The following is a 72089-nucleotide window of genomic DNA, read 5'->3' as shown; positions in this document are numbered from 1 at the left end:
TATCCTAGTCAAATATCTGTCTTGCCTATAGTTTTGGAATATACTGTGAACTGACTAAAATTTTGCACTGCTGCTGTGGTCTTTGGAAGAGGATGTTGTATGTCAAGCATTAATAATAGATGAAAGATCACATTTCTGATGTGAAACTTGATTTGCAGCTAAGTTCAGTAAGTCTCTGCTTCAAATCTTTACAATGAGACTGAAAGGTCTAAGTAATTTGAGTTTGCTACAAGTGTACTCTACATCTCTGAAGTTTACCTTCACTTAAACACTTCAAAATTATTACTAAAGATCATCTTCTCATGGTTTCTGTTAAATCGGCAGTCACCAGCAGATGCAAATCTGCTTGCACCAAGGGCCTTACTCAGTAATCAAGTCAGGGCCTTGGTTCTTGTTTATTTTGGGTGCATGCTACTGTGTGTGCAAATGTAAATAGTTATAAGACTAGATAAGCACATAAACATGCTGGCTGGGGTGAGGTGGGTGTCCTTGAGAGACTGGATTTGTATGTGCAGTAGTATGCATATAAAGCTAGTGTGCAGTTGCATGTGAACATATGTTACAGAGCTGGCTAATAAAAATCACACCTCAGATAACCGGTGCAATCCCTTCCACTGGCTTGTACTTGTTTTATGACTGTTCTCCTGTACTAAATCATATGTGCCAATCTTTATGAATTCAGTAGTGGTCTCCTGCTGATTTAAACACTGTGCTTTCTTCTGCATGTACTCTGATGTTTATCCCTGATTCTCGAAGGTATTGATCCAGCAAAAGTCAGTGGGACTATTTATGTACTTATAGTTAAGCATGTGCTTGCATACTTTTCTGGATCAGGGCGTGAGAGCTATTGAATTATAATGTAACCATGCAAAATCCTTTTTATTTTTCCCCAGGATGACCTAATAAATCTTAGGTGAACGAAAGACGTTATGGCATTTTTATGCTTCCAGAGTCTTTAAATGGAGTGCTGTTATAGACTGCTAAATTTAATAACTAGAATGTGCTCTGAAATTCTCTAATTAAGAGGTTTTAAATATGTGCAAAGCAATATTTGGATTCCTTATAAGTCTACTGATGTTTCATAAAATTGCATCTAGTATAAAAAGAAGATAACTTCTTCACCCTTGCAATGTAAATTTAATAACTTTGGACTGACTCGTTTATGGGTGCAAAAACAATTCTTATCAGAATTTATTTCAACTTTTTTTTCCCCATGGTTCCCTGCTGACCTCTGATCAGTAAAAGTATGAAGCAGCTTTATTCAGTATAACTTAAACTGTTACCTTATAATGATCCTTTTAAAATGGGTCAATTCTTCACAATTTTCCACAAAGAGTGGTGAGTTTCCCATGGGTATTGGCTAAGAAAATGAAATATACACTTTCTGCCATGCTAACAAATATTGTTTTTCAGTGTCCCATGAAATACCAAACTCCTGTTCTCCCCCCGACTCCCCCGCCCCGGCTGCTGTGTTTTAAGGAAACTGCAATTTGGACTTATAGACTCATAGACTTTAAGGTCAGAAGGAACCATTATGATCATCTAGTCTGACCTCCTGCACAATGCAGGCCACAGAATCTCACCCACCCAGTCTTGTAACAAACCCTTAACCTATGTCTGAGTTACTGAAGTCCTCAAATTGTGGTTTGAAGACCTCAAGCTGCAGAGAATCCTCCAGCAAGTGACCCGTGCCCCATGCTGCAGAGGAAGGCGAAAAACCTCCAGGGCCTCTGCCAATCTGCCCTGGAGGAAAATTCCTTCCCGACCCCAAATATGGTGATCAGTTAAACCCTGAGCATGTGGGCAAGACTCACCAGCCAGCACCCAGGAGATAATTCTTTGTAGTAACTCAGATCCCACCCCATCTAACATCCCATCACAAACCACTGGGCATACTTACCTGCTGATAATCAAAGATCAGCTGCCAAATTAATTGCCAAAATTAGGCTATCCCATCATACCATCCCCTCCATAAACGTATCAAGCTTAGTCTTAAAACCAAATATGTCTTTTGCCCCCACTATTCCTCTTGGAAGGCTGTTCCAGAACTTCACTCCTCTAATGGTTAGAAACCTTCGTCAAATTCCAAGTCTAAACTATTACTATTAGTCCAGTTTACAAGGTCATCCCAGTCCTTCTCTGTGTTAGCAATACCTCCCAGCTTTGTGTCATCCACAGACTTTATTAGAACATTCCCACTTTTTGTGCCAAGGTCAGTAATAAAAAGATTAAATAAGATTGGTCCCAAAACTGATCCTGTCATAAACAGATGGTTAAGGGTTAATGTCTCTTTTACCTGTAAAGGGTTAAGAAGCTCAGTGAACCTGGCTGACACCTGACCAGAGGACCAATGGGGGGACAAGATACTTTCAAATTTCGGTGGAGGGAAGTCTTTGTTTGTGCTGTTTTTTTTGTTCGTTGTTCGCTCTTGGGGCTAAGAGGGACCAGACGTACACCCAGGTTTTCTCCAATCTTTCTGAATCAGTCTCTCATGTTTCAAAATAGTAAGTACTAGCCAGGAAAGGTGAATTAGTCTTATGTTTGTTTTCTTAACTTGTAAATGTGTATTTTGCTGGAAGGATTTTTACCGCTGTTTGCTGTAACTTTGAATCTCAGGCTAGGGGCGGGGGAAGTCCCTCTAGTCTATATGAAACTGAATACCCTGTAGGCATTTACCATCCTGATTTTACAGAGATAATTTTTACTTTTTCTTTCTTTAATTAAAAGCTTTCTTTTTAAGAACCTGATTGATTTTTCCTTGTTTTGGAATCCAAGGGATTGAGTCTAAACTCACCAGGGATTGGTGGGGGGAAAAGGAAGGGAATGGTTAATTCCTCTTTGTTTTAAGATCCAAGGAGTTTGGATCTGTATAGCTTCCCAAGGCAACCCAGGGAGGGGAAAGTCTTGGGGGGAAAGGAGGGGGAATGGTTTATTTCTCCTTGTTTTAAGACCCAAGGGGTTTGGGTCTTGGGTTCCCCAGGGAAGGTTTTGGGGGAACAGGAAGTGTGCCAAACACTATATTTTGGCTGGTGGCAGCCTACGAAATTTAAGCTAGTAATTAAGCTTAAAAGTGATCATGCAGGTCCCCACTTTTTGGAGGCTAAAGTTCAAAGTGGGGAAAAGACCTTGACAGATCCCTTTTTGAAAGATAGTACCAAGAAAGAGAAATTATTTTTGCACTCTTTCCTTTAGAAAGAGCCTCAAGTAAGGTAGTGAAGTACCCTTATATTGGAGCACAGTGGGGTACTGGCCTATGACTAGGTTGCCTAGACACTATATGGTAATATAAATAATTAACAATAGTTCAAACAATGCAAAGCAGGATGCAGAACTACCTTGCCATACAGCACTCCTACAAGCCAGTTAAGATGGGTAACACTGACTTATACCTGACCCAATTTTCCTGGATTTTTCTTCATTGTTTTATTATTTGTATTCTGGTCATGGACACTATGTTATTGGCACTGTCCAAACATACATAGATGAAGTCTCTGCCCATGGATACTTTGTCCATTTCACACATCTGCTCTTTCGAGAGTTTAATACCTCCATTTAAGGAGTTGAACATGCCTGTTCCAAAAATTATAACTCATGGAAAAATTAACTGAATCTACTAATACTCAGTTATTGGTAGGTCCCGACATTGTTAAATATTTATTAGTCAAGGTTTAATCTCTTAATTTGTTTGTTTTTTTTAAAGGGTTCAATTATAACCTTCTCTTCTGAAAGCACTTTAGTAACTGTCATAGTAACTTTCCTTCCCTCCACATCTTGATCTCAGGGCATAGCTACAGGTACACTTACACAGCAAAAACAAACCGTGGCAGCAAGTCACAGAGCCTGGGTCAATTGACTTGGGCTTGTTCTGCAGGGCTAAAATACAAGCATAGACCTTCCGGTCTGGGTTCTGTCTGGAGCCTGGGCCAAGACCCTCCTTCCTCACTGGGTTTCAGAGTCTAAGGTCCAGCCTGAGTCTATGCTGCTCTTTTCAGCCCTGTAGTGAGAGCCCCACAAACCCAAGTCAGGTGATCCTGGGGATTAGTCTATGGTGGTTTGTTTGTTTGTTTATTTTCTGTGTAGACGTACCCTGCACAGCCCTGCAGTTCAGACTACAGGATTGTGAATACCAGTGCGCACCAAAGGGTTGTGCTATAATGCCTCTGTGGAGACACTGCAAGCGTGAACTAACAGGTTCCTAGTTCAAATTAAAGTGGTTCTGTTCACAGAGGGTTAGGTTAATATGAACTTGGAACCTTTCACTTCATGCCTGCAGTGTGCATTCAGGGGTGTTACACCACAACTCTGTAGTCTGAAGTTCAGGGCAGTGTAGATTAAACAGAGGGTATATCTAAACTGTCAGCCAAGTTCTCATTCATGCCCCCAACTTGCCCAGCCCCTGGGAAAGATATGTGCCTACACTCTCTACAAGGGATGAGATGAAAATGAAAGCTGTGTGCCATCAGCATAATGAAAGCACTAATGGGGATGAAAACGTAGGACTTTGACACCTCTCATGAAAGAGGCTTCAAGGCAAAATTTATCTTTCCAATTTTATCCTTGGTGATCTCTCAGAAAGAAAGGAATGAAACCACTGCAGGGAAGGGTCATCTACTTCCCCCAAGCACTCCAGTCCCACCAACACCAATTCAAGAACCACAGTTTGATCTAAGGCAGCTGATGGATCTGATGCACATTGGCATGAACAGGTCATTATCCAGTGTCAGGGGAAGACCCTCAATGACCATTACAAATGTGGTCTCTGTGCTATACGGAGGTTGGAATGCCAATGGACAAAGGGTCAAGGAAGTCCTGAGCTATCCAAAAGACAGATTTGTCTTGCCACAACCTTTGTCAATAAACTTAATAAAGTTTAGATATTGATTTATGTTGTCTACATCAAGGGATTCCCCCACCCCGCACCCAAGCATAGGCGAAATACATGCTCTCTTTAAAGCAAATGTCTTCCTTTGGAGATGACAAAGTACTACTGGTAATTTCTTCTGTCAAAGGACTGAATATTTCTCTCTAGCTTTCACAGTCAGGAAGGACAAAGATCTAAAACATAGGTTGTGCCACTAAGTACCCTCCTGTCCCCAACCCAATTAGAACCTCTGTAAGTTACAATGTCTGAAATCTAGTCATAGACCTAGTATTTCTTCCTCCAAACATTGCCCTTCTTCCAAGGACGCAGACAAGTTAGTTCAATTCAAATAAATTTTTTATCTGAAAAGTAACTACATAATTCCTTCCAGTAGGAGGAATTTGCAGTAGCAGCCAGGTTGAGGCAATTCAGATTTACAAAGCTTTCTGGACTTGTATTTCTCTTCTGTGGTCCAGCAAGGGTATCCACTCTAGGCTTCTAGCTAGCCATTGCCTCTCTGGAGTGGAGACATGTCTTTCTCTTCTGACAAAGATAGTTCCAGGCTGAACAGGTCCCTTATGCAGACCTGCTTTGCTTTTCTCTTCAGATAATATACACTGTAACTGCCACAGCTGAGTTACCATATAGCCCTTTATAAGAGAGCACAGTCCTTAAGGTGAAAGCATTACAAAGGGAATATATTAAAAACAATAAAAACCTACGCAGTTGCTAATAAGTTCAACAGCTATCACCCCTTTTCTCCAACAAGAGCTTGGGTTGGTGATAAGTCCTTCAAACCTCTCACAAGAGGGTCTCCTGTGGCCACAAGATGAGCAGAGCTTTAGCTCAGAACCAGCATGCTCATGGTTCTGAGATGCTCTTATAATCCATTTGGGTCCCCGAAGCCACAGAGACTAGGTAGGCCACTGGATGATGGGGTTTCTGCTTGATGCACTGCTTCAAATGGTGGATGGCTCCAGAGGTGTGATACTTGCATTTCCCTTGTCCAATTATTTCCTAGGAATTTCCCTAATGTTTGTCTAGCACATGGTTTCAAAGAGTCCTTTGAAGTGCATAACACATCCTAGGGTTTACATTAGCCCTTAAAGAAGTTACATACTGTCACACACACACACACACACACACTTGCATTTTTAATATAATGAATTCCTAAAATACTGAGCTTAATTCAATAAGCTTAAACTTAATTCAGGGCAGGCCTACACTGCTGCTGAAGCTGATATAACTTCCATTGCTCAGGGGTGTGAAAAAGCTATCCCCCGGGTGATGCAAGTTACAGTGACCTAAGCGTTGTCCACACTGGCACTATGTTGGTGGGAAATGATCTCCCGCTGACATAGCACTGTGTCTCATGGAGGTGCAGTAATTATGCTGACGGGAGTGAGCTCTCCTGTCGGCATAGAGTCTTTACCAAATGCAGTGCAGCTGTGCTAATGTAGCGCTTCTAGTGTAGACTAGCCCTCAGTAAGGTTAAATGAGGATAATGTCATATCTGCCACACCTACTGATTGGATTTGTCCATGTGTACTTTAGGGGTGCTTTACCAGTATGGGAATACCGGTACTCTAGACAGCAAAGTGTTCCTTGTGTGGACTCAATTTATTCTGGCAAAGCTGTGTTTTTACTGGTATAGTTTACTGCACATTCCTTCCACTCGGGGGTGAAACAAGCTATCCTGTGAAAGCGCAGTTTTGCTGCTATAACTCTGTCTACACTAGGGGCTTCTGCCCTCACAGCTTTATTGTGAAGAATTGTGTTCCCTGAGTGCCATGGCTGTGCCAGCAAAGTGTGTAGACATGATCTTAGTAAACGCTGTGGTAAAGTAAGGAAAACAGCACAGCAAAAGTATTTTAAAAGTCTATTAATGCATATGATCAGCTTCAGCAATAGATTTCTGGAAGTGCTCAGGTTCTATTAACCTCTGATGGTGGAACATCAAAACAGCTTCCACACCTCAACAGGATATGTGTGCCCTGACTTCAAACTACAAGGAGACCGTTTAGAACAGGATGCTCATGAAACCTTAACTATGGACATCACTACTCATTCTGCCCATAGCATGTAGGAAACCTTATTGAGACTATGGATTATGCTATAAACAGGCAATGCTGATCAAGATGGAACCATGCATATTGGGCTACGTAGTTTCCACTGGCCACAGGTCCATGGTTTTTATTTTTTTTAAATTTTATTACTGAAATGTTCCCCCCATAAATAAGAGGAGAATAGAAGGTGTGTGTGTGTTTGAGGGGGGGAGGTTGGGAATGAGACAAAGGAACAAAAGTAAAGGAATAAGAAGAGGAAGAGGAAAGAAGAGCAACATTTTGGTTTGTCTGCGAGGAACTATTCAAAGGCTTCTAAAAAGTTAGACCAAATCTATTCAAATTTGTCTAAGGTCTCTCTTCTCTGAAATGCACTTCAACCTAATGTTTAACATGGGCCATTAACTTAAAGATTAGATCTCGGTTTCATTTTGGATGATGTAGGGGCTGCACTGCTGTATCTTGTACATTCATTAAAGTAGCTGGTTCTGTCTGTATCTGGACGATATCTTTTGAATACATTTCTTTGAGTGCCCTCTTTGGACAGGCACTTACCAGGAATTGTTACAATCCTTTCTTGGAATGGCTAGCAAATATGCAGTTCTTAATATTGTGGGAAAATTTAAGGGTTCCTGCTTAACGATCATAATTATTGGCTATTATCACAATGAATTTAATTACACTAAGATTGAATCTTTCCATTAAGAGAAACTAAACCTATGACATCTACAGTATTTTGGTTGAACAGTATTTTCAAAGTGATGTAATCTGATGAGTCACTTCAGCTTAGTTTAAGAAATCATTTAAAATGTCTGTAAGGTTATTCTTGTAGGTCATCTTTTTGCTCTTCTTCAGTAAAGATTAAAAAGAAATGGGACTAGTTTAGGCTGTTTCCTGGCAGCAAATTCAGGGCCAGAACTTTAATTAATGAAAGTGTTTGCTTTGATGTATTTATTCATGCATCTGTCAGACCCAGGCATATGCTTGTGGTTCTCTAAACCAAGTTGCTGATCTTCAGTTGGCTCATATCGGATTGCTGGCACTAGAATTCAATAAAATGCGTTAGCCTGTTGCAGAATTCCATTTGGTGCTTGATTTTTTTTGTGGAGCATCAGCATATTTGCAGAGTGCTTGGTGGCTTTATAATGCAAAATTTACAGGTTCCATTGAAGCCCATCCATAGTTTAATTGATAGGCTGGATGTCTATCTGGAAAATTAACCACTTTGCCAAACTATAGGTAAGGCATATGAAAATGTAGGATGGAAATCAAGCCTATTACAATTTCAGAAGACCATACTTTGGAGCAGGATATTTTTCCTAGTTGGGTAAGTTCTAGCCATAAATGAGTCACTGGTATAGGGTGACCAGATGTCCCGGTTTTATAGGGACAGTCCTGAGTTTTGGGTCTTTTTCTTATGTAGGCTCCTATTACCCCCCACCCCCGTCCTGATTTTTCACATTTGCTGTCTGGTCACCCTACACTAGTATGTACATCAGAAGCCAGAATGCTTTTGCCTTCTGTCATAAACAGATAAGTAAGAGTTAATAGAACAGAAGTACTTCATATCTCTTTTGCCTGTAAAGGGTTAACAAGATCAGTGAGCCTGGCTGTCACCTGACCAGAGGACCAATCAGGGGACAGGATTCTTTCAAATCTTGAGGGAGGGAAGTTTTTGTGTGTGCTGTTAGATTTTGGTGGTTGTCCTCTCTGGGTTCTGAGAGTGACCAGACGTGCAACCAGGTTTCTCTCCAATCTCCCTGATACAGGTTCTTATAGATTCAAAATAGTAAGTACTAGGTGATAAGGCGAGTTAGGCTTATGTTTGTTTTCTTTATTTGCAAATGTGTATTTGGCTGGGAGGAGTTCAAATGTGTATTTGACTGGAAGGATTTTAGTTTGTACTTGTATACTTAGGCTGGGAGGGTATTCCCAGTGTCTATAGCTAAAAAACCCTGTACCTATTTCATTTTAAATTTACAAAGATAATTTTTACTGTTTTTTCTTTCTTTTATTCAAAGCTTTTTCTTGTTTAAGAACTTGATTGTTTTTTTTTTATTCTGGTGTGAGACCCCAGGGGACGGGGTCTGGATTCACCAGGGAATTGGTGGGGAGAAAGGAGGGAAGGGAGAGAGAAAGGTTAATTTCTCTCTGTGTCAGGTTTACTTTCTCTCTCAGGGAGAGTCTGGGAGGGGGAGAAAGAAGGAGGGGGGAAGGTGAATTTTCCTCTCTGTTTAAAGATTCAAGGAGTTTGAATCACAGTGATCTTCCAGGGTACCCCAGGGAGGGGAAGCCTGGGAGAGGCAACGGTGGGGGAAAGGGTTTACTTTCCTTGTGTTAAGATCCAGAGGGTCTGGGTGTTGGGGGTCCCCGGGCAAGGTTTTGGGGGGACCAGAGTGTACCAGGCACTGGAATTCCTGGTTGGTGGCAGCACTACAGGTTCTAAGCTGGTAATTGAGCTTAGAGGTATTCATGCTGGTACCCTATCTTTTGGACGCTAAGGTTCAGAGTGGGAGTTAATACCGTGACACCTTCTCAAAAAATGTCTGGTTTAGAGGCTGAACTATTTACAAAATCAAAGTATGAGATGTTTGAGGAACATACTATTAGAACCAAAGAAATGTGGAATAAAGCTTCGAGAGCTTGGTAATGGAGCATGAGAGCAGTAATGTAGGGTCTGGGGCTAGGGTAGGGCTAAAGATGAGATATAAATTCACAACCTAAGCTGAAACCGGGGATTTCCTAGCTGAAATTGAATCAGTACTGATTTTTAAAGATCAAGATTAGTGTACACTCTTGATCAACAGTATCAGAAAAGGCCAGAATGGAAAATGCCCATGGTTTACATGATCATTTGTATAAATAAAACAGAGGCCTTTTCTTGCCAACAGTTGTGGTACTGAGCCATTGGAAATGCAGCTTTGGCAGAGCTGGAAGGGGAGCATGCCAATGTTAAAGAAATTAGTCTGTTAGAAGCAGATTAGCTCTCGACACAGAAAAATAAGTGTGTGTGAGCATGCAACCTTCTGTTTAGGGATGTTAAGGGCTTAAAGAAACCAGTCTAAATATTTTTGTTTTTATTTTTCCCCATGTTCTGTTCTTTAAAAATCTGCTAAAATATTAATTTGGGGACTACCTGGTTATGCTAAAGAGTGCTTCAGAAAAATATCTTCCATTTTTAGCTTAGCAACTTCAAGAAAGAGTCAAGGAGGGTGTATCCACCCTCTATGAATGAGTAATGAAAAGAAAAACAAATGAAAAACACCCTCTGAATGAAGATTAAGCAAAAGGATAGAATTACATCCCCATTTTTCTCTAACACACAACAGCGTGTGGTCTTGTCAACTAATAATCATGGTTCTTGTGCTTAAACAATGTGAAAGAAGAGTGTAGCATTGCCACAGCTAAAAGCAAGGGGCCCTATGTATGCCTCAACTCTGTGGCTATGGAATTTGCCATAAGATCTAACCCTTGCTCCAGAAATTAAGGCCAAGATTTAAAAAAATAGGTGCCAAAAATTAGGTTTTTAAATCCATATTTAAGCACCTTAGAAAATCAGGCCATTTGTTTAAGTGCTGAGCAATCAGCAGCTCTGAGGCTTACCAACAAGCTCACGCGTGTGTGTGTGTTTGTATTACTGTACTGGCTTGCAGCCCTAATCATGGAGCAGGACTCCATTGTACTAAAATCTGTACAAACATAACACAAAAATCATTCGACTTTCTTCTCATCTCCTGAAATTTTCCCATTATCCATTCTTTGCGGGCTGGGTGGGATTCACAGGGAGAGGTAGATCGAACTGACAGCTTCAGCCAGCACTTCACTCAGGTGGACAAATGGGTATACTGCTCTCTTTTCTGGTACGCAGTCACCTTATTTCTTTCTTCAGCTACTGGAGGAAGGAGGGGAGGAATTGAGGACCAGAAGGAAAATGTTGATAAATAGGGTAGTGGGGAAGAACGAAAAACCAAGGAAGGCTGGTAGGTGAGGTGTGCGTGTGAGTGACAGACTGAAATTCAGTTTTTTCCTTTCCTGGCCCTGTGAGAAGGGAAAATAGGATGAAGAGTGTTTGAAGTAAGAATGGCTCAGAACAGAGAAAATACTGAAAGCAGAAACAGATTTATGGAAGAGAAGGCGTAATAAGCAAAGTCTGAGAGAAAGAGAAGATTTTAGAGGAAAATACCCCAAATGCTTAAAAGCTGAAGAATTCTAGAAAATGTCTGGTTAACTGCTCCCTCTTTCCTCCTTCCTTCGTTTGCCTTCTTTCATGCCTGCCCTACTCCCCAGTGCCTGAGAAGATCTGCCCACTACAATGTGCCAGGTTCCCATGTTTCTATTTAAATCCCTCCTGAAATCTGCTGCTTCCATGAGCCTAATGAACATTAAAATAATATCACTATGCCCATCTTTAACATATACAAAAAGACAAAATTGAGTTATCAGGATCGTCTCAGTCTCCTGGTGTTTCCATGTTTGATCTGTCTAAGGTCCTGATACTACAATTTGGCCCACATGGGTGCTGCTTTGTGCCAGTGTGGAGGCCCGCTGAAATCCATGGGACTCTGTATGGTTGTAAGGATTTGCCTGTGTGAATATGATTGTAGGATGGGGCGTTAGAGTTTAGGCCCAGATTCTCAAAAGTATTTAGGTTCCTAACTTCCACTGAAATCAATGGAAGTTAGAAGCCCAAATACCTTTGAGGATCCTGGCCTAAGTGCATCAGCTTTGCATCATGTACAACATCATGCACGCTGCCAGTACCTTGATGATAAAGCTGTATGAGATCTTTGGCCTTAAGTGGTTGCAAGTGCCAGGTCTGGTTGCTTTTTGATGCAATAATTTATTTAATATACTTCTACTCATAAACTTCTTTTTCCATGCTATTTGGTTCTAGAAAATACCCTGTGCTGCTGTCAACAAAATACTTAAAACAATTATAAACTAAAATTGTATAATGTGAAATTGTATGTAAGAAAACACTGAAACTTGCTGCTTCCTTTTCCTGGGATATGCTGTCCTAGTAGAAGTTCACACTATCCCTGTAGTTTTATGCAAAATACAATGCCCTTTTTATTTTAAATAAGTAAATAAAACCTGATAAAGACAGTGGGAGTTCACATATACACAAATTAATGGTAGGGTAATGCCCTACGTGTGGAAATAATCATGTTTGAAAAGACTGATTATGGTAGTAAATGTCCTGTCCTAAAGATATCTTAGTAAGACATCTAACAACCTTTCTCTTTGTTTCCTGATGAAGTGAACTGGGTCAGCAGGAATCTTTTTTCTTAATCTTCTGTTTTTCTTTTCTTTTCTTTCTTTCTTTCTTTCTTTTTTTTTCCCCCTGTTTGAAGCAATCTTTAATAAATAAGCTATGTCTTTAAATTTTCAGGCCCTAAGAAGATATGATAGTAAGCTCTGTACGGGAATCTTTACTTTGTGTGTTTTTTGTTTTAGTTGCTCAATTAAAAGACTAACTGTAGAACCTGTTGTAATCTGGTGATCATAGGAAAACAGGAAACTAGAGAGAGTAATGAGATGGTAGATACAAACAAAGTTCTTCACATAGTAGAAGCTTACAGCTGGGGAGAGAATATACAGAACTATTATGTAAAGGGTCAAAGCAGAGATGGACCATATCTAAGCATCCCTGATAGTTCTGGTAGCATGAAATCTGAAAGATGGTCTCTAAAAGGAAAAGAGATAGCAAGGAAAATAACTGCGCAAAAGAACAGTAATTTAAGTTCCCGTCAACACAAAACTGCTTACTTAGTGCAAAATGTGACACACTTTGAGACAAAACTTGTATTAAAATACTATAAAGAACTAGCAGTAAGTAACTAGCTGCCTGCTTGAAAAATATTTCTATCACATTCCACCAGAGATATCCTTGTGGGGAAGGCTGAGGGCCTTCAAGGAATTTCTCCATCTTTGGAGGATCTCAGTGGCCACTAGGTGACAATGTTGATCCAGTTTTAGACAGCATGTTTTGTTGACAGAGCTTTCACTGAAGTCAAAGGAAACACTTTAGGGCAGAGGTGGGCAAACTGGCCCGCAGGACCCTCCTGCCTGGCCCCTGAGCTCCTGGCCCGGGAGTCTAGCCCCCAGGCCCTTCCCCTGTTGTTCCCTCTCCCCCGCAGGGTCAGCTCGCTCTGCTGCCAGCGCAGTGCTCTGCGGGACAGCGGGGCTGCAAGCTCCTGGAGCAGCGCAGATGCAGAGCCCCGACCTGACCTGGTCTCTGTGCTGTGCGGTGGCGTGGCTGGCTCCAGCCGGGCAGTGTGGCTGCCTGTCCTGCTACTCCGGGCGGTGCGGCTGTAGTGCTGCCAGCCAGTGGTGCTCCAGGCAGTGCAGTAAGGGGTTGGATAGAGGGCAGGGGAGTTCGGGGTGGTGGTCAGGGGGTGAGGGTGTGGCTAGAGGTCGGGGTGGTCAGAGGGCAGGGAACAGGGGGGTTGAATGGGGGCAAGAGTCCCCAGGGGGCAGTCAGGAAGGAGCGGGGTTGGATGGGGTGGTGGGGGGCAGTCGGGAAGGGGGTCTGGGGACAGTCAGGGACAGGTAGAAAGGGTGGTTGGATTGGGCAGAGGTCCCCAGGGGGCAGTCAGGAATGAGAGGAGGGGTTGGATGGGGCAGTGGGGGGCAGTCATGGGAGGGGGTTCCAGGGGCTGTCAGGGGACAGGGAACAGGGGAGGTTGGATGGGGCAGGAGTCCCAGGGGGGCCCCTCAGGGGGCAAGAAGCAGGGGAGTCGGATAGGGGGTGGGGCCGGGCCACTCCTGGTTATTTGGGGAGGCACAACCTCAGCTAACCAGCCCTCCATACAATTTTGGAAACCCAATGCGGCCCTCAGTAAAAAAAGTTTGCCCGCCCCTGAGGTAACACATTGATAAGATTGATAACATCTTACGTCTCCTCACTCTCTTGTGCCTCAAATCCTCTCTTACACACATGCATGGTGCACTTGCAGGTTGGTGGGAATACAGCTGCTTTATTTCAGTGGTTTTGATTTGTTGTTGCTTAAACTGTGGAAGTGGGAGCATTGCAGCATTGTAAGCGGGACACATAAACTTTTAACATTAGATATCCCCATGTACTGTGGTGATAATGCAAATCTTTAGATACATGTAAAAAGACCAAAACCCTGTCAGATTAAATTCATTTTTCTGGAAACTGGCAAATCCATAAAAAAACCCGGCCAGGCTAGTCAAATGCCAGCCAGGTAGTAACTGTAAATACATGATAGGATTCCTTCAGTAGACTTGCCAGGAACAAACCTAGGCACAGTTTCTTTAACTGTTCCCACAAAGAGAAACCCCATAGTTCCCAACTCAGCTCCAAGGGTGGGAAGGAAAAAGTCCCACTGTAACTCCTCCACACCAGCCTGTAAACTGCAATGATGTGTCCTCCTGCTATTGCTACCTTTAGCTTCTGCCAGCGACAATGTGTGTGTCAGCCCAGTGATGACCCTCTGATCTCACCTCCCAGGCTGCCTGCTAATCAGCATTCTCTCTGCACCTCCCAGGCTGCTTTCTTCAACCTGCTGCCCTTGCTCTAATGCAGCTTACAGCTCCCCTCCTGAGCCCAATGCCTTCTGATCTCAGTACAGGGAAGGAAAGCATAAACTCTTGGAGAGGGGAAGAGGTGCTTCATGGGAGACCCTGACCATGGTGCATCACAAGAAATATATTCTGGCTAGGAAACCTATGGGGACATGAGGTAACCAAGCTACAACTCCCTCCAGGCACCAGAACAGCACTTCCTAATCCAAATATTTTGCTTTTTGGCCTAACTTTTTTGGTTTGGGGTATTTGGTTTTTGAATGACATTTTCAGTAGAAAATAAACAGTTTTGTGAATGATTTTGTTTAATCAAAACACAACTTTTTGGTGAGAAACAGTTTTGAAGAAATTTTTTGACCAGCCCTATCCAGCAGGTTCATTATACTTTTATACACAGTATAAATGTGGCGAGAACTTTTTTACTGATCAGCTATTTTTAACAGCCTGAACTACAGATTATGTAAATAATACAGTAAGTAAATCATCTTCCAAATGCTCTCTCTATGTGGTGAAACTGCTTCCCCTAAACTCAGTAAAAGAGAAAATTCTGGGTTCAATTTTCAAATGTTGGTGCCACAATTGAGTGTTCAGACACCCATTTAAGGCACCAGACTTCTAATTTGAAGATATAAATGAGGAATTAGTTGCCCACATTGGAAAATGAAGAAAGCCACTATAGGAATTATATTCATAATAAATACTAGGATTTATATAGTGCTTTGGCAAAGACCTTAAACACTGTCACTAACAGACCATATAAATATTTTCCAATGAATAATTTAATAGTTTCAATTAATTTTACATTACATTCAATAGTGGGGGTGTGACAACAAATTACTGTAGTTCCATATAAAGCCACCAATTTGCTATTTATATTGAAATCTTTCCCCAAGGGCAACTTGTTCCATGATGTATCCTCTTAGAACGCTTTCCCAATGGCAAAAGAGACAAAAGATGGTCCATAAGCAGGAGAAATAATGACATATTAGAACACACGTAGCTATTGACCATGGCAAAAAGGCCTTGAGACAGCAGTGGGGAGTTCTATTCAGGTTTCCATTAGCTGAATGCAGGTTAGAATAAACCTTTTGTTTGCCTAAAGGTCAGGGGCCTGATCCTAGGCCCATTTAAACTCCACAGCAAAAGTTTCATTGACTTTAATGGTGCAGGATCAAGCCCCATGTTTCCTAGTACTTCCAAGTACAACAGTGCCACAAATATGCCCTTACTGTCAGCCAGCATCACAAAATTTCCATTCCTCTCAGTGCCTCAGGGTGAAAATCTGTTGTTAATCATGACCATCCTGTGAAGCTAATATCTGAGCTTTTACCACGCACTGCAAACCACGGACGCATTGTGAATTTGCATCTCAGTAAAATATGTTAAAAGGTTCTGTCCAGCGGAAAAGCTTCATTTGTCACAAATATGGGGCATGCTGTTTCCATTAACAGTATTTTTCTCTCACCATGTGGGGCCAGATGCTTGTAGCTATTAGAGGAACTACTCACAAACAAATGCTATACTTGAAGTATAACCTCTGGTATGATCAAAAGAATCCTATAGTAAAAATGCTGTTGTTCTTGGGCTCATACAGTGGGCCAAAAGCTACTTCCCAATGTAAATGCTCATGAAACACATAGACACTGCAAAAGCAATTTTAGTGTGCAGCCATGTTCTTGCTTGTAGTAGTCATCCTCCCCCTCCCTCCCCCCGTTTCCATGTTGATTATTCCCTCTAGGATTATTAATGATGACGCCATTCTAGCAGGGCATTCCTTAGGATTTATGGGGCCCTAAACAATATTATTAAACTGGTGCCCCTATGCCTGGGGGAGAGGAGGGCGAAAGGGACAAGGCAGCAAAGGATAGCGAGATGCTCGGCCCACCTCACAGTGGTGAAGAGTCACAGTTCCCCTCAGAGACCCCTGCACCCTCTCCCTCATGCAGAATGGACATGCAGGAGGTACCTAATTAAAAGCACTAAACTTGGGAATAAAAAATATCAGGCACAGGTTTTTGATATGCCCTGAAGTTTGTCATAGATTTATTTGCAAAAACTTTGTAGTAAGGGCGAATCAGCTCTCTATCTGAATACAACATTAAATATTATGGAATATATGATGCAGCTCTTCTCTGTTTTACATTTTCTTAATTGGTATTTCTAGGCTGATTTTATATTTTAAATGTACTCTTAAAGCTTCATGAAGTAATCATGCCAGATTACTACGTATTTAACTCACCGAAACAAAGACATTATTTTAAATTAATCAGTCACAGAGGTTTAGTGTGTTCATAACAATGTTCATTGCTTTTAGAAAAAGGGAACACTAATTTATTTTGTGAGATCTCCATAACAACATACGTTTATGAAATTTCACCACCTTCAAAAAAGATGTTTCCAAAGATTTTAGGCATAACAAAGGATTTTATATCTTACTAAGGTACTGATTTTGCTGGAGGGTTCTCTTAAAACTAGTTAATCAGATAGTCAGGAGTAAAGAAAGGAAAACTCTGTCCGGCTATCTGGAAGGAAAGGGGTGTTGTCCCTTTAAGGCTCTCTTCAAGGAGAGAAGGGAGAAAGGGATGGACAGAAAGGACAGGAAGACTTTAGAAGCAAGGTTTTTTTTTACTATAGTAATAACAATTAAAATATGTATTTTAGATCAGGGTGGTCTTCTGAAGGATTTATTTAAAAAACTGTATGTCTGAAGATCCAAGCATTTAAGGCTAAAGATGATTGTGCATTTTAAAATCTATGTAAGAATTTTTTAGAGATATGATTTATAATCTTCACCAATTCATTAATGAAATATTTTTAAAGCAGTTTTTAAACTAAGGTCCTGTAGACTAACATGTTCTGAGTAAATATTACAATAATGCACAACTGTTTTTGTCAGTAAATTCAGAAACTGACTATATACCTGGGGTTTGGCAAATGCCTGTTAAATGGCTTCATTACCACTTGAATGCCTCTTTAACAGTTTCAATGTTGTGCTAACAGGTCTGGCAGTCTGGAAGGCTTTTTCACTTATCCCCTCCGGAGTAAGAGTCACCAGGCTGCAGCAGGAGCTGTGGGAGCCTGCAGGAAGGGTCAGAACAGGGATAGGAAGAGCTGGGAAAAGGACACTAAAACCCAGTGGTGCCCCAAATTTTCAGGTTCCCTATGCAGCTGTGTATTCTGCGTATGCCTAAGAATGGCCCTGCATTCTAGGAAGCATTTAGGCATGTGCTTATGCCCACACCTATTTGGGAAAGCACTTGAACATGTGATTGATTCATAGGGACTTAAATGGGATTTAAGCACATGCTTAACTGTCCTTCCTGCAAAAGGATGCTTTCCTGAATCAGGACCCATGGCTGAAATGCACTGGCACAAACATGCAGTGATCATGCCTTCTGGACATTAGGCCCCATTTCAAAATCTCCCTCCATGGTTCTTGTTGCAGAGTAGCCTCTTTGTGTAGTTTTTAGGGATCCAGACTGGGAAGGAGGTGGTTCTGAAGCTTGTGGATCTTCTGGCAGTTCCTTAAGCATATCAGACAATAAGAATTTGCCTGTCTGACGTTGGTTTAATGTCAGAATCTGACTGCTGCTTTTCAGGAAAAAATGCAGGTTGTTTACATCTGTATGCATGTGAGTGGATGGCTTATGCATTTGTCATTTTCCTTCCCAGCTCCTTGTCCCCTCTCCCTTGACAATACTCTGGACCATGCTGCCTATTTATTTGTAACATCTCTTTGTTAGACTGTCTGACACCCAGAAACTTCTGGACATGGGGTGGGGAATCTTCAGTGAAATTTAATAACCATCAAATGGTAATTGCTTTAGATGATGCTGACCTGGTTTGGATTTGAGTCAGTGACCTAAAGCTGAGTCTGTTACTAACTTTCTGAGTAACCCAGTTTCCCCTTATTAAAAATAAGTGCAAATTCATTTGGTTTACCTTTTTTTGGGGGGGAGGGGAGGAGAAGGGTCAAAAGTTCAATATAACCTAAGCACTAGCCAGTGTACATTAGAGTGTTGTCTTCCAGAATTATTGAGATTGATTTTCTGTTAAGTAAATTACATCACTCAATACAGTATATTGCAGGTGAAAAATTCATTGATTTAAAGCAATCCATATACTGTATAACACTGGAGAAATCTGTAATGTTTTCCATAAAGGTGATTCATTAAAGTGCATTGCGCCTTTCTTTCCTCCTCTTTCCCCATCTCCTCTGTCCCTTAAAGAATGAGAGATGCTACAGGATCAATAAGGACCATGGATTAATTCAGATCTGGAATCAATAAGAGGAAGCTAGATAAATGCTATAGATCCACAAGCAGAAAAAGAGACCATAAAAGCTACTTTTTTGTCTTGGCTGTCTTTGACTCAATCCATCAAAATAATAAGCACATACTTAACTTTAAGCATACGAATAGTCCCATTAACTCCAATTGCACTAAGTGCATGCTTAAGCTCTTTGTTGGATTGGTGCTTCTATATCAATACCTCCTTCTTTGGGAGCTGTTTTCTTTCACACCTGAATACCGAAGTCTCTGAGCAGTAGTGCAGACAAGAGCCTCACTAGAGGCTTGTCTACCTCACTCAGTCATCCTACATTTATACACACAGATCCCCAGACAAAACTCTCAGGAGTTCAATGTTACTTAGGGCTTGGCTACACTTGCAGGTGTGCAGCGCTGGGAGTTACAGCTATCTTCATACAGCTGTGTAAGGAAAGTGCTGGAGTGTGGCCACACTGACAGCTACCACTGCTGCAGTGTGGCCACATTTGCAACATTTGCAGCGGTGTTGGGAGTAACGCATTATGGGCAGCTATCCCACAGAGCACCTCATCCCATTTTGGCGCCGTGGGTTGTGGGAAGAGGGCGGAGGGGGTGGGTCATTCTGCTTCCTGTCTCAACGCCCCATGACGCATCGCTTCACATCCCAACAATCCCTGTTTTTCCGTCCACGTTTGGTGCCATCTTGACTCTCTCAACGGTTTCTGTGCAGCGCTATTTCTGTGGGAAATGGAGCCCGAACTGCTGAGGAGTATGCTGACAAGTCTCGCCAGCACATCACATTTGGCAGTTGAGCTATTCCTTAAGATCCAAAGTGATGAGGAGTCCGACGATGATAGCGAGTCGCCTGACGTGTATGACATGAAATTGTTTCTGGCATTCACGGAAATGCTTAGCACCGTGGAATGCCGCTTTTGGGATAGGGAAACAAGCACTGAGTGGTAGGATCACATTGTCATGGAAGTCTGGGATGACGAGCAGTGGCTGTAGAACTTTCGGATGAGAAAAGCCACTTTCATAGGACTGTGTGCTGAGCTCGCCCTCACCCTGCGGCGCAAGGACACGAGATTGAGAGCTGCCCTGCTGGTGGAGAAGCTTGTGGCTATTGCAATCTGGAAGGTGGCAACTCCAGACAGCTACCGATCAGTTGGGAACCAGTTTGAAGTGGGAAAGTTGACCATTGGAATCGTTTTGATGCAAGTTTGCAGGGCCATTAATCGCATCCTGCTAAGAAGAACCGTGACTCTGGGGAACGTGCAGGACATTGTGGATGGCTTTGCACAAATGAGTGATAGATGGGACGCATATTCCTATTCTGGCACCACCCCACCTAGCATCTGAGTACGTTAATCGGAAGGGGTATTTCTCTATGGTTCTTCAGGCGCTTGTGGATCACCGTGGGCATTTCATTGACATTAACACAGGCTGACCTGGAAAGGTGCATGATGTACGCATCTTTCGGAACACTGGCCTGTTCAGGAAGCTGCAGGCAGAGACTCTTTTCCCAGACCGGAAGATCACAGTAGGAGATGCTGAAATGCCCACTGTGGTCTGTGGAGACCCCGCTTACCCATTAATGCCTTGGCTCATGAAACTGTATACAGGGAAGCTTGACAGGAGCAAGGACCGGTTCAACTACAGGCTGAGCCGGTGCCGAATGACTGTGGAGTGTGCTTTTGGCCATTTAAAAGCGTGCTGGCGATCTCTGTATGGGAAGCTAGACTTGGGGGAAAGCAGCATCCCTGCGGTTATATCTGCGTGCTGTACTCTCCATAATATTTGTGACGGGAATGGTGAAACATTCAGTCAGGCATGGACCTCCGAGGTTCAACGCCTGGAGGCTGAATTTGCACAGCCAGAGAGCAGGGCTACTAGAGAGGCCCAGCACAGGGCTTCAAGAATTAGGGATGCCCTGAGGGAGGAATCTGAGGCTGAAAACCAACAGTAATGTTTGGTGCCTTGCACGGGAGTGAAGTGCAGTGGTTACAATGTTAGTAGGAATCCATTTTTCCTAAGCTGATTTGCAGTGCCTCTTTCTTTCCTGGGCTAAGGTATCTTTGACTTTCTGCAATAATAAAGACTGTTTTCAAAGCCAAGAATTCGTTTACTGAAAAGAAAATAACTTTATTGACAGACGCACAACATTTTGGGAATCTAAAAGGGCAGGGGGGTGCAGTGGGGAACTGTACAGCACAGGTTTGAAAATGTCCTGTCTGGAGTGCTGTGCAATGACTGCTGCACTTCAGGATGCCTATACTGCATGGTGATGGGGGTTGAGTGCAGAGGGTAAGGGTCGTAGTTCTCAGGGCTGGTTGGTGAACGTACAGGTGTTGGAGGTAGCTGGTGGTGGTAAGAACCTGGATGCTGGGGAAGGCGGTTTTGAGCTGACATTGGGGCACAAGGGAAAGAGCTTTGGGACGGGCAGGGGCCGGCACAGTAGTGCTCTGCCTGCATGGCTACGAGCGCCTGGATAGAGTCTGCTTGGCGCACCAGGATGCTTATGAGCTGCTTTGTGCTTTTCTTCCTGGCCGCTGCGTTTCTCTGGCGGATCCTGCTTTCCCTTTCCCTCCAGTCCTGCACTTTTTGATTCTCTCTGGCAGAGTGTTCCATAACTGCTTGCAGCAGGTCGTCTTTGCTTTTTCGCAGCTTCTTCCGGAAGTTTTGGAGTCTTTGAGCTGCTGATAACACGGGCAGCCGAGAACTCAAGGTTGCTTGTGGAAAGGCAAAAAAGGCAACACTTAACAGAGGCAGCATTGTTTATATCTCAGACAGTTATTCCCACACAGTGAAGGAGTTTACAGTCTTCACTTTAGCATAATTTTCCCATACCAAAGAGAGCGCACATAACCCACAGGAGCCCTGAAATGGTGAGTAAGGGGGACTGATTGCTTCAGGGCTGTAATGGGGTTTCTGTGCATTGCAGAAAGCAAACAGCTGCAGGGGGCACCTACACTGAACACTCTCCCAACATTTTCCACAGGAGTTGATCCTGGAAGATATCTCGCTGCTGTGGGTCACCTGGGAAGAGCGGGAGGGTCTTCTACAGCAATGCAGATTCTACCCTGGCCCCTATGCAGCTTGCCTGTGTGCAGCAATGGTCCCCCCACCCCTCGTGGCACAGTGGCACGGACGTTTTAGCCTGATTGGGACAAGGACCACAGTGGCTCTCCCAATAGACTTGCGCAAGCGCATTGCCCACGCTCTGGCTGAAACTTTTGAAGAGATTACCGAGGCCAATTACCGCGACATGATAGACCACATCAATAGGCTATTCCACATCTAGGCATGCACGCATGCAGCCCTAACTCTCCCTTCTCTTCAGAAAAATTTCCATCCTGAAAATAAAAGCTGCTTACCGGGAACCCACTCCTCTGCTTATTCTTCACCAAGTACCGGCTGCTGCGACTGGCTGCCTTCCTCCTGGCTTGAGAAGAGCTCCTGGCTGCATGCCTCCTGGGACTCCGGGGTGTCTCCCCCCACTCCAGTACCCTCACTCTTGGTTTCCTCCTTCCCCCCTCCTCCTCCTCCTTCCGCCTCCTCTCTGAAGTGTCCATCGTGGTCCTCAGATTGGCGGTGGGGTCACCCCCAAGTATCGTGTCCAGCTCTTTGTAAAAATGGCAGGTCGTGGGAGCTGCGCCATAGCAGCGGTTTCCCTTGCGGGCTTTGCAATAGGCACTCCGCAGCTCCTTTACTTTAACCCTGCACAGCAGCGCGTCCCGGTCATGGCCCCTTTCCAGCATGGCCCTTGATATCTGCCCATAGGTGTCGTAATTCCTATGGCTGGAGTGCAGCTGGGACCGCACAGCTTCCTCCCTACAAACACTGATGAGGTCCAGCAACTCGCCATTGCTCCATGCTGGGGCTCGTTTGGCGCGTGGAGGCATGGTCACCTGGAAAGATTCACTGATTGCACTCCACACCTGGCTGAGCGAACAGGAAGGGGATTTTTAAAATTCCCAGGGCATTTAAAGGGCGGGTCACCTGAGGCCAGGGCAGTAGAGTTCAAACTGATGAACAGAGTAGCTGAACAGGCATTCTGGGATACCTCCGAATACCTCTGGAGGCCAATTACAGCGCTTTTGGTGGCGACACTGGTGGAGCAGCACTGCATCACCAGCGCTGCAGTCGTTATTCCCCAGGCAGAGGTGGAGTACAGCCAGCGCTGTAGCCAGGGAGATACAGCGCTGGATGTGCCTTGCAAGTGTGGACGGTGAGTGAGTTGCAGCGCTGTAAAGCCACCACCAGCGCTGCAACTCTACAGTGCAGCCAAGCCCTTAGTGTGAATGGAAGGATAGTACATTATCACCCACCACAACAGACCAGATTGTGGAGTAGGGAGATTGTTTCACGCTATATTTTCTCTGTTCGTGCTGAGACTTGACTACTCTCCATTTCACTTGATGCTTCTCAGTCTTCTGCTCAGAGATTCATAGGGGCCAGATGCTTCTTCAACCAGCCTATTGTTGTGTAAATCACACCAGCATAGATTCCCAGATACAGTGCCCTACAGCACCACGGTGTTTGGTCTTAGAACTCATGTGAAGTGGCTGCGTGAGCCATAGTACCTTCCAACCGCAGCTGCTCTTGCTGCCAGATCACTAGCCACAGGCAGCTTCCAGCAAGTGAGAGTGATCAGAGTATGGAAAAAGAGAAGTAGCAGCAGCAGTAACTGGAGTGAGGCAAATATGTGTCTTGATTCTACTGTGACTTTTAGTGGAGGTGAAACATAAGAATGGCCATACTGGGTCAGCCCAGTATCCTGTCTTCTGCTAGTGGCCAATGCCAGGTACCCCAAAAAGAATGAACAGAACAGATAATCAAGTGATCCATCCCTTGTCACCCATTTCCAGCTTCTGAGTGGGCAGCCCACACTATATTCACCTACACAAGTATGGTAGTGCAAGCTTGATGGCTTTGCAATGTGAATACTAGGAATGGGACTGGGACCAACAGCTAACTTTATTGGCTGACAAACCAGAACTGGGGATGTAACAATTTACAGTCACTATTGTCCCAGGCTGGATTTGACCCAGAGACCATAGGGACCCCTACACTACTGCAGATACTGAGCTACCTATCGCAACTGCAAAGCTTTTGAGGGAGACCACTGAAGAGGTGAAAGGCTGTGTATCCATTTATTAGTTCCTTGGGCTATCCAGGCTTCTGGAAAAGATTTGAATATCCTTCAAAACCTGTGCAGTATTACAATGAAGGAGGAGAAGATCTGTACTGTTAGGAAACATTTTCCTTTCTTGCTGTGGAGGATATCAAGGTGCTGAGTATCCTCACTTCCCATCTGTGTCAGGTGGAGCTGGGGGTGGTCAGCACCTCTGAAAACCAGGACCCCAAACACCTAAGCTATGTGTCTCCAGAATAGCAACAGCTTGAGAAAATGAATGAAAATAGGTCCTACGAGGCCCAGAAAAATTCACTGAAATACAGTATCTCAGAAAATGATTATCCTACACGTGTAAATAATATTTTTTAAAAGTGCCTGTTTCAGGCAGTTATTACACTGTTTAGTTGTTCAAATTACCATTAGAAAATATGATTGCTTTCTCCAGTTCTCCTTTTCCATCCAGCCCCACCCTTCACATGCAGGGCTGTTCTGTATTCTCTGCTGCCTTTGTGGGCTTCTCCTCAACAGAGCCCCTAGCAACATGATGGGGAGTCCTGAAGAATGTTGCGTACTCTCTCTTGTTCTCAGTGCCCCAAACTCTTTCAGAAAATTTCTCCCTTTGCCTGGAAAATCTCAGGCTAGACGAATGATTTTTCATTCTTAATTATTGGGCTGCTTCATTGAAGAGAACAGTGTGATCGTCTGAGTGTAGCAACTTCAAAAGGCAGATCCCAAGTGGCTGGATTCAGAGCAAGGGTATTAGTGATGCAAAGCAAAATTGTCAAGTCTGAATAACTGCATAATCATGTTACAGTTTGACTCCATTAATATATGGAGGCTGTTATATTTGCCAGAGGAGTCTCAGCTTAATCAGAGAGTTGGCTGAAAGGCATGAGACGAGGTAATTTTTAGAAAATGAGCTTTTCTCTCATTATTTGACATTATATAGCTCCAGAGCTGGCTGTAACACATGAATCAGACATAAGGGCTTTCCATCAATGGCCTATAGGCATTGAACATGAAGGAGAATAATGTTCTGTGATGTATCTGTGTGGCCAGAGTGAAGGTTGTACACAGTATAACACGATATAAATGACACCATAAACACCCAGAACTAGAGTCATCCCTGATGTAATTTCATTTATTTAAATGGACATGCAGCAGGACCGCATCCACAAATAAGCTAAGTCTCCTATTCCGAGCAATAGTGGTAACTAGTTATTTACACATTAAAACAGTTGAGCTTTCAAAGGTACGTAGCTGGACAGACCTGGAGACTGTAGCCCTCTGTCCATAGAAGACAAGGGTAACACAAGCTGCTGCCGCCTCCTCACATCCCGCCAGTATGTCCCAATCTTGAACTGGATGGACCTACCTCTGCCTCTCATACTAGCTTCATACTCATTCAGTCTTTGGCCTTGCTGCTGAAATTGCCAGTTCCACAATTTATAAACGTGGTGGTAGTGATAATAATTTTTTGTGATCTAACAGTCTGCGCACTAGGAGCTGGAACACAACCATCCAGTTAATTCATCAAGCATTTATTGTTTTTGATTAATTAATCTGCTGATACAGACTTTTGGTCACTAGTGAACCTAGCTGTATTCAAACTCATGATCTTGCAGTAAAAGGCTTTGTAGCCCATTACATTAACAATCTACATAAGCCATCCTATTACGTACAAACACCTACTACCCGAGTAGCTTACTGTTGTAAAATGGTATTCATGAAAGTAGCTGTGCAATAGCAGAGGCTAGTTGAAGAAAGGAAATGTCAATGGATAATTCTAGCAGTCTGCAATTAAATCAACTGTAAGAAGCTGTAAGAAAAGAAGGTTGGAGAACCAACAAAACAGAATTAAAAATGCTCTGCCTTCAAAAATTCAAAGAATCATCTGAACCTGCAGTAATGTAATTAGAAAAGGGCTCTTACAATGAATACAATCACCAACTTTTTGTGCGTACACTCATTAGTTTCTGTTGAGCTGCTTGTCTTTGCCAGATTGTGACAGGAAAGAGGATCGAAGACATGGCAGCAATACAGACTTGCTTTACAGGTTTTGCTGTACAAAAATAATTACAGTCAGCTTGATGGCAGGACTAGCACCACTCTTTCTGGAGTAGGGGGAGGGCATTGGATGGGAATAAGTTCCCAAGGGTCTCCATGACCCATCCTTTTGAAAGGAACTTTGTGAAACTACATAAGTATTGCCTAGGAAAAGGGAGGATGGAAAAAGTGCCAAAATTGGTGAACTTATTGGTGCCAAGTCTTAGTGTCTTCAAAATTGACTAGAAGCTCTCCTAAGGTGGCTGTCTGTTTTCTTTCTTAGGACACAGTGATGCAAGTTTTGCAGGGAGCCTAGTGGTGGTCACTAATCTTCAACAATAAGTGGTGCAGAGGTCAATTTTGCAGGTGTTGGGTTGGGTCAAAATTCCCATGAAGGGAATTTTGCATGGTGTTCTTGGTTGGTTTTGCAGCAAGGCCCTATCTGAGTCTATTATTTTTTTCCACACAGCGAAATAAGTTGCTAACAGTCTTTGAAAGTGAAATTTGTGCAGAAACTGTGGTTGCATGTCCATAATATGCAGAACTTGCTCTGTTCTTGAACAGTGTGGAGGCTCAGATGCATATTTTATGCAACTATTGGGCCACAAGAAGTTCCATGCAGGATACAGATTCTTAGGGACAAGAGCTCCCAGTTGAGACTTTTGATGAGAATAAAGAAAAACTGCCCGAGAGTCTTAATATATCTTTTAAAAAGAGAGAGAGAGAGCTGTCTTTTTTTCTTCTTGTATTTTTACATTTTTGGGTTTCTTTGCTTCTTTATGAAAGACTGGCAGATGCAGATCTCTACTCCCAGTTCCCACTGCTCTGCACTAGTGATTATTTATATAACACCAAAAGTATGTTTTGCATTATACAGACCATAGATCGGGGTAGGCAACCTATGGCACCCGTGCCGAAGGCCGCACACAAGGTGATTTTCAGTGGCACTCACAGTGCCCGGGTCCTGGCCACTGGTCCAGGGGGCTCTGCATTTTAAATTAATTTTAAATGAAGCTTCTTAAACATTTTAAATACCTTATTTACTTTACATACAACAATAGTTTACTTATATATTATAGACTTATAGAAAGAGACCTTCTAAAAACGTTAAAATGAATTACTGGCATTCGAAATCTTAAATTAGAGTGAATAAATGAAGACTTGGCACACCACTTCTGAAAGGTTGCCTACCCCTGCCATAGATATAGGCAAGGATCCTGCCCCAAAGAGCTGACAAGCTAAACAGAGGAAAATGTAGCTGCAGAATGTGAGATGAAAGGGGTGGGTGGGGATGTGATGCAACATAAAAACAAAGTGATCAAGCAGATGTGTTTGGCACGTTTGTCAGTTAGCTTCACTTAAACATTTTAAAATGTTTAATAATGTCTCCCTCTTCCACTTGCACACTCCCTGCCTTAACACACACACTCTGTCTCTCTCCTCTTTATTTTTATCACAAGATATTTGATATGGTCTGACCAATCTGTCTCTTAAGATTCTCATTAAGAGAAGCTATTCTACATTAGGATACTATACATGTGAATAGAATTTGCTGTATGATGCTCTATATTAACATCATCAATAATTTCTGAATAATTAGTTATATTTCAAAACTGTTTATCTGCCCTATATTTTACCCATAATCACACATGTTCCAGAAGCATAAGCAAAACCCAGTTATGCTCTCAGCTGAATTTACCAAGCACTGGAACAAATCTATCAAGCATATTTGTTCATTGTCCTTTTCCAGCTGGTTTCACATCCAATTATTAAACCTTTTTAGCTGCATTGTTTTGTCAAGCAGTACACTTCCTATTGTTACTCACATTTAGTGTATATCTTGTGTCTCATGGTGCCTGCTTCATGGATGAAAATGCACAATATGCTTTCTCACTTGGACATGTTTAGTGTGTTTGTGCAAAATTTGTGACACAGTGCAGCAATAGCTAGGGAGAAGTGGGGGATTGGGAGGTATGTGTGTGTTGGGTAATTTAGAACGCCCTGAGCAATTCCTCTTCTTCTAGCCAAATGGCATGGTTATTGTGGCCTGATGGATCACCAGCAATATGGATGCTCACCATCACTATATCGATCGCTGATTCCTGAAGCTCTTGGAATGTAGTGGTGTGGGGTAGAGGAAGGCTTTTAACACTAAAATGATTTTCTGAAAACCATTTATGAGCCCCATTGTCTGGGCACTGATGACAAAATAAGATCTATTTTTATAGTATATACACACTAAAATATTAAGGATCTGATTTTTTTATAAACCTGAGACCCAATGATCTCATGTATTTTTGTGTGCTTTTATTTGCACACTATGGTGTACGGGATAATTGCCATGATTATGCTTGAAAACTAGGCATTTGTACAATAATAATTTTGAGAAGACCATGGAAATGTGTGTAGAAAAATATATGTGGACTTCAGGCCTTACCTCTGACAATTAGACCATTAAAATATATGTTTATATAATGGATGCTTGTAAAAAAAAGCATTTTATCAGCAGTTACGTTTTGGTATCTGAGATACTGAAGTTATTTCCTGTTTTAAAGACCATTGAGCCATTTGCAGTGATAACTGTTAATGAAGGTTGACTTTCCAATGGTTAGGACTATACTGTAATATGAAGTTTCCAAAATTATAGTAATTTAAGATTTGGTTCATTGTGGAGATACGTTTGAGCCGTGAGCTCTGATCTGTGAATTTGGTTTGGATCTGCTTCTAAGCTGAAACTCAAATCTTTTGGTGTTGTGTTAATACACCAGAATCTAAAAGTGGAATTGACACGCTTATTGTAAGCAGAAGTGAAACTGGCTGCTCTATTTTTACTGTCCAAATGGAGAGAAATACAAAAACTAAACAAATATAGTGATGATTGATCTAGATTTCAAAAGTTATGTATGATCTTATGTAACATAAGTAAAAATTGTGGTTTAAATTATTATTTTAACCTAGTAGCTTCAATTTTCTGTAAAGAGTTTTGAGATACAGTTAATATAAAGGGTGCAATAGAAATTAAGGGTCTAAAGTTGCAAACCTTTACTGCTAGGAGTAGATTGACTACTTAGACCAAATCAAATAGTAAGTACAACACCTGGGGCAAAATGACTTCAGTGGGGTCAAAGTTTCACCCCAGTTCTCATAGAATATCAGGATTGGAAGGGACCTTAAGAGGTCATCTAGTCCAACCCCCTGCTCAAAGCAGGACTAATTCCCAGACAGATTTTGCCCCAGATGGCCCCCTCAAGGATTGAGCTCACAACCCTGGGTTCAGCAGACTAATGCTTAAGCCAGCAAGCTAGTTAGTTTAGGGCTTGCATAATCAATTGTATGTCATGCTTTTTGTTTAGTGTACACATTCTTGATTAGATTCCTAACACTGCAAAGTGCCATTCTCATCTGTTCTTGTCAGTCAAATGCTTTACTAAAGAATCATCTACAGAAGCAGATGCTTTTGTTGTCCTTTCCTACCCAGTATTTTAGCATATATAAGTCAGTAGCATGATGCATTGCTTAGTGCCCTGTGATTCTTAAGTTAATTAGAAATTGAAGGTGATGTAGAGGGGAGCTCCATTCTGTCACTATAAACATCCATCTGAAATGTGGTAGTTCTTATCATCAAGACCCCATAGATTAGTAAAATAAACAACAGCAAAACAATAATGAAGAGAAATGCATAATTGAACAAGAAGCCAGAATAATGTCTTCAAGGACTGGAGCAAGAGGTAAATTCACTCTCTCAGCAACAGCTGAGTGAAACAAATAACCCTGCTGGTAAGCATACTTGCAGCTTGGGCTTCTAACCACATTTTCAAGTAGAGAATCTGACAGTCACAGCAGCATGCATTGTTAGATAAATCGATCCTTTTCAGGATCCAAAGGCTGTCAGATGTTCCTGCTGTTTTTGCTTTTAGTTGGTTGTGCTGCAGATAATGTTCTTGTGTTGCACTGGGTAACAGAAGAAGTCTCTAAAGCTACAGTCCATCTTGAGTGACTTTAAGACCCAAAGAAGATGATGGGCAGTGATGGGTACAGGAACCTGGACAGGAGGCTTTTAGCAAAAGAAGCACCAATAATCCTGGACAGGCAACATTCTGAAAATGGAAAATTGAGAATCAGTGAGGGTTCAGAGCTTAAAATTATAAGAACGTGCATTACTGCTTATTAGATAATGAGAGAAAATAATTTACCCAGTTTACTTTATACTGCAAATACAATAGCCACATAATTTCTTTGATACCTGTGAATAAGATTGCCATTAAACTATAACCAAGTGTAAAGAACTGTTTGTGACAACAGTACCATGAAACCAGGAGACAAATATTAAGTGCACACAGCATGGGCAGTGGGTAATCCATTATTAGACATCCTTTTGTCAATGATTAGTGTGTACACACAAAGGGAAGGGAGAGGGGAAATATGATAAAAGATGCTGAAATTGATTCTCCTTGAGTAACAATTTACATCTCAGCAAAGTGAATGACAATAATATTACTAGCAGCATTCATTTTACGTTGGTGTAAGTAACTACTCAAGATAGAAAGCAACAGAGGATCAGGCCCATTATCCTTAGTGTTGTTGCTGGAGAAATTTAAGAGGGCTGGACAAATAGTATTATTATCCTTATTTTAAAATACAGGTATTTGAAAGGTGTTACTGTGTGGGGGCTGTTTTGGTCTCAGGACAGGTGTTCACTCAGTACAGGTGTTTACTGTGCTTAACACCAGTTGGCTCTTTGTTGACAGTCCCAGTAGAGAGACCTGCATCTGAATGGGCATGCGGACTAACCTGTCCTATCCTATCCATCTTAGGGTATGTTTATTCTGTAATCACGGGATGTGGTTGCAGTGCAAGTAGAAATACCTGAGCTAGCTTGGGTCCTGGAGCAGTGAAGCTGCAGCAGCTCCCACTTCAGCATGAGCTGTAGAAGCCCACCTGGACCCCTGGGTAATTACTCACAAGGGTAGCCCGGTCTGCTGTGGACCCACCACTCCAGAACCTGAGTTAGATAGCTTTAATATATCTTGAGTATGTCTACTTGAGCCTCTCCTTTGATTACAGTAGAGACCTACTCTCAAGTGGCTGCTCTGTTGTGTTAATTTTGATGAAATAAACGGGCTCAAAGAGTTAAAGGTGTTAACATGACCCTGTTAACCGTTCAACATTAAACAGACTGAAACAAGGGTCTCGTGTCTAGAGACTCAGCTTGTTTAGTACCATGATGCAAACACCATTTAAAATCTTGTTAACCTTTTAATAAAGATACAGAAAAGAAGGGGGAGGAGAATAAGGCTTTCATTTTAACAGTCTCCCTTGTCCCCTTTGCCTTTAGCTGGAGAGAAACCTTAGAAAGAAACCTTTGTCTGACACTGAGATGGTATTAAATATGATAATAACTGTCCTTTTTGTTTGGGGGAAGAAATAGAAAGCTAGCTGAGGTGGGCTGGAACTGTTGCTGAATTCCGATCCCATTTCCAAAAAGACACAGCAAGACAAACACACATGAGAGGAGAGAAAAGAACAGCAAAGATAGAAAATGCAGCTTCTGTCTTTTGTGTTGACTCCCAGCCAAGCTGCTTGAGAAACACAGACATGGCACCCGATCTCATTAGCCACTCCAAGATCTGACAAACTTGTACAGCATGGGGCTGTTTAGGGAATTGTTTGTAACAGCCTCTTTGGTCACAGGCTTACAATACTGTTGCAAAAGATGAAATCTTGGCCAGGTAGGCCAGACTCTTATTAGACAGAAGGAAAAAAAAAAAAGAATGGGACAGGAGAGTAGAAATAAGGTAAGGAATGAGCACGATGGAGGAAAAACCAAGTCTTATACTCTCGGTGATGTTCAAGATTTAACCAGAGTCAGTGGAAGTGATGGTGTCATCTGTGCCCCTCTCTCTGACTTGGTGTGGTCAGGACACCTCCAGGTCTTCACTTTCCTGATCCTGAGAGATATCACTGTGGATTTCATAGCCCCGGAGGAGACAGTGGGGGTGGCAACCAGGATGGTAAAGCTCTTCTTCTGGTTCACCTATCTTCCAACCAGCAGTTTTCAGACAGTTTTTTAATCCCTCTCTCCCACCATCCTTCCCTTTTTAAGGACCCCAAAATAGGGTTGCCAACTTCCTAATCGCACAAAACTGAACACTCTAGCCTTGCCCCTTCCCCGAGGCCTTGCCTCCTGCCCATACATTCCCCCTCCCTTGGTGGGTCATTCTCCCTCACTCATGTTTTGCTGGGTTGGGGCAGGGGGTTGGGGTGCAGGAGGGGGTGAGGTCTCTAACTGGGGATGCAGGCTTTGGGACAGGGCCAGAAATAAGGAGTTCAGGGTGTGGGAGGGGGTTCCAGGCTCGGTTAGGGGGTTGTGTGTGGGAGGGGTGAGGGCTCCAGCTGGAGGTGCGGGCTCTAGAATGCATCTTGGGATGAGGGATTTGGGGTGCAGGAGGGGGCTCCAGGCTGGGGGGTGGGGCAGAGGGGTTCAGGGTATGGGATGGGGCTCTGGGCTGGTGCAGGGGATTGAGGGCTCCATCTGGGGGTGCAGGCTTTGGGGTGGGGCTGAGGATGAAGGGTTTGAGGTACAGAAGGGGGGGTCCAGCTGGGAGGTGGGGCAAAGCAGTTCATGATGTAGGAGGGGGCTCTGGGCTGGGGCAGGGAGTTAGGGTGTGTGTGGGGGTGAAGGTTCCATCTTAGGATGCAGGCTCTGGGGTGGGGCTGGGGATGAGTGGGTTTGGGATGCAGGAGGGGACTCCAGGTTTGGGTGGGCTCAGGGCTGGGGCCAGGGGTTTGGAGGCAGGCTTACCTCCAGCGGCTCCCAGTCAGTGGCGCGGCTGGGGGGCTAAGGCAGGCTTCCTGTTTGTCCTGATTCCGCACTGTGCCCAGGAAGCGGCCAGCAGGTCTGGCTCCTAAGTGGAGGCGTGGCAGGCAGCTCAGCACACTGCTCTCACCTGCAGGCACCGCCCCCGTAGCTTCCATTGCCCGTGGTTCCTGGCCAATGGGAGTGCAAAGCTGGTGCTGAAGGCAGGGGCAGCGTGTGGAGCTCCATGGCCCTGCTGCCTAGGAGCCAGAACTGCTGGTTGCTTCCAGGGTGCAGCACGATGCCAGGACAGGTAGGGACTAACCTGCCTTACCTCTGCAGCACCGGTGACCAGACTTTTAAAGGCCCAGTTGGCAATGTTGACCGGAGCCGCCAGGGTCCCTTTTTGACTGGGTGTTCCAGTCAAAAATGGACACCTGGTCACCCTATGCCAAAGGGAGTGATGGGTGGAATAACCCGTCTTCACATTATTTGTTTGGTTCACCAATTAGGCCTAATTTCTGACCCACCAATTCTGGTTGGTTGAATTCCAGTCCCCTACTTTTCTTGTTTACCAGTCATAAAATTAATGCAGTCCTTGAATTACATCAGTAGGCCTTTCTGTTTCTACTAATTCAGTCTTGCACCTTTTCCCATCAGCTTTTATGGTTATAAGGTTATTGTGACATTATGAACTTTCACTCCCTCCTTACAGTTAGATCACAATTAGGATACATTTGTAGGCCCAACTATTTATTACAGCAGAGCCCTCCAAGTCACTGCAAGCTGGGGAATGGTCCCGCTATTGTGGGGAACTTTCCTGGCTTCTGAACTACCCCAGAGAGGTAGTAGTGGAAGGATCTGAGTCCTCGCTTCCACTTCCTTTACCCAGAGGCCTCCCTGTCCTTGAGGACTCCCCTCTCACTCTCCTGTCTGGCAGAGTCCTCATAACTCCAAGAAGGCTGGGCCCAGGATTCCTGGGGAACTCAAACCCCAACCTGCTATGGTCACCTAGGACAGAGGCTAGGGTGTTCCCACTCTGGCGTGCTCTCTCTGCACTGGGCACCTCCCTGAACCACTGATCATTTCATACAATTTAAAGCAAATACAAGTTATTTAATCAACAATTAATTAAAAAAAGAAAAAAGAAAAATGGGAAAGGTTAAAGGAAATCACATCACCCGCTCTGTGGCAGGGAACTTTACAAACAGTGTCTCTGGAATGTCAGGGCAGTTCACATCTGTTCCTTGTAGGTCCCAGGTCTCCTTCTCAGGCCCTGGCTGTGCTGCAGGGATACTGCGGGTTGGACACTTGCTGTGGTGGTGGGCACACACCTCTGGGCTTTGGGTGGTGGGACCCTTCTTCCCAGCATCAGCCCCCCCGTCGGGTTAAGATCCCCCTCCCAGTCTGGCCTGCAAGGACCCTTGGCTGGGGGTGTCTTTCTGTGCTGGGCCCTTTGCCCAGGGTCATAGGCGGCAGGTTATACACATTTGTGGTGCCCGGGCTCCAGGAATATTCAGGGCTGGGTGCCCTGCTCCAGCAATATTTGGAGCTGGGTCTCTCCCCTGGCCCCGCCTGGATCGGGCCCCGGCCCCCGTGGGCCTCCCCCACCGCCCGCCTGCATCCCTGCCTGGAGCAGGTCCCAGCCCCCGCCTGCCACCCCTCCCCCTGTGTGTCCCCCTCCCCCCGCCGCCACGCCCTGTCCCTGCCTGACAAAAAACAGCGCTTGCCTCTCCCCTGCCTGCTGGTGCTGCCAGAGTAGAGCGATTCTGGGCAGAACTGCTGTCTGCTGCCCCAGAGTCCTAGTGCCTGCCTTCCACTAATGGCAAGGCAGGCTGCCCTTACCCTGCCCTTCCGCCCTAGCCCTGAGCCTCTCCAACACCCCAAACCCTCATCCCCAGCCAGAGCCCTCATCCCCCCGCACCCTAATCCTCAGCCCCAGCCCTGAGCCCCCCCTACAGCATGAAGACCTCATCCTCAGCCCCACAGCCCTCACCCCACACCCCAACCCTCTGCCCTGAGCCCCCTCCTGCATCATGAACCCCTCAGCACCAGCCAGAGCCCTCATCCCCCTGCACCCTAATCCTCAGCCCCAGCCCTGAGCCCCCTCCTGCATCATGAATCCCTCATCCTCAGCCCCACAGCCCTCACCCCTGCACTCCCTCCTATCCCCAAACTCCCTCCCAGAGGGTGCACCCCTCCCCCTTCCCACACACCCCTTCCCACCCCCAAACTCCCTCCCAGAGCCTGCACCCCTCACTCCTTCCTATGCCCCACCCTCAGCCCAGAGCCTGCACCCAAACTCCATCCCAAAACCTGCACCCCTCACCCCCTCCTGCACACCTACCCCCTGTCCCAGCCCGGAGCCTGCACCCAGCACCCAAACTCCATCCCAAAGCCTGCACCCTGCACCCCTCCTGCACCCTAATCCCCAGCCCAGGATCTGCACTCCAGACCTCCCCCCCACAAACCCCCTCCCAGAGCCTTAGGCAGGTGGGGACGGAGTTTGGGGGAGCGGAGTTGGGGGGTGGGTTCTGGGCACCACCAAAATTTCTACAAACTTGCCACCCATGCCCTGGATCCCCCCTGCTGGCCCCAGTTGCTCACTGCACCCAGCTTCAGACTGCTCCACCTCCAGCCCCAGATCCACCGTTCTAGCTCCAGCTCCACCCTGCCTCAGCACTGATGCTGCTGCTCTGCTTCCAGCCCCTCTGGCTCTGTGGCTGCAGCCCTGCTTCTAGCACAGGGTCTGCTCTGTGGGCTGCTTCTGTGACTCTGCTCCCAACTCTGACCTGCTTCCTGAGCTGCTTTTCCGGCTCCTCTGACTGGCACAGCTCTGTTCCCTAGCTCAGCTTGGGCCCCTGCTTTCTCCATAACTTGGCCCCACTTTGTCTGACCCAAGCAATTCCAGCTCATGTGGAGGACAGGACCCACCTTGGCCTCCTGACTCCCTGATTAGCCTGCCCGCTCTGTCATTCAGGATGACCTGGAGCATTGGCTTTTCCCCATTCTTTTAGTGCTGGGAGGTAGCCAACCTAAACACTTACACTGAATATTAGTAAGGGGACCCTTACATCAGGTTGAGGCACATTAGTAGAGCAGAGAGGGGAAGCTTGCACTTATGTGTCCTGTGATACATGGTGGACTTCAGTATCCATTCCAGGGCCACCAATTCAACAACTGCTAGGAGTACTAAATTAGCACGTGTTGTGGACATGCTGCTAGTAACTTGAAAATCTCAACCTCTCACTTAAAGCAGGACTAAATCCCTCTGCATTACAGTTCAGTGACTGAATTGTATAAATAGATAGCTTCCTTTAAGCAACACAAATATAAATATTCTGTACTCTGAATTCTGGAATACTTCTATGTGTGTGTAAAAAGCCCGATTTGCAAGGTGGTGAATGCTCTTGGCTCTGCAGGATTAGGCCTTCAGTGAGTATTTTGTAGGTAGAAGAAGAGGTATTCTTATTGCCTTCTTAGCCAGTAAAATACATTACTATGTTATGTAGGTCTTGGGAGTCCGAACTCCTGGGGTCTATTCCGGATTCTGCCATCGACTTCTGTGTGGCATTGGGTACGCCCCTTAAGCCTGATTTTTACAAGTGCAGAGAACGTCTCAAGTTAGGTCACTAAATGGGAGATGTAGTACTCACTTGAAGACTCTTAGGGCTAATCTACACTAGGGGGGGAAATCGATCTAAGATACACAACTTCAGCTATGTGAATCGTGTAGCTGAAGTCGAAGTATCTTAGATCAAGTTACCTACCATCCTCACGGCGTGGGATCGACGTCTGCAGCTCCCCCTGTTGACTCTGCTACCACCGTTCGCGTTGGTGGAGTTCCGGAGTCGACAGGAGCTCTTTCAGGGATCGATATATCGCGTCTAGATGAGACGCGATATATCGATCCCCGAGAAATCGATTGCTACTCGACGATATGGCCGGTAGTGAAGATGTACCCTAAATCTCTATATGCCTCAGCTTCTCCATCTGCAAAATGGGACTAGTGTTACCCTATCTCTGAGATGTTGTAAGGTTCAATAATGATTGAAATGCTCTGAGTTACACAGATGAAAGTGCACATTATTTATATGTATGTATTTAGTTCTCAAGGCATATCTGCAGGATTTGTAACTGCCTTGTTGTTCAGGGCCAGACTAGTCAATCAGCCAAGGAAGACTATTAAAAGCCATGAGTCTGAAATCAGGAATAGGTCCCTTCAGATGATGGAGCAGAAATTTCCCTCCAAGCAGTACAACCAGCCATGTAAAGAGAGGATCCTGAACCTCTTCAACATGCTGCCCTCATGTAGGAACAAACTTAGGCCTTGTGCTTTCAAACCCCCACAGGGTTATATTGCAAAAGAATCTGTCTGCTGACCCTCAAGAGAGAGGATCTTGTGTTGTTGAACTCTCCACCTCCCAGTCCACTTTGCACCTCACTATAGTACTATATACTTTTCTTTTCTTTAAAACAAAAAGAGGTTTGAATGCAGAGCCCCAGTCCTGTGTGAACATCTCCTTCTGTGACTTAATAGAACTCTGCCTAATCAGGTGTTACATGGACTGTGGAACTATGCAAAGAGCTAACTGGAAAAATATATGCCAAAGTTGGATTGCCCCAGAGACTGATAGCTTAGTTTGAGTCCTCCTTTTTATTAGGAATAAAGAGTCTGATTCTCTACTTTTCTTTTACCTTGTGTAGTTATTTATAGCTGTGAAAATGGGAAGTAAAATCCTACCATTCACTTTGCACTGATGTAAATGACTCAAGATGCAAGGCACTGGAGAATCATGCCCAGGATAAGTGAAAGGGATATCCGGCTTTAGCCAGAATACGTATATATGTTAATGCTGCTTCTGTAGCACCTACATGTATAATACACTGTCATGGTCTGTCTGTCTCCCTGCTTCCCTCCCTCTCGATCCACCAGAGGGCAATAGGAAACACCCATTCATATTTGATTATACTAGCAGCCTGCTGTCTACAGATAAAGGAATTCTTATTCCGCAAAAGTGGTGGCAGATGCCTGTTGGTGGGTTTTTTTTTTTAGTGCTGAGGTCCTGGGTTCTAGTGTCATTGAACAAACACCTGTATGTTTGCAGCCACTATATATTAAGTGCTAATATTAGGCATTAGGTTGTTAAGGCTTCAACTATACTAAGGGCTGTTATAAAGGTGATCAGTTGTTCTCCATGTCCTCAGAAGGTAGGACAAGAAGTAATGGTCTTAACCTAAATCACCCTTGTTGCAGATTAATATTAGGAAAAACTTCCTAACTGTAAAGGTTGTTAAGCACTGGAACAAGCTTCCAAGGGAGATTGTGGAATCTCTCACTGGAGATTTTTAAGAACAGGTTGGACAAACACCTGTCAGGGATGGTCTAGGTTTACTTGATCCTGTCTCAGCACAGGAAGGCTGGACTCGATGACTTGTTGTTGTCCCTTCCAGCCCTATGTTTCTATGATTTTGTGTTGCATCTGTTTTGAGTGGGAGGGCTCTATGACACCAGTTGGAATTTGCTCCTTTGTTCTGAGGACTTTTCACATTTGATGACACGTCCTGTTACCGAAAGAGCAACACAAATACACATACATCAGCTTCTGGTGGGTGAAATAAACAACAAAAACTTATGATGCATGAAATTAAAAGTGTGTCTTTCATGGACCTAATTATGTGTCACATAATAAATGAAAACATTAAAGTAAATTAAAGGTATTCATGTTAAATTACTCTGCGTGCATATGATTTATGAGTATTGTAAGCATGTCAGTTATTTAAGAGAAGAGGATGTTTTTGGCTGCTTTTTTATTTAGCAGATACTTCTATTCAAGTGAAGCCTAAAAAACATTTTCGACTTCAGCATTTTAATTGTCAGTTACATAAACATATTCTCAGCTTATTGTAGTTCAGGGAACAATTGTTTCTTATGAACATATTTAGTATGATCAATATTTTTTTACTACCCTCTGCTTTAATATTGTGTAAGGCCATTTGTCTTGTTAAATCTAAAACCAAATCTCAAACCTCTTAATTACTCAGAATCCCAGCAATTATACTTTGTAGTAAACTTTTCCCTCACTGAATGTTTTGTCTTTTCTGAAGTCTACCAAGGCTTATTTTATGATCCTTTTGTGAATATGAACTTTCATCTTTTATTAATATGATACACAATTTTTCATTTCTATAGTGCTGCTTGTCTGAGGATTTCAAGTAACTACAAATATTAAGTCCTAGGGACACATCTGTGAGACAGGGAATAAACTATTTAGTTTCCTTACCGGTAAGCAACAGAATAACAATGATAAAGTTTGATGTCCAATCCTTCAGCATTTACTCATGTGAACAGGTGTTGATTTTAATGAGACTATTCACATAAGTGTTATAGGAACAAGCTGTTTTGCACAGCATATTATGTACTGGTTGGTTGGTGCCATCCACACCAGCGGTGGCTGCACTCTAGTATTTCTGTACAACAAGGTTAGCTGTTAAACAATAAGCCCTTCTCAACCTTAATGCTTTGGTAGTCTAAAAGGCATAGTACCTTGTACATGCACAATCTTCTTTATTAATACCAGCAACTGTTGTCTGATCCAAAATCTCCAGCCTTTTCAGATACAGAACTGCTGCTGACTTTTGATAAGCTTCTGGATCAGGGATTTCTTGTTATAAATAGACTGGATAATTACAGATGGATTAGACACTTATCTTTGAACAAATACTGACTCATCCTTCTCTGGTGGTGTCTTTCCTACTCATTCACTATCTTAAGTTACTTCCCTCTTTATTTAGATACAGGGGAAAGTATGTGGTCATTAAGCTTGAATCACAAAGTGTAAATTCCTTTTTAAATAGTACATCACTTACTGTGATTCCTAGAGAAATATGAAAGTGGATATATTCACTGCTTTGCATGCTTGAAAGTATGAGATGGTGGAATAGGACATTGCTGTCTTCTGGGCCTTTTCACAATCTGCTTTGGGATTGGTCTGTGTGTTCCATTGTAGGTGGCCAGTGTAGCATTTATTTATTTTTTAGCTTCTCTCTGTTGTGAATGGGCTGTAGCTGACAAATTTGATTGGCTGTGGGGAAAGCTGGCTAGAGAACAGGTTACATAGACAGCAGTGAACTGGTCAGATAAGCATTTAACAGTACTCTCCAACCTAGATAGCCATTCAGGTCAGCTGCCTCTTTTTCAGCATTTCTCTGGATAAAAGCCAAGTGGTTCAGAAGTGATAAACAGAACTCTGCCTTGTGGAATGGAAATGCTGCATTGAAAATGATTCTCCCCTTTTCCTCATTTACTATTGGGCTTACAATACCAGAGTCCAGGAAACGCATCTTCCTGAAGCAACCCTTTTGCAAACCGTATAGTATGTTGATAATTTTTTATCTACAGTGCTTCTTATCCAGCATGCACTCTTCTACAGACTCAAAGTAGAAGCTACCCTATTTGTCCCTGGGTCATTCCTGTGTATGTTCTAACAAACAAAATGCTGCAAAGGTGAGGTGCACTAGTTGAGAGTAACAGGTAAGCTTCCCAGTTATGAGACTACATGATAGTTGAATCTAGTAAAACTTCCCTGTTACTTAACTGCATGTAGATTGGTATGTAAGGAGCCATGTTCCACATCAGGGGTGGACAAACTTTTTGGCCTGAGGGCTGCATCGGGTTTCGGAAATTGTATGGAGGGCCAGTTAGGGGAGGCTGTGCCTCCCCAAACAGCCAGGCGTGGCCCAGCCCCTGCTCCCTATACCCCCCTGCTTCTTGCCCCCTGACACCTGCCCTGGGACTCCTGCCCCATCCAACCCCCCCATTCCCTGATGGCCCCCCCGATCCCCTGCCCCATCCACACACACCCCCACTCCCTGTCCCCTGACCACCCCTGGAACCCCCATCCAACCCCCTTTCCTTCCTGACTGCCCCCTGGAACCCCTGCACCCATTCAACCCCTCTATTCCCCGCCCTCTGACTGCTCTGCCCCCTATCCACCCCCACCCCCTGAGCACCACCCCAAACTCCCCTTCCCTCTATCCAACCCCTCCTGCTCCCTGCCCCCTTACCGCGCTGCCTGGAGCACTGGTGGCTGGCGGCACGGCTGTGACTGGAGCCAGCCACACCAGCGCGCAGCACAGAGCACCGGGTCAGGCTGTGGCCATGGCTCTGCAGCTGCACTGTCCGGCCGCCCAGAGCATTGTGCCAGCAGCTGTGGCCCTTGGGCCATAGCTTGCCCACCTCTGTTCTACATTCCATTTCACCCATTCTTCGTAGTGAGGTTTCACAGGGCAGAATGTAACCATTTTTGTACAAAAATACATATTTGCCTTTCCCTGTACAAAAGGCAATTATGTGCTTCAGTCTGAATAATTTATGTTTTAGATGAAGGGAATCAAGACAATAGGGAAGTCTCCATGAGAGAATACTTCCTCTGCAATGGGCTGCATTAACACTCCCTCACAAAATGACAGCTGAATTTTAAGGTGCCGAGAAAACAGTCCTTGAGCTACGTAAGCATAATACTGGTGTCTGTTTCCTTGAGATTCTCTCTTGTAGAGGTAACATCTATGTGCCCGATTTAACAATGACAGCCAAATTCTAATATTGGATTTGTGTGTGCAGCTCTCACTGAAATGTGCACATGAATCTGGAGACAGAATTTGGCCCTGGTTTTTCACCTGAGAATGATCAAGCCTCTATAAGTCATGGAACATCCTGGCTGGGTAGATAAGGACACCTTTGATTGTAGTCCCCTCATTGCACTGGAAGATTTAACATCAAACAGTATGTTGCACTAGGAAAAGCCGTGAAGAATGCAATACAGAATTGAAAAATCAGGGGGAAGTTAGCTGGGTGGAAGGTGACTGACACTGTTGGAATTTGGCCAGGACACCAGAGTTAGCATGCACCTACTTCAGAAATGTGCTGCCAAAATTGTGAGGAGGCTTCCTAAAAACCTCTCTGCTGTGGTTTCTCTTTTGCTCCCCTCCACCACATTTTCCCCTCTCTCCCACCATAAAGCACCTTGCTTTCCCTACCTTCAGTTTAAGTCTCTGGGCCATTGGATAGTCACTCACACTCACTATGCTTCTCTCTCCCCTAACAAGAAACTACCAGCGCCTCTTGGACACTCCTCTCAGCAGCTCATGTACCTTGTGTGCTCTTCCTTGAGTTAGAATTGGTGGCAGATGGAGGAGATGTCATCGTGTGATTGAGTGGGGAGTGGCTACTCTTTGGCAGCGGAGCAGCGGGTCACTTTTTTGATTTTTTATGGAAAGGGGTTTGGATGGACAGTAGGTAACTTGTGGCCTGACGGGTTGGAGTTTGAGTCCCTTCTGACCTGAAGGAGGGCAGCTGGGTAAAAAGAGGATCTCCTGTGGCCTGGAGGGGTAGATCCTATGCCTCTCAGGGGAGATGTGCTATGTCCCCTGAGGTCTGTGTTCGGGGGTCAGGTAAGAAGTAGGCTTCCTGAGTCCTAGGAGATGAAGTAATTGGTTGAGGACTGGTCCCCTTGAGGCCTGGGGAGGGAGGAAAGTCAGTTAATCAGGATGTCTTCCCCATCTGACTTGTAGGGGGGGCCCTGGTTGCAAATTCTGGGCTGAGTGGACGGGGAAGTTGGGAAAGAGAAGGAAGATGCTGCAGATGGTGCAGCTCAGCTCCAAGCTCCTAGATCAGCGTGGCTCATTAGCAGTGAGCACGGACAGGTAATGGCCCCTTATCTCTCTACTGGCACTGCTGTGTGTGTTTGAGGCTGGAGGCCTAGCTCTTCTTAGAGCAGTTACGATAAACAGTCATAGCAAGCTTACTTGCATCGTGGAAGCTGAACAGCAACCAGCTTCAGCCAGGAACCTGAGGCATTTTAACAAGTAATTTGCACAGGTACCTGCAAGAAACTTCCTTCGGCTCTTTCAAAAAGGGCCATGCAATCATGCAACAGTGACGTCAGTGCTATGTTGCATCCAAAGAAGAGAAGCTCTAGAAGCAGAGAACTTCCTCCAGCTAGGGCTTTGGGTTAGCAGGAACTGTATGTGAAGTGTGCCACATAATGTGTTTCTTCTGGGAGTTATTCAGAGTTCCCCGATCTAAGTATTGACCCAGCCTAACGTGACAGATCTGAGAAGATCACAGCATATAGTCTCATGGCTGGGGCCCTTATGAGTAGTTCAGGTTGGGGAGAAGATAGAAGCTTTAGCTGCTCCTGTAATTTTCCTATGAGGAGATATTTTACTCCCCAGAGAGAAAGAGATCTTTTTAAGGTTTCTGCAAAAATCCTAGCAATTTGAGCCCCCTCCCTCCCAAAAAAACCCAACCCGCTAATTTTGCAGGATGTTTAACCAACATCTGTGGTTGTCCCATGTAATTATGCAACACAGACTTGGATACGTGTGAATGTGTAAGAAACACCCTTTATTTAAATATCGCACACAGAGTACAATTTTTCTCAAGTGTTTTCTAGGAAATTCAGTAGTATTTAAAAGGACTCCTTAATGGATGCACATTAGTTTTCAGGAAGCTTAAAATCATGTTTATTAAGGGGTAAATCCAAGGGCTGGCCCCAATAGCCACACTGGCTCTGCTGCCAAGGGAACCTCTGCATGCTGTCAAATTCAGCCCTCTCCTCTGCAGGTGCAAGTGTGCGCCTGTTCAAGTCAATAGGACTCCGCCAGCATGATGGGTGCAGTCAGCTTTAGGATCAGAATCTAAATTAGTAACAACAGTGCAATCAAAATCCACCAGAAACTAGCTGGCAGTAGACTGTAAATAGCCTTTTGCCAGAAGAGCTGGGACTTCATTGGTAAAAATGGGAAATTAATTCTTCAAAAATCACAAGACCGGACAAGTAAAATTTCCTAACTACTTTCCTTAGATATTTAGAGAATGTAATATTAAAATAACGTATTCTGACTTGCCAGTAAGTAAATTTAAGTGCATTTTAGAGGTGTCCTCCAACCAAAACCTTGGATCTGACTACTGGATCTTCATACAAACTTCTCCCCCCGCAAACTTTGTGGTCTGGGATCCATCTCGAGTACACTTACACTCGCATAGCCAGTAATAGCTAAGAAGGGTATCCTTTGTATTAGGTTAGTTTGGCATTTCTATGAAGAGCTATTGGTGACAGCAACATCTCATTGTGACATGTAATTTTCTAGGTTATGCTTCCGCAGCAGCGGGGCAGCAGAATAATAATCTCTTGTGGTAACCTGGTAGGCTAGCCTTTTGGAGAACCTCAGAGCACATGATGTTAAAATAAGTACAACTACTGCAAAAGTGATCAAAGCAAGATCTCGCCAAAAGAAATTGAGGCATTTAATTGGGAGGGATTTCCAGCAGCTGTCCAGCTCATTCCCACTCAACTGGCTCAAAGGCTTCCTCTCATTGGAAGCTGGGGTTGCACAGATGACGTTAGCAATAGAAGATTCGGAGAAGTCCTCCAGCCAGAGTTTGAGATACAGAATGTCACAGTCACAATTCCAGGGATTGTCGGACACATTCATTTCCTCTAGGATACGTAAGTTGTCAAATGCACCAGTACGAACTGTGGTCATGCTGTTATTCTGTAGATAAAGTTTCCTGGTGCTGACAGGCAGGGCAGGCACTTCCTTTAGTCCCTTTGAGCTGCAGTCTACTAGCCAACCCTTCATTTCTCCAAGTGGCTTACAGGTGCAGGACAGAGGGCAGATTTCCGCATGGACTAAAGAGAACAGCATTAATGTAACAAATCCTGCAGCAGCGGGGATCTTCATGGTGGTTATGTTTTCACTAAATAAAGGACAAAAACATATATCTAAAAACAACTGATGAATTGTTATGGTTCTAAATGTAAAGCTAGAATATAAAATTGTCCCCACTTCATCCTGCTTTAGGATCAGCAGGAAATCTTGAGTTTCCTGGAAGATTTTTTTCATGCCCTAAAGTTCCCATAATGCCAGTCTGTCTGAACCTGGTTAATACTAATACATTTATGAAAGAGTGTGGTGAGTCATTGCCACTCTCACTTCATGCTTTATTATACAAAATATTACTGCAAAAAGCTCCTGAATAGAGATGGCCCAAGTAGGTGGTGGCTAGATCAAGGTTAGTTTTAGGTTAGGATTTTTGATTTAGGTTCAGGACTAGGGTTTGAATTTGGTGTTGAAATCATGTGAGATTACAAATGCTGATTTTTGCCATCTTGAATGGTATAAGTTGATTTTAAGAAGTCATCTCCAGAGATTTTCAGCTACATCCCATTTGGAAAATGGATCCTTTCTGTTATGGATCTGACCAGAATTGGTACGTTAGGGCTGAGTTCTGATGTGAGATTTGCAGGGTGTGGATTAGAAGTTCTCTTTTTTTGGCCTATCACTGCTCTTTTACTTTGTGCCTGAATTCATGCATCCATCTGTAAGAGCTTATTGTTTTAAGATGTAAAATGAATACAAAACTACAAATTGTGCTTATCTGTGCTCTAACATGGCTCAGAGCTCACTCTTGGGGGGATACCACCATCATGTCTTAGGTTGGCAGGTAGTTTTCCCTTTGCTGTGGCAGCCCCTGTTGTTTGGAGCTGGCTCCTGCCTGACATCCATCTTGGTCCCATCCATCCTCTCTTTACACATCTGCAAATATTTCCTCCCCATCCCCAAGTTTTTTTGTGTTTTTTTTTTTTAAAGTATGGCCAATCAAGGGACCTAACTGGAATTCCAAATCCAAACTCCTCTGCACTGTTGGGGAAATACAGATCCAAACTTTGTGTATTGGAACCATCTCTAATTATGACCATAATTCACCCCATAACTAGAACGTTTTTCCCCCTTACTTCTATATGGAAATCCATTGATTAAATGTTAAATTTTAAGAAAATAATTTTGGTTGTATAGTGCCCTGAATACTTATCTGGGGAGTGGGATATGCTGTTAATAGGCGTCAGTTTTCTTCTTCTTGTACACTCAGACCTTCCCTGTCCCCTTTCTCCACCGCCACTCCACCCCAAAAAAGAAGGTGAGATCTACTGTATTAGACTATAGAACTTACTTTGCAGGTGAACGTTGGAAGCCCAACACAAAAGCAATTTAAAACTAAAGCAGGCAAAGCATTGGAGTTGGCCGACAAACAGAAATTATCTAATGGATTTATTCTATCTATCTCTAACCTCATGTTAGAGTACCTTTTACATAAAAATAATATAGAATGGAAATTATACATATGTAAGTATAGAACCTGACAGAATATTCTTTGATATCTTAAAACGTGACCAGTCTTAATAACCCCAGTAGGAAAATGTCTCATTTGACAGGGTAAAAATTGAATTGATATTGCTTTCTTTCAGTAAACTTATTAAAGGCTGAGGTTGGATTGGTTTTGCTTTTAATAACTTTTTGCTTCAGAACCTAGAGAAGGTATCAGTTTCCTTTAAAGTAGCTTGCAAAACAAATGATTAATTCAAAGATACTGAAGGCATGAATTCTGGTCAAGTCTTGAATTTTTGAACAAGAAATTATTTAGGTATCTACACGTGCCCAGATGTAGATACAGCACAACACTTTTATTTTCTTTTTTCTAAAAAAGCTACAACAATCCAAAAGCCCTGCATAATGAAAAGTGACCAGCATGGGATGACAGACCTGCTTAAAATTCATCTTATCCGTTCTGAAATATGACGATCTAAATGCTGGTCCTGTTTTCTTAATGAAATCCTAGATCGATCAGAGAGAGCGAGAGAGAGATCTAAATGCAGCTAACATGACAATCATATCACAGAAAAACAAGCGCATGAAAACCTTTCTCCAAACTATAGTGAAAGCAACAAATATAAACAAAAGCCATTTGTTTCAATTTCCAGCTGATTTGGATACTGGGAAAAGACTTACAATCTTGGAGCTTTAAATCCAGGTAATGCTGCAATGCCAGCTTTGACCTATTTAAGAAAATCTTTTGCTTTCACGAACTTGATAACCCAAAGTAGTTTTGAAACTCTTATATTGTTTAAGCAAACCAATCAACAAAACCACCCCTCCACAATTCTCTTTTAAACACTTGTAAGAAGCACACCCTGCTTAAGGGAGATTTCACATTTTACTAACTCTATTTACAAATATGTGACTGAGACCTGTGTTTAAAAAATAATAGTACAGCCCAGGTAATTAGTTTCTCAAAATTAAGTGAGACACCTCTTGATTTTTTTCATAATTGACCAGTGAAATACCATTTCCCTATGGCTTATGTGGGATTTCTTCTCCATAATACTATAAACTTCATCGCAGAACAGTTGGAATATTAATTTTGACAATTTCTAATCTCTTCATAATCACAATTTAACCCTTTGGTGCTGAGTCTAAAGGTATGCCCTGCTGCAGCTTCAGGAATCCAGTAGCTGTTGGTAACTTCTTAAAAGTGGCTACACCTTTTAATCGCAACCTGATGTGTCAGTTTGTGGATAAAGATCTTTATCTAACTAAAAGCAGGGTCAGCAAAGCCTATGCTAAGGATCCACTACCATGGTTTACCGAGTAAACACCAAGAAACCCCAAATCAAAAGGATATGAGACCTGGGCAAGAGGAGCAGGGAGAAAGCAATTGGTGAGCTGCATAGCTTGCTTACCTCTGTGTGTGTGTGTGTATATATATATATATATATATACATATATATATATATATTCGAGTGTTCGATCCTTTCCCTTGTTTGCGTAGTAAGGCTTTGAAGATCTGCAGTGCTGGATGAAACAAAACATTGTCGGGTTTTAAAGATCTAGGAAGGAAATGAATGTAACAGATGACAAGCCTTCTGTCTTGTCTGGTACACAGTAATTCCTCTTGGGAAATGCGTAGAGTCAAATAGCTCTTTGAGCTTTTTTTATTGTTTCAGCAGAAAAGAGAAGAATTTCATATTTTATTATGTTTTTGTTATTTAAATATTTTTCCTGTTTGAAAGGTGGCAGGTTTCTTAAAATCCTGAAATGACTCACCTCCAGTCTGACAAGTATTTCTTCATCAGAAGTAAAAATCTAGAGGTCTAAAAGTCAGCTTGGACTTTATCAGTCAGTGGGACAGGCAGGATAAGACACAGGTGTTAAGTTCCAGAAACAGCTAAAGCTAGACCATAAGTTTTGGGGTTTTTTTTCATCAAAGCTAAGAGTGTTTCCATTCAGCTTTTTCCGCTGAACTTGTACATTTTGTAAAATTAAATCTAAGCCACTTTAAGTTGACAACGTGTAAGAATAAAACATATATAAGGCAATGAAATACTCCAGCAGAAGTTACAGTGCCTGTCAGGTGAGGATACTGGCCATGATTCCTTATTGCTTCATCCATCTTTTGGAACAGCAAACCAATCACCATGTTACAAAAAGTTACCCAGGTCCAAATTTTCAGCTCTGGCCTTCATTTAATATCTTCTTTTCATGTGCATGCAACTGATTGTACCCATAAAAGTGGACATGCAACCATTTTGTGGGCCAAAAACCTATTTGTGCATATAAACTGGGCATTTGGCTACCTACTGGTAGTTGCTATATGTGTGCTAAATGGACATGTGGTCATATTTGCACCATACACTCAGTTGTATGCACAAAGGTGGGTGTGAAAAACCACACAGGTTTGAGATTTGTCAAAACTGTGGTTCTGAATAATTAAACTGCTGAACTTATACTTTGCAATGCCTTCTTCACTCTTGTAAAGGAGGACCAATAGATATTATCGCCCCCTGCACATCTGTTCTATACATTAACTGTAAATGTATGGCTACGCATTCAAGTTGGGAATTTTATAAATGATCAGTCATTGAGGACCTCAATTTTGAAAACTTCATGCCTGTATTTATATGTACAAAAGTGATTTTGTAAATTCATGGCTAATTTGCAAGTACCGTTATCCTAGTTATTCCTGCAACTCAGGTATTTGAACCCACAAATGGTCAGTTAGATGCATAAGTGGCTAATATTTGCACATGCAGATGAATAGATCATGCATGCAGTCTCAATGACTGTATGCTCCAGTTAAACAGAAAATTGTGCAGAGTTCTAAAATTTGGGCACTGTATGTTTTTACCGCAGACACAGAAAATAGAGATGTTCAGCAAGAGTACATTGAACAATAGCAAATGTGCAATTATTGGGTGTGCAGGAGAGGGGTGTGTGTGTGTTTGCATGCATTGTAGGTGGTGCTCATAGCACCACATACTATTTTTTTGAAAACTTTTTTATTAAGGGAAAGTTCCAATAAAACATGAACATATTACACTGTACATTACTTATTCCTTATTCAGGATTAGGTTAATATTCAAAGAACTTGCCTATAGATGCTGGATTGCTGTCAGGGGAGCCCTACTTCTCTGAGTGCACTAAAAAAGGTTACCAAATTTTAAAATACCTATCCTCTTTTCTGGGACTTCTCTTTTGTGTATATACTTGGTGTGAAAGCTTTTCCTTTATAAGGACAGTCCACATTTTACTTTACCACAATTCCAGAGGAGGAGGAGTCACATTATTCCAGTAATGTGCAATATTAAGTCTTGCTGCCAACAATAAAAAGTAGTAAATTTGTCATTCTGTTTAAAATGCAGATCCTTTACTGGAGCATTTAGTAATGAGGTCAGGGGATCTCTAGGAACCTGGTGTTTTGTCATAAGATGAATCTCCTTAATAATTTCCTACCAACACTATCTAATTCCTGGATTCAACCACCACATGTGCAAGAATGTTTCCCTTTCCTCTCACTTCCTGCAATGAAGCTCACCCCGTAGCAAAAATGTGATGGATCTTAACTGGAATCAAAAGGATGCCTGACATTTCCCATTTATGAGACCTTGTTTACAGTTGTTTATAACTGTGCCAGATTTTAACCATTTGAAATTAATGATATTGCCCATGCTCAGTGCCTTCCTCAGGGTGAATGCTTTTGGGAAATTTCAGCAAAAATATTTTTGCTCTTTCTAAGAACAAGGCTAGGGAAATATACATTGTTTTACTCTGTTTAAAAAATTCTGGTTACTTTGTTTTTTAAAAGCTTTTGTGCCCCCATGCTTTGGCGCGGGGACTTGACATTTGGCAGGGAGTGGTCTTTGTGTCGGGGATGTGCCGTTTGCTGTGTCTCTTCAAATCTGCCCAAATTTGGCTTGGGTAGAGATTGGCACTAGTTAGTGAGAAGAATGGGTCTGGGGCAAGGGGCCAGGGATAGGAAAGAGACAGGACTGGACAGGGATAGGTTGGGTCAAACTTGGAGTATGGCTACACTGAAGTTAAAAACCTGCAGCTAGCCAGTGCCAACTGAGGCCGGGCTTGGGCTGCAGGGCTGTTAATTGCAGTGCAGAGATTATGGGCTTGGGCTGGAGCCTGGGCTCTAGGATCGTGCAAGGGGGGAGGGTCCCAGAGCTCAGGCTGCAGCCCAAGCCTGATCATCGACACCACAATTAAACAGCCCAGCAGCCTGAGCCCTGTGAGCCTAAGTCAACTGGCATGGGCCACCTGTGGGTGTCTAATTGTAGTGTAGACATACGCTTGGAGGGAATGGTCAGAAGAGTCTGTGCCTACAGAGCCCACTCTCCTCTAGAAATGGAATGGAACCCAAGATTCCCGATTTCAGAGTAGCAGCCATGTTAGTCTGTAGCTGCAAAAAGAACAGGAGAACTTGTGGCACCTTAGAGACTAACAAATTTATTTCAGCATGAGCTTTCATGGGCTACAGCCCACTTCTTCTGATTCTTGAGTCTCACTATTTCTCTGGTATCAATAAATAACTGAAATGTACTGGTAAAATGTCCCCTCCCCCTCTACGGTTGGTCTACATACAGGATGACAGCCTTCTACTACTCTGAGTTACTCTGTCAGCTCAAGCGGCAGAGGTCTGTGAGATGGCTCTAAGCAAGGGTTTCAATGCTGCTGCTGATTCATGGAGGTGTCAGTAGGATGCTACATAATGGAATTTTTGTTTTATCAGTTTGCTTTTTAAAAAAATATAGGAAATTAACTTCCCCACCCCACACGCTGTCTCACATGCCAACCTAAAACCCATATGCTAAAAGAACACTATTAAAGTTGCAAAGTCAAGCACTCAAAAGTCAGGAGATGCCAGAATTAAGGTTCTTCTTCGAGTGCTGTGCCTGTGGGTGCTCCACTCCAGGTGATGGTGCATCCTGGTGCCGTTAATTGGAGATCTTTGGTAGCACTGCCTGATCCAGACGCACATGCTCAGCTGCTGTCTCACGGAGTCGTTAGGGTATGCCTAGGCATGCGCATCCCGCACCCCCCTCAGTTCCCTCTCAACTGTCCTCAGCTGAAGATGGGACTTGAGGCAGTGATGAATCTCTTCCCTGGTCACTGAAGGAAATAAGTAAAAAGAAATAGAAATAGTTAGATAGAAATATCCAAGTTCTCTCTCTTCCTTTAGAATAGTTCATTAGTTTAAAAAAAAAAACAAAAAAAAATTTCTCTCTAGTTCGTCTCCTGTTGAGACTCTCTCCCCAGGCAATCATAGTTCAGTGATGCTGGGGTTCCTGGGCTTTAAGAAATGTGACTCCTGCAAGGAACCTATGCAAGGAGCAGTCTGACAGACAATTATGGTGTGTGAAGTGGCTTGGCGAGACACATGTCGCTGCCAAGTGTCTCTTGTACCAGCCTGAAAACCAGGGCTCGTCGTGACAGGGACTTTCAGCTAAAAATGCTCCTGATGGAGAAATTTCTATAGCCGCCTATGGATATTGGCAGTAAACCCTCTCCCTCATGCTCCCCAGCTAGGTTGGAACCAATCAGGATCGCGGCTTCACCCTCTCAAGCGAAGAGGCAGGAAGCCCCAGAGACTTCCAAAAGGGTAAAGGGTCTCCTGCGAGATCTTTACCCTCGGTGCTGACAGTACCAAAAGCAAGTGCCTCCGACTGCCCCAGCACCTCAGCCGTGGCTCACATGGGGCACAAAAGTAGGGACCTGACTTCCCACAGTGGGAAGTTCTCCTTGGCACCTGTCCTGTCGGCATTGAAGATAGACTCGGCACTGGCAGCATATTCCACCCCAGTGCCAACAAGAATGTCGGCACTGAGCCTGCCTATCACCCCCACAGCAGAATCGGACCCCATGCAGGGTACCTATAAACGGCCTGCAGCACCCGCGAAAGCAAAACAAAAGTCACTGCAGGCTTCCGCTCACACTTCACGCTCTGCAGGACCACAGCCCATGGAGCAGCAGCAATTGTTTCATAAAGATGATGTCTGCATGGCCCCTGAGCCTGACTCTCCTCTACCCGGCATGGAGCACTCACTGTTTGAACAGCCGCTCTCACCACCCAACCTGGCTGCCCTCACTGACAGCGAGAACGACATGCAGCAGCAGGCAAAGTTTTCCCCGCCTGATTCTCCTCCACTGGAGCTATATATATCTCAAGGCACAGCGCCTCACAAGAACCAGCCTCAGTTTCCCTACTTTGTCCCCCTGTGGGTGGTCCTCACTTCTCTTACCCTATGCCTTGGCCTCAATGGTACCCTTAGTCGGCTCCTGCCACCACTCCTCCTCGCAGCCCCTCCACCAGACCTCAAGCCCGCTCTGCATTCTCCATCTACATCTAGAGCTCCTGAAGAGCTTGGCCATGAACCCTTCCCTGATTCACCGGCTCCTAACTCTCCATTAGCTGTAAATGGAGCCCTCATGCCTCCACCTCCACAAAATGTGGACTACTTTAAGCAATTCTAGGAACTTTTCAAGAGGGTGGCACTCAGCCAGGACATTCCTTTGGAGGAAGTCCAGGGAGACACACACACAGACTCCTCAAAATCCTCCAATGCTCTGCGCCGTCAAAGATCACACTAAAAGAAGCCCACCTAGAACCAGCTGACACTCTCTGGCAGACTCCTGTCTCCATCCCATCAATATACAAAAAGGCTGAATGTAAATATTATGTTCCCGCTAAGGATATAGATTTCTTATTTTCCCACCCACAATCAAACTCTCTTGTAGTGGATACAGTGACACACAGGACAAAACAGCCACAATACTGGCCCACCCCGCAAGACAAGGATCTCAAATGGCTTCACCTCCTGGGCCGCAAGGTTTATACCTCCTCTACTTTGCAATTTAGAATTGCAAATTACTCTGCTCTCCCCACAAGCTATAACTATGACAACTGCAACAAACTCTTTGATTTTACCTCCCATATTCCAGAGGGCAGGAAAGCGGACTTTGTCAGTCCTTGTAGAAGGTCAGTTGGTGTCCAGGACAGTGCTACAAGCATCCCTGGACATGACGGACACAGCAGCCCACACTACTGCAACTGCGGTGGTCATGCACAGGTCTTCCTGACTGTCTGCATCTGGTATCCCCAAAGACCTTCAGACCAAAGTGTAGGACCTTCCCTTTGACAAAGATAAACAGCAATTTTGAACTGTTGGTTGGGGGTCTGCACGACCACCCATTGACTCCACCGTCTGTTTTCCCATTTGACCACTGTCTCCAGGTTTTCCACCATGTCTGGCACTGAGTCCTGGAAATAGTTCAGTCAGATTACTTCATCCCTTTCATATCCTGCCCGCCCGTCCTTCCCCATCCCTCTTCAGGGACCCCTCTCATGAGCACCTACTTCACGTAGAAGTGGCTCATCTTCTACAGCTAGGTGCAGTGGAACCTGTACCAACGCAACATCGGGGAAAAGGGTTCTACTCCCACTACTTTCTGACCCGAAAGAAAGGTGGGGGATGGAGACCTATACTAGACCTACGCCAACTGAACAAATTTATACATGTACAGAAATTCAACATGGTCACACTGGGCACAATAATACCCACACTGGAACAAGGGGACTGGTTCACAGCCTTCAACCTACAAGATGCCTATTTTCACATATCCATTCATCTAGCACACAGATGCGTCCTATGATTCACACTCGGACACAACCACTTTCAATACAGAGTGCCTAGGTTGTCACCAACTGAAAGTGGATACCACTAATAACTATTCAGTGGCCTGTGTGAAATAAATCGAGTTATTTTAGGCCACTTCCCAGGGGACACATCTGCATCACCAAAACCACCCCACTATTGCCACTAAATATCACTCTTGTTGACCGTCTTAGCAGGAAGGTCAAGAGACCAAATACTGAATAGGCTTTGAGACCAAACTGGTCTTTCACTTCAAGAAGTGAAACTCTGACCTGCAAGTACAAGCACAAAGGAGGTACTGGCTGGGAAAGCTTGCATGAGTACTGCTTGTGTTGTACCTGGTTCTACGGATAATCCAGCAGTCTCGAGTAGGGTGACCAGATAGTAACTATGAGAAATCGGGACAGGGGGTGGGGGGTAACAGGCACCTATATAAAACAAAGCCCCAAATGTTGAGACTGTCCCTATAAAATTGGGACATCTGATCACCCTAGTCTGGAGAGCTGTTGGTCTAGTACTTTATAACTACTACATACACATATCAGAGGGGTAACCGTGTTAGTCTGGATCTGTAAAAGCAGCAAAGAGTCCTGTGGCACCTTATAGACTAACAGACGTATTGGAGCATGAGCTTTCATGGGTGAATGCTCCAATACATCTGTTAGTCTATAAGGTGCCACAGGGCTCTTTGCTGCTTTTACATTCTCATAAAATTTAAACAAAAAATGAGACCACCTCCAAAGTATCTTTTGTGAGCAGCCAGATTTGGATTTCGGCTCTACAGGCAGAAGTCCAGAGCACCAGATAAATTCTCAAAAAGAACAGGAGAACTTGTGGTGTTATACCAATTATATTAGACCAGTAAAAACCAGCAGGATCTTATTGAAGGGGACAAGGCAAAGATGCCACATTTATTATGATAACAATTTATGACTAATAACTAATATCTTAATTCTTATACACACACATTATACCTAATACCTATACATACACACATACACACATTCACACGCACACACCCACATTCATCAGGTGTTCTGCAGCTGCTGCATAGTTACCAGTACACACACATTATACCTAATACCTACACACACACACACATTCACATTATACCTAATACCTACACACACACACACACATTCACACACACACATCCACATTCATCAGGTGTTCTGCAGCTGCTGCATAGTTACCAGTCCTGAAGATAGCTTAAGTTCATGGCTTGATTTTGCAGCTTGGGTTCGTAGCTTGTGGCAGCTAACTGGCCAGGAAAGCTGGGCACAAGGCTGAGCTGGATCTCTGTTGGGCAGGCACCAATGTTCTTCCATGTTGGCAGCAGAGTGTTACCCATCTCACCCTTCTTTTTTATAGGCTTTTAGTTTGGATTCAAAGTCTATAGGTCTTGCTGTGTCACGCTGCCTCTGGGTTTAGATTGATCACCCATCAACTGCAGGCGTGACTTTCAGCCTTGAACCTGGCTTTGATCTTCCTTCTGTTGTTCTGTTGTCCTTTTCTTTTTAGGGTGGATGCTTCTTACTTTGTTTAGGGCTGTTGTCTAGGTCTTCAGCCGTTGGTATTTGAACTTTATCTCATCAGGACAGGCTGGGGCTGGAGGTTGATTCCATCATTCATACATACCTCATTCACACATCTAAACTAAACTAATAAGATTACAGCAGGGTTTGCAAAAATGAAGGTTGGAGGAAGCTTTTACAAAATGGAGTGAGTGTTTTAAAATGGGGTTTGATTACAATATGGAACAGAAGTTACAGTATAGGCAAGTGTAGTGAATGGTGAACAGAAGTTACATTAATAAAGTGAACAATTGAAAACAATTTCATTTATCAGTTCTACAGTGGCACCTTAGAGATTAACAAATTTATTTGAGCATAAGCTTTCATGGGCTACAGCTCACTTCTTCAGATGCATAGAATGGAACATATATTGAGGAGATATATATACACATACACAGAGCATGAAAAGGTGGGAGTTGTCTTACCAACTCTGAGAGGCCAATAAAGTAAGAGAAAAAAACTTTTGAAGTGATAATCAAGATAGCCCAGTACAGACAGTTTGATAAGAAGTGTGAGAATATTTACAAGGGGAGATAGATTCAATGTGTGTAATGGCTCAGCCATTCCCAGTCCCTATTTAAGCCTAAGTTGATTGTATCTAGTTTGCACATCAATTCCAGCTCAGCAGTTTCTCAATGGAGTCTGTTTTTGAAGCTTTTCTGTTGCAAAATTGCCAGCCATAGGTCTGTCATTGAATGACCAGACAGGTTAAAGTGTTCTCCTACTGGTTTTTGAGTTTTATAATTCCTGATGTCAGATTTGTGTCCATTAATTCTTTTGCGTAGAGACTGTCTGGTTTGGCCAATGTGCAGGGCAAAGGGGCATTGTCTGTACTAGGCTATCTTGATTATCACTTCAAAAGCTTTTTTCTCTTACTTTATTGGCCTTTCAGAGTTGGTAACACAACTCCCACCTTTTCATGCTCTCTGTATGTGTATATATATCTCCTAAATATATGTTCCATTCTATGCATCCGAAGAAGTGGGCTGTAGCCCACGAAAGCTTAAGCTCAAATAAATTTGTTAGTTTCTAAGGTGCCACAAGTACTCCTGTTCTTTTTGTGGATACAGACTAACACAGCTGCTACTCTGAAACCTGAGAGAAATTCTCCTTTGCCCCATTCCCAAAGAGACTTTTTAAAACTAATCCTTGTTTTGCTTGTACAAATATAAAGTAAATGTATGGTTTACAATCTACTGATATAATCTATTTCCATTTATTCTTGTTTACCTTCTAATAGTAACCCATCCCATAGATCCTGCAGGTCAACTGGCTGGGGAAAATAATAACATGTATCTCTGTTCCCTGAGTACAATTGTCTCTGGAACCATTCTGCTGGGGGTAACCCAAGGGGAGAATTGAGAGTAAATGCTACATTTTATTAGTAATACTCACAGAAATGATATACACTTAAAGAATCAAAATAAAACTTTTGGGATTCATAAAGTAAAACTCCAAAGAAAAACATCTGGAAGCCCTAACTAGGATTAATTTGGTGAAAACTGTCTTTAAAAGCACTGATTTTTAACATAAAGAACAGTTACTGTCAAAAACGTAAAATAATCCACCTGTCTTGAAAAAAATAAAATAAAATATACAGAGGTTCCTGACTTCTTCAGAATCATCTGGGCCAGCTGCCTGAAGCTTTTATTTAGACAAACTCTCAGTCGATTTAATGACTAAAAGTGGTAGCATAGGCCTTGATCTAATAATATTGTATTGAAGTTATGCACATTTTCAAATAAATTTGTTCGCTATTGCGCTAAGACCAAAATGTATAATGCTTTGTATGCATTTCTGTAAAGGCATGTTATTCAATATTACATATGAGTGTGTATTTGTGCATGTAACTATATCAGTTGATGTATATAGTGAATGGTTTGTTTAACAACACAACATAACAATCATTTGCTTTTCACCTTTCTGGGCTTTCTTCTATGAAAGTTAAGAATGGACTTGAAATAGCTTTTCCTTAGTTTCACCCACCAACTACGTGAGTTTTACTTGGAGTTTTGGTTTCAAAACCCATTTCTCAAAAGTGTCCATGTTAAGATGGACCCTGACTTTTTGAGGTTTGGATCAAAACCTAACGAAAGCTTGAAAGCATTGTGTTCTGAGAGTTCAGGCTCAACTTCGCTCAAGTTGCTTGTGAACTTTAGCACATCTTTTCAGTGAATCTGATCTGCATTTAGAATGTGTAATAAAACCCAGGTGAGTTTTGTGTGTGTTACAAACGTGTTGCACATCCCTACTTCGCAAGGTCTCTCCTCCATTTCATAAATGACAATGAGCAGCTGTCCACTGGGGAAAAAGAGGGGGAAAGAGAAACTTCTGGGGTTTATTTATTTACTTTTAAATTGACTGACCTTTAGGGAGCCCAAACCTGTTACCAGCAGCCCAAAATTAGTTAGGACCTTTTTCTTAAAAGATGATTTTTGGTGCCTATTTGTTTGTGAATGTCTTTAAAAGCTGTTTTGAACAGTGCTGTGATGGGGGAAAGCTAAAAGGATTTGTAGGGCTTCTATAATTCCAATCTTTTGCCTATGAATTGGAGAAAGTGATTCGACCCCTATTTAAATAAATAGCCCATCTACCTGTCAGGTGCACAACAGTCTGATTTGTGAACAGACTGCTGGTGTTGTGAGTGGTGGGGATGGGGAAGATCTTGCTGATTTAGGATTGTTTCTTGGAAGATTTTGACAGGGTGTCTGTGTTTTAACTGCTTTGATTCATTGGGACTCTGTGGCTTAAAAACACCTTTAACAGAGAGTAAAGGCAACTCAGAAGGCGAATTGTAAATACAAATAGTAATGCATCCAAGTAAAGAGAGATCAGGAAGGGTAGTACATTCTGAAATGGAAAATAAAGACCATGATGATATTGCAGCCATGGAATTGCCTTTAGAGCACAGAAAAGAATAAATTTAGAAGCTAGGTTGCGTGTCTACTAAATGTACTATATATCTATATCTTCCTGCATATCTGGTTCTCTTCCTTTAGCAGCAGACAAGTTTATTGAAAATGATGCAGCTTCTTAGAATATAAAGATTCCTTAAAATGCCCAGTTTCCCCTATTCTTCCCTGTCCCTGTATCCCACAATCCATTTCTATACATCTTAAGGGAATGATCCTATTCAGAATGAAAGTACATTATTCCACAGAGCAATCAAGTGTTGCACTTTCTGTAGTCATTAAAGAAAGTATGGAATATTTTTATTCCTCCCCACAGTTGCTTAAAGTTCTTTGCTATAGTATCATCTGCGATAAGTGACTTATTTTTGCATTGGGTCTCGAGCTTCTTCCCCCCATCCCCCATCACTTTATTTATCCATGATGCAAATGGTCTTTGATCACACTGAGCCCATGAATCTATTAGACATGGAGAGGACTGTGGATCAGATCCTACAGTCCTTATTCATACAGGTTAGTCCCAGTGGGTCTTAATGTGTCTTTGGGATGAGTAAAGCCTGCAGGATTGGGCCTTATATTTACAGCATCAGAGTTGTTGCTACTTTCTCCTGGACTTAATGAACAGTGAAGATTTAGTGGAACATTATCAAGTTTTCCAAACAACCTCATTCACAGCCTTGCCTCTTCAAAGTACTTTTGGAGACTTTTCTTCTGAGGCCTAATTCTCTCATCAGTTGCATGAGTGCAGCTTGTGTTCACTTACAGAGAAGAAATGAACATGCAAAGGGCGGGATGACTGGACTCCTACTGTTTAGGAGAAAGGACACAAATTAAAACTAAATGCCCAAGCTAGGTGCATGACTAGCCGGGCTGCCTGCTATGTCAAGTCCAAGTAACATGCATAGCAGAAATCTGAATCCTCTTGATAGGAAGTTTACAAAGAGCTATTGTCATTCATTGCCATCAGCTACTCTTAAACTCTTTAAGATGGAGGTCTTTAGAGAACTGTACCCATTCCTCCTGCTGAATGGCTTTGCTATTACATTGTCACACGTTTTCAATATGCAACATCATTAAATCACCTCTTTTCTCCTCTGAGTTTTACCTCTGATAAAACCTGGTCTTGATGCCTTCATAAAGGACTTTTTGGTAGGATTGCTGCCACTGAATTCTTGGGAAGTATCAAAGTAGTCCTCTGTATAACAAATATGCAGCATTAACATTCATCATTGGGAGACCCATTGTAAATGAGTGAGTAAGCAAATGATTAAAGAAACAAAACAAAGGTTAATGGATCACAACATGCACTTGTTCTGGCGGCTTTAACATATTCTAGAGGCTGGTGTGGATCCCCAGACCAAAGGGGTTGACAAAAGCCCCCTGTACCTCTGTGTACTGCTCTAATACATCTGGTACTCTAGCCTATTAAGTGACTATACCACTTGGACACTGAAAAGACATTTAAGCCCCATCTTCCTGTCATTTGTAGGCTTCTTTTTTATTGTATGTTCACTATGGATTTGTCCAATTTAGCTTTAAATACCTCAAGCATTCTGCCACTTACTTGGGAGATTTTTTTCTACAGGTTAATAGATCTTACTTTTAAGAAAATCTTCTGCCTAAAATATCCCTAGCTTTATCAAAGTACTGCTAGTTTATACCCTTTTTCATTATGGAAAATAATGCCTCTGCCTCCTTGGTTTACATCCTTCAAATATTTGTACATTGTTACAATGTTCACCTCAGTGATTGCTGTCCCAAAAACTTTCATCATTCTCTCTGAATGAACACAAATGACAAATCTGATGATCTAGAAGTCAGGGCTGGTGTCATAAACAGATAGTTAAGGGTTAATGTCTCTTTTACCTGTAAAGGGTTAAGAAGCTCAGTAAAGCTGGCTGACACCTGACCAGAGGACCAATAGGGGGACAAGATACTTTCAAATCTTGGTGGAGGGAAGTCTTTTGTTTGTGCTCTTTGTGTTGTTGTTGTTCACTCTCAGGACTGAGAGGGACAGGACATCAATCCAGGCCCTCCAAATCTTTCTAACTCAGTCTATCATGTTTCAAACTTGTAAGTAATTAGCCAGGCAAGGCATGTTAGTCTTATGTTTGTTTTCTCAACTTGTAAATGTTTCTTTTTGCTGGAAGGATTTTACCTCTGTTTGCTGTAACTTTGAACCTAAGGTTAGGGGGGGTCCCTCTGGTCTATAAGAATCTGATTACCCTGTAAAGCATTTTCCATCCTGATTTTACATAGATACTTTTTACCTTTTCTTTCTTTAATTAAAAGCTTTCTTTTTAAGAACCCGATTGATTTTTCCTTGTTTTAAGATCCAAGGGAATTGGATCTGGACTCACCAGGGATTGGTGGGGGGAAAGGAGTGGGGATAGTTAATTTCCCCTTGTTTTAAGATCCAAGGGGATTGGATCTGGACTCACCAGGGATTGATGCGGGAAAGATAGGGGGATGGTTAAATTCTCCTTGTTTTAATATCCAAGGGGATTGGATCTGGACTCACCGGGGATTGGTGGGGGAAAAGGAGGGGGATGGTTAATTTCTCCTTGTTTTAAGATCCAAGGGGTTTGGATCTGTGTTCACCAGAAAATTGGTGAAGTCCCTCAAGGCAACCCGGGGGGGGGAGTTTGGGGGGACAGAGAGTGCCCCAGACACTGGAATTCTGCTCTGGGTGGTGGCAGTGTATACCAGATCTAAGCTAGTAATTAGGCTTAGAAGTGTCCATGCAGGTCCCCACATCTGTACCCTAAAGTTCAGGGTGGGGAAAGAAACCTTGACAGCTGGTTAGACATTAATATAAAAAGAGTCTACGCAGAACAAGTCAAACCTGAGTGTATTTTTTAAAATGTGCTTTTTCATATTTTTATTTTAGCTTCCTTTTGCATTTAAAGTTTTAAACGGTGTGCCTTACATGCTGGGTCAATGTAAATGTGAGGTCTGATTTTACATATTGACAATTACATAGATAGAATCCATTAGAGAGAATTTACAAGAAACAAAACAAAACACCAGATCATCTTCATTTTTTTCCACTAGGGGTCACTGAAGTCATTTTTCTTGATGGATGCTGTGTCTATGGCTTCTGGCTCAATCTATATTATACATGTCTTAAATTAAAATAATTGTCTGCAAGACTGAAACATTGTTTTAGAATATCTTCTGAGATCAAAATATAGCAGAGATACGTTTGTGTGTGTGTGTGTATGTGTCTGTGGCCAAAAGGGCTAATGCATTCCTCGGCTGCATAACCAGGGGAATCTCAAGTAGAAATAGGCTATTTTACCAATTTGGTCCTGGGTCTGACTGATATTGTAATGCTATGTCCCATTCTGGTATCCACAGTTCAAGAAGAATGTTGATAAATTGGAGAGGGTTCAGAGCCATGTTCCCTCTAATTTTTTTCCATCGATGTGCGGAATGAATTTTGTTATGTGCACCAATATGGAGGTAATGTGTGGATATAAATCACCCTCACATATTATATAGCATAGTTTAACCCAACCGTTTTTTTTTTTCATTAATGGAAAGGCAGCAATTTAAACATGGGCCAAAGTCTGTGCTCCTCACTTGAGCAGAAAGCCCGTGGGAGTTTTGCTTAACTAACAATGGCAGAATTTGGCCCTAGAGGTGAATACTTTCAAAAATTTACAATCAGCAGCATATTTAAACCTGGATTGTCACCTTTAAGTTCAACAAAGTCAGTCTACCCACTGTCTGGCAACATCAAGTGTTCAATCTGTCAGTTTGAAAACAGCTGGAATATAAGTATGCGCAGTGAAGTATTTGTACACAGTATTCTATTAATGTGAAATCTGCAAACAAAATCCAAATCTTCATGTACAAGCTCCATAGCTAAGACCTGCTAGCAATGTATGCAATATGAAAATTAGAATCCCTATTAGTCTTCTTTAAAGTGAGTTACAGGCACAGAGAATGTAATTACTCCAGTACTAACAGCAGTACATACACCGTTAAAATGTTCTTCTCATGCTAAAAAATACATAGTACATTTACATTCAAGAAGAGAAAATTACCTGATTCTAACAATGGATTGTGAAACAACATGGAGCTTATGGAAATGCAGTATTGCCTGTTACATTACTTCAGTGTATTGCTATTTCTACATATTGAACTGATGGTCAACATTTGCCAACTTATTCAGCACGTCAAAGTTCATGGGAGTTTTTGCAACAGGAGCAGGAATTAGCATACAATGAAGGACCCAAATAGATTAATACCAAGCCCTTTTATTTAGGAAGTGTTTTGAGCTAAGTTTTCGAAGATTCAAAATCAGACATGCATACCCACAAAGATCAGGCTTTCCCTGCAAAAATTCATAAGAAACCTCTTTCTTTGGATGTGCAAGTTGTTTATCTAGACTCCTGAAGATTATCTACAGGTACTAGCCCTTAATTAGTTTCCGAGTGGAAACTCGCAACTGTACAGCAAAGGGCTTTTTAAGTTTCTTTTTTTCTTTTAATTCTTCATGTTTTTTTAAATTAATTACATGATTTTAAAAAAGCACAGACTTGTACCACTACAATCTGTACAGAAAATAACTGCTGTTTTTTTGGAGAATCAACAGTTGATTGATTATTTCTTTTGTAGAGTGTTGCAGCTGAACTCCTGATAGAGTGAATTGATTTCAGGGCCCTCCCTCTACTTTTGTAGAGTGCAAACAGCATCAATAGCCCAGAATCAGACCCATGACTTTGTGCCTAGAGAAGTTGCCTACTCTCTCCCGAGGCCCAACACCCCTGAGTCCAGGTTTCCCAGTTCGCGTTCCCTTGCGTGTGCCAATCCCATGTGTTGAAGCAGACCCAGTGCGTTGAAGCAGACCCAGAAGTTGCTGGTACCTCTCACTTGAGGTTGCAGCTACACTAAGCATGGCCAGGCAGCTCAGATGCTTGTTTCCCGGTCCCTTTGTTACTGCCCTGAACTCCTGGCCACTTTGCAGCTATTCACAACGACAAGCCTTCCCAATGAGGGGTGGGGGTAGGGGGAGGCGCCTGGGAGAGAAGAGCATCCCCATCCCGACAGCTCAGCATGGCCTGGGGGAGGAGGATGGGGAGGGTTTTATGCAAAAATCAGAAGGCAGGGTACTGTGCAGTGGCCCTGTGAGTCCTGGGGTGGGACAGGGATGGGGGCCCACCTGGTGCTGAGCCTATATGCTGCAGGGAGAAGTGCCCCACCGCTCTCCCCTCCCCACAAGCCAGGTTGGCCGGCACTCTCCACCGCCCAGTTCCCCTCCAGTTGCCTGGCCCCAGCTGTCTCCCTCCCCCGCTCCACAGCCACCCCTGCTGCTGTTCTCCAGCCCCGCCCCCCTCCCCAGTGCTGCCATCCCACCCTTGCTGAGGATGTGCGCACCTGCGTGGCACTTGGAGTGCTGCGTGGCTGTGCAGGCGTGCAGCTTAGAGGGAACACGACTTCAGAGAAGAGCGGCAAAAACAATTAAAAGATTAGAAAACCTGTCTTATAGTGATGGATTCAAGGAGCTCAATCTATTAGGTTTAACAAGAAAAGCTTAAGGGGTGACTTGATTACATTCTCTAAGTATTTATACTGGGAACAAATATTTAATAATGGACTCTTCAATCTATCAGGAAAAGGTGTAACACAATCCAATGGCTGGAAGTTGTAGCTAGACAAATTCAGAGTGTAATAAGGCATCAATTTTTAACAGAGTAATTAAGCATTTGTACAATTAGCCAAGGGTTGTGCTAGATTCTCCATCACTGACGATTTTTAAATCATGATTAGATGTTTTTCTATGCTCTAAGAATTATTTTAGGGCAGTTTTTTGGCCTGTGTTGTGCAGGAAGTCAGACTAGATGATCACTGTGGTCTCTTTGGGCCTTGAAATCTATGAAGTTTTATAAATCAGATAACTGATCACATTTGTTTGCTTTATTCAAATCCCCTGGGCTTGCATTTCTTAGTGAAAAGAATGTTCACCCAGCATTTGGATTCAAATTATCCTTGGTAAAATATTACTGTCATTTATGTCCATTATAACAATGATAGAGGTGTACTTGGGGAACTTCTCATTATATCTGACCCTAAGATCATCATCTTTAAGGGATGCACTAATGCAGTGTTTTTCAGGACCTGCTAGCACCTATCCTGTTTGCTGTGCTCCCTGGACAATTAATCATCTCACAGAGTTACTAATTAATGGTCAGTGATCCTAAGGGCAGTCAATAAATTTTAATGCATGTTTCATTAGCAGAGTGTGTTGTCAATATCCTGTCAGGAAGCTTTGGGGGTTTCTGTTTAAAAAAGTAAAAATCAGCTCTGCCTCTTTCCATCTTACTTGTATTACTGAATTAAATATCTTGCTCTTATTAAAAGCAATTAGTTTTCTAGCTCCCCATCCAGTCTCTTTCTTTCATTCTAAACACAATATCTGTAACAATCGCTTTTCAGTCAAATCATCACCCATTGTGACCCTGACAGGACTGATTGATCCAAAGCTGATGCCTGGGGGAGCAGGTAAGGAGTTAATTGAAAGTGGCATCAGTTTTTTGAGGAAAGACAGGACCAAGAAGGGAGTACAGGCATTTCAAGCCAATATTGGAATGAGGTTTGAACTGGTAATATTCCTCTACTATACATTTGTTATTTTATTAAGTTAACACTTCTAGTAATGTGTCATCATAATTGCTGCTTTGTAGGAAATATTGCTGTAAGGAAATTAGCAAAATCTAATGCATCTGAGGACATGCATCTGAGGAAGTGGGTATTCACCCACGAAAGCTCATGCTCCAAAACGTCTGTTAGTCTATAAGGTGCCACAGGATTCTTTGCTGCTTTAGCAAAATCTAGTACCTCATCAGGGTGATTAAATTGCTGCCTATCTTTTTTACTATATCATATTTTAAATCTTAGTGAATATGTTAAAATCCTACCATAGTGTTTTTTTCACTTTACAGCTAGGCTGTAGAAGTTCAATTTCAATCACATTAAAGAGACTGACTTATCTGGTATTTGTTGCTGTTGCTTGATATTGCTGGGCTTTTGATTGTAATATTTTTACTTTTATGATCATTAATTTATTTAGCAACAAATGTTAGTTTCCCTCTCATATAAATCACCCTGACAAAAAAAGCTCTCTTGTGACAATACTCTTGTTTTGTTTTCATGGGTAAATTGTGTCTAAATTTTTCTTTGTCACTTCAAAACTGTCACTCTTGTTAATTTTCCCCTAGGCAGTATGACCTAAAGGGTAAAGCACTGGCCTGAGACTCAGGAGAGCTGAGTTCTGTTCCTGGCTCTGCCACTGGCTTGCTGGGTGATCTTAGACAAGTCATTTCACCTCTATGCCTCAGTTTTCCCATCTCTAAAATGGGGATGATGATACTAACCTCCTTAGTAATGTGCTAGAGATCTAGGGATGAAAGAGGGGTAGGTGGTGGTGTGACATTATCTGATTAAAATATGACTATATAGATCATTGTTGCAACCACAATTATATATTTGCAACGAATCTTGTACAAAATGTGGCATGTAAGAGATCTATGAAAAAGTTATGATTTGCTGGTTATGATTATGCTATCTTTATGCATGTATCATTTTTGTATTTGCAGTTATGCATGTTGGCTTTATACCTGGATTTCAAATGTTTGCTCCTGGGGTAATGACCACAAAGTAGTTAGCTAGCATATCTTGACGGGACTATTCAAATTGAGTGGCCCAACAAAAGGACATTTAACTCACAGTGGACCATGGGGTACGCTCATCTACACTGAGTGGACTGTCCTATAAACGTACTATCTGGAATATAGGTAATGGCTTCCTGCAATGATCGAGCGAAATTGGGCATGAACATGTGACTTGCCCATGTGACTCAAAACACTGTCTGGTCACCTGTGATTCTCCACTAGCTGTGCTGAGGTTTTTGTTTGAAACAATGGGTTTCCATCCACATGGCAGAGGATATAAATGGTCCTGGAAACCCCTCCATTTTGCCTCTATCCTGGTCCAGCCTCTGGACTATGAACTTATACTAATGGGAGCATTCTAACCAATGGACTGAGGACCTTCCAATGATTTGGAAGCAACCAGAGACTTATCAAGCCAGCAGTTTATTCCATCCTGCTAACAAGCCTAAACCAGGAACTTTGCAATTACTGTATATATTTGATTCCTTTAACCAACATTAACTAACTTTTTCTTTCTTTCTTTCAATAAATCTTTAGATTTTAGATACTAAAGGATTGGCATCAATGTGATTTTTGGATAAGATCTGAGTTACATATTGACCTGGGCGTGTGGCTGGACCTTTGGAATCAAAAGAACCTAATATTTGATGAGACTGGTTATAAAGAACCACTCAGCTTGGAATCCAGTGTGTTTGGCGGTAATATAAGAACTGGAATGCCCAAGGAAACAGCTTTTATGACTTCTTGTTAGCCAGTTTGGTGAAATAGGAGTTTACTTTTGTTGCTGGTTTGGTATATCTTATGAAAGAATAACCACCAGTTTTGGGTTGTGTTTGACTTATTTCTCAGCAGTTCGTCCTGAATTTGGCACTCTCAGTTGTGACCCACTGAGACATAGTTACAGGTGGAATTATTATTACATAGGAAGTCTGTAGAACAAGGGTTGGCAACCTTTCAGAAGTGGTGTGCTGAGTCTTCATTTATTCACTCTAATTTAAGGTTTCGCGTGCCAGTAATACATTTTAACGTTTTTAGAAGGTCTCTTTCCATAAGTCTATAATATATAATGAATCTATTGTTGTCTGTAAAGTAAATAAGGTTTTTAAAAAGTTTAAGAAGCTTCATTTAAAATTAAATTAAAATACAAAGCCCCCCCAGACCAGTGGTCAGGACCCGGGCAGTGTGAGTGCCACTGAAAACCAGCTTGCGTGCCACCTTTGGCTCATGTGCCATAGGTCGCCTACCCCTGCTGTAGAATAATTTTCTGAACACCATTATAGTTGATCCCACACATATAATATTTCTTAATCTGTTGTCTTCTTTTTTTATTCTGTACGTTTTTTTTTTTAAAATCTTACTATTTGTATGCAGTAGCACCTGGAGGCCACAACTGTGATTTGGGCCCTGTTGTGCTGGCATTGTACCAACACATAATTAGAGACGGTACCTACCCTAAAGAACTTACATTCTAAATAGACAGAACAGATAGGGGAGGGAGGATTACAGATAGAGAACCGAGGCACAAAGATTATGTGGCTCACTCAAGTTTGTACAGGGAGCCTGCGGCAGAGCTAGGAATTCAACTCCAATCAAGTCCCAGACCAGTCTCCCTCTCTGAATAAGGCCATTTTACTTTATCTTCTTTCTTTTCCCCATTTAGGTAGTTCACTTGCAGTGACATCCAGTGATGTTAGTGATGCTAGTGTAAAGGCTTTCCCTAGTGTAGAAGCTCTCCAGGGGTGTTTGGCTCTAGCTTTTTTCAGGCTTGTCTCTAGTTTTTTGTTTTTGTAATATGCAGCTGTTTCTGTAAATGTGGGAGTGAGTTTCTTGACTGCACACTTTAGCCACATCTGACAACTCCACTTCTATTTCTGATGTTCACAGCGATACCTACCATAATGGGGCAGAAAGCAATACCTGAAATTGTCCCTCCTCCAGAATGCTTCTGAGTGTTGACTTTTTCATCCAAAAGCCATGAAGGCACCAATCCAACTTCACTGCTGCCTCTCTCTGCAGGAGTATGTGCCCTATCTTGCCTATGTTTTTCTAGGGGATTTTTAAAGTATAAAACTTCTTCAAGGAGGAAGGATAATCTGGAGAGCAAACATTGCACCCATTAATATTTTGGTTTGGGTTAGTTGGCTTCATCAGAAATGAAACTTGTAGCAGAGCCAGTCAGTTGCTTGGTAGCTGAGCAGTCCATAGGAGCCAAAGAGATTTAATTGTCGTTTCCCCACCTACTCTGTAATAACTGTGACAGGATCATAATATATGCAACAAGATTAAACATTTTTTTAATATGACTATATTAAATATTTTGTTGCTTTCTTTATTTAAAGGAGCTTGGATATGAAGAAACTTTGGCTGTGCCTCCAGTAGCAAGAGTGCTGCTATTTTCTGTTTGAGGAGCAGTAAATGCAAGGGAAGGGCATTGAGTTTTACCATCACATTGACAGTTGTTTTCCACAGCATCAATTAGAAATGAATTTGAGGCTGATGAAAGAGACTAAAGCTGGAAAAAGCCACATAGTGCAACTTCTCCATTAGCCGTCCCCACAGGGCCATCTGTAAACGATTAGTTTGGCAGGTTAAAAATATCTCCTCTTCCCACTCCTACAAGCCATGATGTAAGCACTGCTCCGCTAAAGCAAGCTGACTATGGGTATGTCTTTCTTGCAAAATTAATACAGGTGATTGTCACCCAGGTCTGAGCACCCAGGTTAGCCTAGCCAGGGTGTAAGCATCCACACTGCAAAGCCCTACCTGAGTTATTGCATCTTCACTGGTGTTGCACTCACCCATGTGTATCGTTAGGACTTCTGGGGGCACATCCCATGTTTTTTGTGCTGCAGTAAGCTGAGCCGCTCTGACAAGTTCTTTCCCAGTGAGTTGTGAGAGGACATGTCTGTCCCTCTGGGCTCATAGGGATTAGCAAGAGGAGGGGAAGGAGGGCAGGTGTTGGAGGACTATCAGCACTCTGAGTTTTGGTCTTCACTACAAAGTGAGTGGGTGGGTTATTAGCCCGAGAGAGAGCGGAATCCAGGTTCTAATCCACACCCCCAGCTAGCCCAGGCTGAAAGCACCACTAAACTTGGATGAGTGGGTTCTGTGTGTGGGTTAGGAGCTGTACCTTAGTAAGAGTCTGAGATGACTGCAGTGAAAACCAACTCTGTGAGGTATGAACTCTCTAACCATGCAAAAGACAAAGTTACGATTCAGATCTATCTATGAATTTTTGGTAGAGTGGCTCAAACCACAAAATTTGGATCTGTGTCCAGATTTCAAATACCCATTTCTGTGCTGTTGGGATTGTGTATTTGTTCAGGGCTATCTGTGATCTTGCTGTGCTATAGCTTTTTACACAGCTCTCACAAAACCTTTGCTGTACAAATGAAGTGTCAGTGTTATGAAACACCTCACCACCACCATCACCTGCACCTTTCTGTTTAATCTGTAGAGGTCCTGGGTCTAGTCACCTATTTTTCTTTTCCTCTTTCTAGGAGTATCCACAGATTCCCTTTCACTTATTTAGGATGGGGTCCATTATCATGATTTAGCAGTTCACTCCAGTGAATGTGATTTGCTGGAGTATCTGAGAGAAGATTCCTCAGCCAGTATTGCCAAACCCAAGTATGTCATAAACTCATAGACTTTAGGGTCAGAAGGGACCCATATGATCATCTAGTCTGACCTCCTGCACAAAGCAGGCCGCAGAATCCTACCCATCCACTTCTATAACAAACCCCTAGCCTCTGAGTTATTGAAGTCTTCAAATTGTGGTTTGAAAACCTCAAGCTGCAGAGAATCCACCAGCAAGTGACCCATGCCCCACGCTGCAGAGGAAGGCAAAAAGCTTCCAGGGCCCCTGCCAATCTGCCCTGGAGGAAAATTCCTTCCCGACCCCAAATATGGCGATCAGCTAAACCCTGAGCATGTGGGCAAGACTCACCAACCAGCACTCAGGAAAGAATTCTCTGCAGTAACTCAGATCCCATCCCATCTAACATCCCATCACAGACCACTGGGCATACTTACCTGCTGATAATCAAAGATCAGTTGCCATAATTAAGCTATCCCATCATACCATCCCTTCCATAAACTTATCAAGCTTAGTCTTAAAGCCAGGTATGTCTTTTGCCCCCACTACTCCCCTTGGAAGGCTGTTCCAGAACTTCACTCCTCTAATGGTTAGAAACCTTCGTCTAATTTCAAGTCTAAACTTCCTAGTGTCCAGTTTATACCCATTTGTTCTTGTGTCCACATTGGTACTAAACTTAAATAATTCCTCTCCCTCCCTAATATTAATCCCTCTGATATATTTATAAAGAGCATGCATATCCCCCCTCAACCTTCTTTTGGTTAGGCTAAACAAGCTAAGCTCTTTGAGTCTCCTTTAACGCATCAGGCCCCAAAACCATGAGATTGGCTTTCAAATCTCATAATTTTTAAGCCAAAGCAATAAATGTGGGCTCTTTCTTATTTACGTTTATATTTTCCAGATTCTTTCCACAACCATGAGGGCTAGAACTTGTTTTAAAATGAAAGCTGAGATTCTCCTAGATAGAATCACATTACTTCAGGTGCTTAGACAAAACCATCAAATATCACAAGATTTGGGATGAAATCGCTAATCTTATTCATTTGTATAATTGAATACTAATATGCTGACAATTTGGTACCAAGGTGGCAGATGAATTAAGCACAGAATTCCACTGCTATGTTACAAATAGGAAACTTTGAAAAGCAGAGTTGCTTTAAGAAGGATTGTTAGCTCATTGAACGATGCTGCAAGAGTCCATTCCTGCCTTTGCCCTCATCTGCTCCCTTATGGTCACATGAAATGTTGCTGGTTGGAGTTCAGTGAAACATTCTTATTTAACAGACTTAGTTGGAGGTTATTTATAATTTAATTCCTATGTCAGTTTGGATGAATTCTGATAGATTGATGCTGTCCTGCAAAGACATTTGTATCGTCTGATAGAGGAGAGACAGAGATACAACACCAAATGGTGAGACACCATCTAATGGGGAAAAACTAGGAACTTGGAACTGGCAAAAAGCTCTCTGTCCTTGCTGGTCAGCAGCATGCCACTTGTGTGCATCTGAAGTCAATCAGCACTAGTCTAATACCTTGGCTAGCTGCCTGCTGCATGTCTAGCTGCATTGTGCAGGGTCTAAAAATATGTTAAGCCCACTAACCAATTGTTTTGAGTAAACTTCTTCAAGATGATGAATCATCCCACATGACTCTCTGAAACAGAGACTTTTTGGGGACTGTGATGAAAGGACAGGCTGCTTGTTTAAAAATTCAACATGGATTTTTTAAATGCTTATGGTGGTAACAACTTTCTCATGGATGTCTATGCTTTTTCAGACCTGGTGAAAGCATCTACAGCTGATTGCCAGTTTTCTGGGTCATCCGGTCACCTCAAAAAGCCACTTTTTCAGCTTTTCACTGTTTTGATGGAGGACAAAGTCGCTGGGCTGAACCCAGAAGAGAGGGAGAACCTTGGTTCCCCTACTTGCACTAGGAAAAGAGCTTTAAAAAGCCCTTCTGATGCAAGGAGCAGTGAGCCTGGGGTGGGGGCTGAAGACCTGGAATAAGCTAATTGGACTTTGTGGATTTGTTACTATCCAGAAGGGGTGGGGACTAAAATGACCTGGCTGAGGGGCTGAGTCATGGGAAAGGGCAAACCACTGCAGGGTCGGAGTGGCTGTCAATGAGGTGCCAGAGTTGAAGAGGCTGCAGTAAAACACCCAGCCAAAAAGGTACACATCAACCAGTGGGTGATCCTTCACACGAGAACAATAAAGGAAACAATAAGAGTTGTTTCTTCATATGAACTTACAGAACAACACAGGACTCTCCAAACCAAAACAAAGTTTAGGTATAGAAAACAATGATGTAGAGTTCTCACAAACCCAGAATGCTTTCTCCAACCTGGCCTTGCCGAGTACCAACCACTCAGTGAAAGTGGAGGAAAAGAGATCTACTTTTCCAGGTCTCTCCATACCCATGACCAGTAAATTACCAGTGTCTCATGGGGTGGGGGTAGGGGGAAGAGAGAGAAATGTCCTGCACCAGTATTAATGTAGTACACTCTATAAATGTACTACATTGGTCAGGACTTCGAATAATCTTCATAGTGATGGTCAATAAATTAGGTTCCATATTTTTTTGTGGATAATGAAATGGCTGTTTCTGAGGAATAGAGAAACACAAGCTGTTTATCACTAGGATACTCTGGTTTCATTATTTCCCCCCTCCCCCAACATGCAAAGTAGGGACATCAAACCCCTGTGTTCAGTTAAAATAAAAGAATTGCTTGCTGAAGCAGCCTCCATGTTCCCTCTGATTGATGGTG

General features: G+C 42.9%; 2 protein-coding genes and 1 long non-coding RNA gene across 4 annotated transcripts; all 3 read right to left on the bottom strand.

Moving 5' to 3' along the window:
• Positions 1-20963: 20963 nt before the first annotated feature.
• LOC127053354 (zinc finger and SCAN domain-containing protein 29-like) lies at positions 20964-23788 on the bottom strand. The gene is made up of 2 exons (XM_050957932.1): positions 22118-23788; positions 20964-21472 (listed from the first exon to the last, which is right to left on the bottom strand). The coding sequence occupies exons 1-2, from the start codon at positions 22643-22645 to the stop codon at positions 21464-21466; spliced, it is 537 nt and encodes a 178-aa protein (XP_050813889.1). The 5' UTR covers positions 22646-23788; the 3' UTR covers positions 20964-21463.
• A 4423-nt stretch (positions 23789-28211) lies between these two features.
• On the bottom strand, positions 28212-41080 carry LOC127053372 (uncharacterized). Its single transcript, XR_007775014.1, has 2 exons — positions 40790-41080; positions 28212-30023 (listed from the first exon to the last, which is right to left on the bottom strand). It is a non-coding gene; the product is annotated as an uncharacterized LOC127053372 (long non-coding RNA).
• Positions 41081-43103: 2023 nt separating this feature from the next.
• GP9 (glycoprotein IX platelet) lies at positions 43104-47456 on the bottom strand. Of its 2 annotated transcripts, XM_050957915.1 has the most exons (3): positions 47308-47456; positions 46577-46623; positions 43104-44486 (listed from the first exon to the last, which is right to left on the bottom strand). In XM_050957915.1, exons 1-3 carry the CDS (start codon positions 47347-47349, stop codon positions 43853-43855), a joined length of 723 nt encoding a protein of 240 aa, XP_050813872.1. In that variant the 5' UTR covers positions 47350-47456; the 3' UTR covers positions 43104-43852. The 2 variants fall into 2 exon arrangements, with proteins under 2 accessions (XP_050813872.1, XP_050813873.1); XM_050957916.1 differs by lacking the exon at positions 46577-46623 and having other exon boundaries at positions 47308-47452.
• Positions 47457-72089: the final 24633 nt, after the last annotated feature.

Source organism: Gopherus flavomarginatus, chromosome 6 (genome assembly GCF_025201925.1).
Source record: "Gopherus flavomarginatus isolate rGopFla2 chromosome 6, rGopFla2.mat.asm, whole genome shotgun sequence".
In the NCBI taxonomy this organism is placed as follows: domain Eukaryota; kingdom Metazoa; phylum Chordata; order Testudines; family Testudinidae; genus Gopherus; species Gopherus flavomarginatus.
This window is presented reverse-complemented; position numbering and strand designations above follow the sequence as displayed.

Coding starts and splice junctions, on each gene's coding strand:
- GP9 (XM_050957915.1), bottom strand. CDS start 47,349: ATGTATATATATATATATATATATACACACACACACACAGAG. Junction 46,624..47,307: donor ATACACACACACACACAGAG/GTAAGCAAGCTA, acceptor TTTCTTAAATAG/GTCAAAGCTGGCATTGCAGC. Junction 44,487..46,576: donor GGATTTAAAGCTCCAAGATT/GTAAGTCTTTTC, acceptor TCCTTTATTTAG/TGAAAACATAACCACCATGA.
- LOC127053354 (XM_050957932.1), bottom strand. CDS start 22,645: ATGCCTCCACGCGCCAAACGAGCCCCAGCATGGAGCAATGGCGAGTTG.